Source organism: Dermacentor variabilis, chromosome 1 (assembly GCF_050947875.1).
Source record: "Dermacentor variabilis isolate Ectoservices chromosome 1, ASM5094787v1, whole genome shotgun sequence".
Taxonomy (NCBI): Eukaryota; Metazoa; Arthropoda; class Arachnida; order Ixodida; family Ixodidae; genus Dermacentor; species Dermacentor variabilis.
This window is the reverse complement of record NC_134568.1, coordinates 283,502,806-283,560,858: the sequence shown is the minus strand read 5'-3', so window position 1 is coordinate 283,560,858 and position 58,053 is coordinate 283,502,806. Positions and strand designations below refer to the sequence as shown.

The 58,053-nt window shown below is 44.2% G+C and overlaps 1 protein-coding gene and 1 pseudogene across 2 annotated transcripts; both read right to left on the bottom strand.

The window, feature by feature from the left end:
• Positions 1–3,705: 3,705 nt before the first annotated feature.
• LOC142566207 (ubiquitin-conjugating enzyme E2-24 kDa-like) lies at positions 3,706–32,840 on the bottom strand (annotated as a pseudogene).
• A 5,865-nt stretch (positions 32,841–38,705) lies between these two features.
• Syx17 (syntaxin 17) lies at positions 38,706–57,541 on the bottom strand. Of its 2 annotated transcripts, XM_075677042.1 has the most exons (7): positions 57,134–57,541; positions 53,235–53,430; positions 52,955–53,151; positions 49,393–49,443; positions 43,925–44,141; positions 40,698–40,740; positions 38,706–38,888 (listed from the first exon to the last, which is right to left on the bottom strand). In XM_075677042.1, the coding sequence occupies exons 1-7, from the start codon at positions 57,296–57,298 to the stop codon at positions 38,780–38,782; spliced, it is 978 nt and encodes a 325-aa protein (XP_075533157.1). In that variant the 5' UTR covers positions 57,299–57,541; the 3' UTR covers positions 38,706–38,779. The 2 variants fall into 2 exon arrangements, with proteins under 2 accessions (XP_075533157.1, XP_075533160.1); XM_075677045.1 differs by lacking the exon at positions 40,698–40,740 and having other exon boundaries at positions 57,134–57,538.
• Between the last annotated feature and the right edge of the window lie 512 nt (positions 57,542–58,053).

Below are 58,053 nucleotides of genomic sequence, written 5' to 3'. Positions count from 1 at the left end.
TCTTTCGCGACGCAAATAGAAACGTTCGCAATATACGATCTTTTTCTTCGAAAACCTACCTCCTGCGGCTTATGCAAAAGTTCGGAGGACGCTTAAGCCTTGTCATTAAGAGGAAAAGCTTTAGCTCGGGTGCTCCCATCTAAATACGTGCAAAAGGAGAATGTTTTTCTCAGCAACCACTGCACCAAATTAGACTAGGTTTGTTGCATTGAAAAGAAAAACCTAAAATCTAGTGACTGTTGGTTTCGAATTTTTGAGTTAGGTCGTCAATTTTTTATTAAAAATTGGCAAAAATCAAAATTTTCAAAAAACGAACCTACCAAGTTTGCAACTCTTACTGAACAACGAAAAATGATAATAGGGAGCTTTAGAATAGGGGCCCCAATAGTTTGAGCCCCAAAGAGCTTTGCGGGTGTTAGCGTTGGGGCACGTAGGAGTGAAGAGTTTTAGAATAGGGCTTGACGTTTGCGGATAGCGTCTTGCGCTGACAGCGCCACTACGGCGTCAAAGAAACACTATTAGAAATAAATAAAATATACCATTTTATGATAGGAATAATAATTTTCACTTGCGTGTATTCGCGTTTAAGTACAATTTATAGGTTATTCTCTGTAAACAGCAAACAATTAGTTGCGCTTAGTGTTGAGCAAACAAACTTTACTAGCCTTCACCAGCCAAGCTTAGCCGTGTTAGGCCTACGAGCCATAAAATCCACTATCGAATTCAAAATCAGCGGCGTCTAATAAGTCAATCTTCATAACACCCGCTAGTTGAGAGAAAGCGATAACCGCACTCGTTTCTCCTAGCTTGCGAACTTCACGCGTTACCGCGAATCGAACCCAGTTTTGTGCTAGGTTAGAGCCGTCGCTTCGATGGGTGCCATGTTTGCCGACGCAAACCTTTTGGGGCCGCTATTTGGACTCCCGCTAAATCTGTGAAATAGCGTTCCCAACGCAAAAACCCAAACGGAGTTTGCGTCTTGCGCATTCGCAGTGGCTTCGACGCTATTTCTTTGGGGCCCCTATTCTAAAACTCTCTAATACAATTCTGTGAATTGCATCTAATAGTACATCTAAAGCGGACAAAATTGATGTTACACAAGAAAATTAAAAAAAAAATTGATATGGAAATACAGCTTTTGCAGAACCTTTGTAACCAACGTAACAAACTCACGTAAGATGTAAAACGACATATCGTATTTGTCCGCTTTGAATGATCTAATGGACCCCGTTTACCGAACCGTGATATCTGTTCTTGATGCAAAGCTATGAATTTGTAAACGTCGTGCTTCTATTTTTTTCAAACGGTCGAATATTTGAAAATCTTTTAAAGAAAACTCGGCACATAAATCGAAATTCCGCTTCCAACAGTAACTAGAATTTAACTTTTTCTCAAACGCATCAAATTTCATTAAAATCGGTCCAGGGGTTATCTCACAGAAACGTTCTTGCGTTTTACGTGTTTGAATAGGCCGCATCGGAGTTGGGCCCGAACTAAAGCTTCCTCTTCCTCTTAAGAGGAAGCTTTAGCTCGGGTGCTTCTATCTAAACACATCTAAAAGGAAAATTCGTCTTTCTCTGCAACCACTGCACCTAATTTGGCGAGTATTGTTGCATTAAAAACTGAAAATCTAGCGATTGTGGGATACAAATTTTTTAGGACATTGTTTTTTTATAAAAAATGGCAAAAATCGAAAATTTTCAGAAAACGGAAACTATGACGTTTACAACTTCGTAACTTGGCAACGAAAAATGATATCACAGTCATGTGAATTGCACCTGACAGTACACCTAAAGCGAACAAAATTGATGTTACACATGAACGTTGAATAATTTAGTAATATGGAAATACAGCTTCTGCAGAACCCTTGTACGCGACGTAATTCACGCAAGATATAAAATGACATATCTACTTTGTCCGCTTTCGATGTTCTAACGGATGCCGTTTACAGAACCGCGACATCTGTTTTTGATGGCGAGCTATTTGTAAACTTAGTGCTTCTATTTTTTTTTTCAAACTTTCGAATTTTTGAAAATCTTCCGAGCAAAATTTAGGCCTTTCATCGAAATTCCGCTTCCAACAGTCATTAGAATTTGACTCTCTCAAATGCAGCAAATTTCACTAAAATCAGTCCAGGGGTCATCTCCGAAAAACGTTTTTGTTTTACATGTATTTGAATAGGCCGCATTGGAGTTGGGCCCGAGCTAAAGCTTCCTCTACTTCTTAGACGCAATTCACAATTCTGTGAATTGCGTCTAATAGTACATCTAAAGCGGACAAAATTGATATGTTACACATGAATATAAAAAAAAATCAATAATAGGGAAATACAACTTTTGCGAAACCCTTGTAACCAACGTAGCAAATTCACGTAACATGTAAAATGACATTTAATTTGTCCACTTTGAATGATCTAAAGAATGCCGTTCACGAACCGCGATATCAGTTCTTGATGCAGAGCTATGAATTTGTAAACTTCGTGCTTCTATTTTTTTTTTTCAGACGGTCAAATATTTGAAAATCGTTTCAAGAAAATGCAAGTCCTAAATCGTAATTCTGCTTCCAACAGTCACTAGAATTTAACTTTCTCTTTCAAATGCAACAAATTTTATTAAAATCGGCCTAGGGGTTATCCCATAAAAAGGTTTTTGCGTTTTACAGGTATTTGAATAGGCCGCGTCAGAGTTGGGCCCGAGCTAAAGCTTCTTCTTAAGAGTGTAACGCGATAGCATTCAAAGATTCCCGGCTGCTTCTCACGCTTCCCGGCAACTGCAGCTTATGTAACCATGTTTCCCTGGAAACGCTGGCGCCGAACGTTATGCACGAAGGAGAGCTTTTCGGTTCACTTTTTTTTACCATTTTCAAAGCGGCATCGTCAACATCTGTGCTAAACAAGGTGCAAGCGGGCCTTATATGAGGCTTCTTTTCGACCCAATGACCTTAAATGAGCTCCGTGCCATGCTAGTGAAAGGAATGCAGAACTGCGGGACAAGCGGCAAGACCACACAGCAAAAACTCAAGAACATTCACCAGAGAATGCAACAAGAGCGACAGCAGCAAATGCAATATGGAAGACATCGGCTACTTGTGGCAGTGCACTCTACCGTGGCTTTGCACGCTTTGATGACTTTCAGGGTGATGGCGCACTTCAGGTTTTGGTTTATTAGACTAACGAGGCAGCATGAACGGAACGACTCATTATGCTTGCTTTTGCACAGTATCTGTGCAAGCTTGTTAAAATACAGGCTCGGAGCAGGATGGGGCAGGGGCGTGCTCTTGCGCAATTGGCTATGCTGCTCACCCACAGGGACATCCTCTCAAGTGCCGAAGCTTGGATCAGAAATTGCAACCAAATTGGATGGCTTGACCACAATTCATATATGGTCATGGACTGCAACATATATGTACAATACGCACATCTTCATCACCATGACCCAGATGTATGTTAGCAGTGGCGTAGCTAGGTCGTCTGGCACCCGGGGCCCATAGGCCTTCTGTACCCCCCCCCCCCCCACCGCAGGTGTAGCAGGCGGAAAGAGGGGTGTCTTCAGACGTATATGACACCCCCCCCCCCCCCCGCACTGGCCCCTTGCACGCACCCGGGGCCCCCGGCCCCCCCTGTTGCTACGCCACTGTATGTTAGTACTTGATTGATGGCAAAACATGCCAGTGCTCATGTGCACAATTACGAACAAGCTGCCACTATTGATAAAGGTAAACATTTTGTATTCAAGATGAGAGTCGGGCACAAATTCATTTGTTTTTTTTTTTATTGTTTATGCACTTTGTATAGAAGATTTAAATTACACAACACCACAATCACTATGTAACAAGCAAACAGAACTGACACATCTGTAGCTACACAATTACATGGGGAAAAATTCATGAAAATGGCCTAAAATGTTTTTTTTTTGCTGCCACACAAAGTTCACTTGATGTGTGAACTACAACACAGTGTTCCCTATGTGAAAGCTTGTAAACAGTAAACTCCCCCCACCCCCTCAGACAACAGCCACCGGAAAAGAAAGCTCCACACTGACCACACACACACACACACATCCAAGGAACAGTTGCACTTGGTTTAACCCACCAGAATTGCTTTACTCCTCATGCCACTTCATTCTTCAGTGCCTACAACTGGAATGAAACATCTTTCAGTATGCTATCATCAGTCTTAGCAGTAAAAACATTCTCTCATGCCCATAACACACCACGCGCATGTACACACAGATAGAATTAAAGCGGCACACACAATTCATTCGGTGCAAACAGCATGCACACCGGCCACTTGGAGTTGTAAAAGTCCAACATGCTCTTGATTACGGGCACACAATTCATTAGATGGCCTTAAGAAGTGCTCAGAGATTACACCAACTGGCTGGTTTTCTGCACTTATATTCAGGAGTCACAAATTCTACATGGCTATTACCACTTTGGTAAGCCACTAAAAGGAGAAGCGCCATTACTATGAACAAGCTCTAACGTAAGTAGATAAAAAAAGGGGCGTGGGATGTAGTAGGGGGCAAGGATAGGTCAAGCAAGCTCTCTCCAGCACTATTTCCAATATTTTTGGCAACTGCTTTACAATATCAAAGCAGCCACTATTTCACATTTCCTCACAATATTGCAATTTACAAATCATGATTAAGCCAAAAACAAGGGGCCAACATATGATTAAGTTACAAAATGGGCATAACGTCGAAAAATAAACTCTATATACAGATGCTCAAACGGAGTTGCTTGTGCAAAAGGAATCTCACTTTCTTTTTGCCCTAGAATAGATGCATGATGCACCAGGCATTATGTATACATACATTTATATATATATATATAAAAAAGGTGAACGATAAAGAAATAGCAGAGGCTGACTCATGCACACACCACTGGCATCACAACAAGCCTGATGTGGATCCCTGCAGAGGGATGAGAGGACGAAAAAAACTTTGGTGGTGGAGACGGGAAGGAAGGAGGAGCGTGTACACTGCAATAATTAATGTCGTTGCAACCACTACTTCGCTATCTAAGCTTATGTAGCATAGCGCTTTGTCCACAGTCTGGCAATACGGTCATGCTCCTCCCTCTGCTGCATGAACTGTGTGGCGATGCTGCCCACCAGTGGGTCCGCTGCAATTGAAGAGATTTCACATCAGGCCAACCAAGCTTCAACGCTCTGCAAAGCACATCATGTCCAAAGTATAGCACCACGACTGTTGAGTCCTCCTACTTGACTTGGTATGCGTCTCAAAGAGCCCCACACCAGGCCCCAGTGCAAATTTTAGTTATACACTGGAGGCTGTACGGCACTGTCCAAGAAGCATGTTGCAGAAAGAATTTTCCAAATCGGTTCGTTATTGGGGGAAACAGAAAATTGACTGTCCTGTTATTTTGCTGCCAGGAGGTGAGCATCACACCCAAGGGAGACAGTTTCCCTCTGCCTATAGTAGTGTTCCCAAACGATGTTCCTTTCTAGTGTTCTCGTATAGTGGAGCCCAGGGACGTACCGCGGTGTAAGCCGCGCTTCCAGTCTTGAGGCATTGAGCCTTTCGCATTGGATGTTTAGTTAAGGTGAATGACAAAACATGCACTGCGAAGAGACTAGTGTCCCTGCCGGCTGGGAGTGGGCTGCTTTGAGAGTACGAAGCGTGGCATTTGCTTTGGAATTTCAGCTGTTTTCGCAGTGGCGTAATACCTTACATTGCAGACACAATGGTAAGCTCATCACGTATACGCTACATTTGTTTCTTAAAAATGGTCAAGCCAGGTGAGGGGGCCCCTTTATGGAGGAAGACGGGCCTTAGAGACCGACAAATCACGGAAACATTAAAACACACACACACGCACACATTGGGTTCTAATTTTTTTTTTTTAATATTTGGGGTTTTACGTGCCAAAACCACTTTCTGATTATGAGGCACGCCGTAGTGGAGGGCTCCGGAAATTTTGACCACCTGGGGTTCTTTAACGTGCACCTAAATCTAAGCACACGGGTGTTTTCGCATTTCGCCCCCATCGAAATGCGGCACATTGGGTTCTAGTGTCTGATGCATTATCTTAGAAATTTTCATCCATCTTGGACCAATATTTTGGTCGTAATGGCGTTTTATGTCATGCCGGCAAGCTGCATTTTTACTGATAAACGCGCAAAAAAAGGGCCTTTTTCCATGCCACGCTGTTGCACTTTTAAGTTTCCGATCACAGCCATCTTGGTCTTGTTTGAAAATGCCATTCTTCTCATTTAGCTTTCACGTCACTGCTACTCTGTGCGCTGAATGGCTACGAAGAAAAAGCCTGAAAAAAAAAAAAAAAGTCCCAATGCGAAATTTTATTTGTTGATTCAGACGTGATCGTAAGCATGCCATGCCATTGGCAGATTTTCGCCGTAGTCTGCTCGGGCGTGCGAAACTCGGCACGAAATGATGTCAAATTCAGTTTTCTGCAAGCCATAAATTCAGCGAACAGAAGAAATGAGGATTGTTAAACTTTCGAAAGTGCGCATTAGCTTTGGAAAGTAGCGGCAATAATTTGCTACCTGTGCCCAGCTCCACTGAACTACCTCCTGTGACTGGAACAAACTTAGCAGATGAAAGCGGGTCTGGCAGCGGCCGGTGTTCAGGCGGCGTCCCATCACTGCAGCCAGATGATTTGGAGAAAGTGAAGGCTCAAGAAAAAGTGCAAGACTTTGCTTCAACGCCGACTACCAAACAAAAATCAGATTTTCTCACTCACGCTGATGCAGCCGCGGCTGGCTCGGATGCAATGGAGACCTGCTTCGATTCGAAGCAGGTCTCGTAAGCCTTGATTCTATAAATGTTCTGCCGTCTTGTGTAAAGCACAAGTTGCAGTGCGGCGGTGGGCAAAGGTGAATGTGACTGCAGTCTTGCCATAAGTCATCTCGTGCACCCCCTTTCCTCATGAACCATCTCACTGTGCTAGAAATGCGGAGCACCGGTTTTTGGCAAATGACATTGAATGGCATTTTTTCCGATTAAAGTTATTAATCTCGTGTGCAACCTGCAGTGACACTGGGTCGACAATAGAAGGTATTACCTATGTATATGCAAAAAATTGGATGTTTAATATAAACACACTGCATTAGCATATGCAGTTTTATCATATTTGATCCAGAAATAAAGTTACCTCAATAACCTATGTCCCCCCTAAAACAATGGAAGTGAAAAGTACCTTAGGAACTAATCCACCTGCAGTAAAACTAATTACATATTTGAAATCTGTACAAAAATGTTTAGAAAACTGCAGTTTCATTAATATAGATGAAAAAATGGTGAAAATTATTTCAATAGTAGCAACATGTTTGTTTTGCTGATTTTCTCGAAATACTAATTTTGCATACCCATCAAGACATTTAAGTATAAACTCCATGCAAGCGATCTTGCACACGACAGCGACAAGTGACGTGATGGAGATGGCTGTCGTGTTTGCTCGTCCCCTACAAGTCATACCCCGTGCGAGTGACGATATTTAGCAACGTCTCCCTGGTGTTGCCAGTATGAGGGCAGAAAATTTGTGCCGAAACTAGCATTATGCGTGCTTTATTAATTTAAGTTGATGCGTTTTATTGTAAAAAGCAGCATAAAATATTTCTGAAGGTCTTGCAGTAGGTTTTTATCCTTGCACACATAAAAATTCAATCGCTTGCTCGTTCCATGCGACAATCGGTAGTACTTTAGTGATGTACATCCAGTTCCCGCTTCATGTTATTGGCCTAGTCACTCTTAGCACTTTCGGGCGACAAGTGACACTTCTAGATTTTCAGAACCGAGCGATTGAGCGACAAGACCAAGCAATCTGTTCAAGCGACGGCCCGTTTTGGCGCTTGAAGCAGTCACGCACAACATCGCTCTCATGTGGTCTAGCCTTTACTGTGATATATCAGTAGCTATCAAAGAATTCCTTTTGCAGCATGAAGCTACATGTTTAGAGTATACAACATAGGAAGCAGTTTTTCCTTTTTTTCGTCCTAAATTAAATTTTTTTGTGAGACCAATGCAGGGCAATAATCAAAACAATGACATTCAGTGTACTATTTAGTAAGAAATATTAACCCAACCATAAAAGTGCTTCCATTGTTGCGTCTTGTGCTTTTTTCTGTTGATCCACATGTCATTTGTACATTTCTGTGCGGTCGTTATTTTAAGAACAAAAGACACTGCTTTTTAATTATGTAATGAAATAATGAACTTATAGAAAAAAATAACTGCATTTTTAGAACTGGGAAACGAAACCAAACAAGCATGCCAACTTTTATCAAGCTTGGTTCAAAAATAGGCAAGGTTAGTTCTAATCACCATGTCCCCTCTTAAATGGTCCCTCACCAGGTCTGGCCATTTTGGGCAGACAAGTGCAGTGCATACAATGCGGGCTACAATCGTGTCTGCTGTTGTGCCTGACGATCCCTCAGAACAAAGGATGTTTCACAGACACGCGGCTATCATGGGTGCTGATCACGCCTCATCATTCACTCAAGGCAGCTTGATCAGCGTCAACTGTCTTACGGACAGGCAGTCATGTTCCAGATCTTCGGCTTTTCGAGTGCCCAGAAATGATGGCTCACTTCAAAGAATGTCACTCACTCCTGACCCTCACAAAGAGGCCACTGATAGATGACACGGCCATTATCGAGAACTCCCGGGAAAAGGCGTCGATGGCCGATTCACAGTTCGCCCCGTGGTCACTTCGTATTGTGCAACATTGGGGACAGGAGAGGCACCACAAGGGTGGGACGTCGGGGGTGGTGAATCTTCAGTGTTTGTGATTGGCCAGTGAATTTCCTCTACGAAGGAACAGAGGGAAATAAACGGCATAAAAAGCGGATCTAGATGGCTGTGAGGAGGAGGGAAGCTCGGACATGCAAAGACTATAGTAGAACAACTTAAAAAAAAAAACAGCAGCTGGCAACCAAGGCACACAGACCACGCTGGGTTGTGTTACTCCGCCAGCCAATCACAGAAGCAAACAAAATTGTCATCATGCGACCGTTTAGAAATGGCATCGTACTTTATACCTCCCGAGCGCCTGCTGTTCTTGAAGAGTCTTTTCATCTGCGGAAGCGATGAGGTATGCAGCAGACACGGACAAAGTGAATGGAATCTGAGCATTTCACTCTTCCAAAAGTCTGCGGTACAGTTCATTTCATTGCTAAGCCCATTTTACTCATGTAACTTCACTGCCAAGTGAAGTGAAACTTGACAATAAATAGTTGTAGCAAAGCAAGTGTTTTATTTCAGTTCAATAAAGAATTAGGCTTTTACCATTTCCTTATAATACACGAGTGAAAACATAACATTACGGGCTAATAATTTTATTTTTGTGGTTAATAGCTTATTTAGGCAACAGGGAAAGTTTAAAGCAGAAACTATTTGCAGCCTTGCAGAGGAACATGGCTGACGGTTATGAGGGCATGAGCGGGGCTTCACTGCAGACTTAAGTTGTATCGGACTACAGCATGTAGCATGCTCCAAGAGCTGGAGCTGCGTGTGTAAAACTTCATGTACTTTTGTTTATAAACCCTTTTCTCATTCTTTGAACATTGCTCGGCACCTATCTTTCTACCGGCACCTGGCATGGTACTGTCCATGGGCCCTTTGTGGCTGTGCGGACCCAGTTTTACAACACTGCTAAGTATTACCTCGCTACGCACTATGGAAAGAGCCGAAATTTCAAGCTGAACGCCATTTGCCCCCTCTCCTCGCAAAGTTGAGCTTCAAGCCGGAGGGCAACGTATACGTGCGAGTTCGCCTACATACATGTGTTTGTGCTGCGACATCGCTCACAGTGACATGACTTCGAGAGTTATTCAAGCCAACATCTGTAATTTGTATAATCTGTTGATTCAATAGATGAATTAATGTTCAGAGAAATAATAAAACAGAAACCAAATGTCTGCGTGTTCTTGCTTCACTTCGCACCACAGCAAGAGATGTACAGTGGAATCTCAATACAGTGGAACCCCAATTATACGACTTTCTCGGGACCGCGAAAAAGCGTTGTAAACTCCGAACATAAATTATGCCTATAAAAATACACGAACCAAGAGCTTTCGCTCGAGTTGGGCAACATCCAAAAGAAGGTCCTCTGCAGCGTCGCGTGAACAGATGAAGTTCTATATGCCGTCTATGTGCCGCAGCACCTCGGCGAATGTGGTAGGCACAGGCACAGCATCTGTGGCGTCGTTGTTGTCCTCGTCCAATGTTGCATCAGTGTTGGCACTAGGCAAAGCCTCCTCGATCGCAACGTTGTCGTCGGCCTCCACGTACTCGGCGAAGGTCGTGGTGAGGTTTAAACTCTCGAAATCGTCGGCGGCGAAGCCTGCATTGGCCTCGAGCGGCATCGAGGTTGTTGCATCCCCAGCAGAGGAGGCAGTCTCCCGCTTAAAGCCACAGTGCTTGAACAAGTTAGCGATTGTGCTTCGCGACACTGCATTCCACGAACTGGCAATAAAATACATGGTGTCGAGCACAGTGATATTTTTTTCAGACTCCCTGCTTTCCATAGCCGCCAGCTGACGCTGCACTAACCGCTTCCGGTACCCTTGCTTGACGCACTTAATCACGACAAAGATTAGAGTATCTTAAGGCACCGAGCAATGCTGGCTTTCCTGGCTCTGTGCTGCTTTTCCGCTTCCTCGATAATAATCAGCTTATCGCCAAGTGACAGAACTGTCCACTTTCGGGACGTTGTGCGTTGCGTTGCTCGACAACTCAAAACCTCCGCTGAACGCTGGTCGCTATGATTACGACCAAGAACACGTGCGTTAAACCTAGGCCTCTCCGCGCTACCTTGTCGACCATCTGCTGATGGGAAACTGGAAGGAGAGAAATGCTTCCCTAGCGGGACGAGAGGCAATGCCGCCGAGAAGAGAGGGAGGAAGTGATTGTGGAGAAGAAAAGGCGCTATTTCAGCACAGCGGGCGTTGCGGGCAGCTGCTGGTGGGGGGGGGGGAGACACGCTTCCCCAATGCGACAAGAGGCGACGCCATTGAGAAGAGAGGGAGAAAGTGATTGTGGAGAAGAAAAGGCACTATTTCAGCACAGCGAGCGCCACGGGCGGCTGCTGGTGGGGGAGAAACTCACGCGCTTCGCGAGGGTCATCGTATAATGTGGGTCGGGCGTAAAATTGTGTGGAATAACCGGGGTTTTTAATACATTGCTTCTATGAGGACTTCGCCGGAACTGCGCTGATCCGTCGTAAAACCCGGGTCATCACAAAACCGGGGGACATATAACCGGGGTTCCACTGTAAATGGAAATCGCTCAAACAGAACTGCCTCTTCGATGAAACTCCATCCTCATGGTTGATTGGTTTTGTAGTACTAATGAAATTGTATTTGGCTTTGTCTCTCAGTAAATGTAACTCCTGATAAGCAGCACCAATTTCCCTGGTCCTTTGAGGTTCCATTTAAAGAGAGTCCACTGTACTTCCGTTTTGCCTGCTTGTTCCCATGACGTGCAGTGGTGCGTGCAGACACTGAAACTATGTAATTTTCTACCGTGTTCAAGCAGGTGATCATGCTCTGTGATCCGCTTGTGCCTGCCTCAGTATTCATTTAACACTGACTTATATTGCTAGTCACGTGTCCTCGTGCACAGTGCGCAAAATTGTGTGCTGCACGATACGAGACAATTGCAACAGCTCTCCTGCGATACTGTCAGCGGAGATGCGTCGTGCAGTAAAAAAGCCACGGAGGAACAAAACAAAAATTGAAGTTGGGACCTGTGGAGTATGCGTCACGTGACTTTCGAGCTCCGGTACGGGAGAACGCAGAAGGAACTGGACTTGCGGAGGCTAGACAGGGTAAGTGGAGAGAGTCTCTTGGCAGTGACGCTTGCCTTCTGAAATCATGGGCTCGTGGCACTGAATTATTTAGAACTATTAATGAACAGATTTGAAAAATTTTTGCGGCAGAACACTCTCTAGATGACACGTAACAACTTACAGCATAAAACCGAAATTTGCTATGGGGCCTGGTGAGGGGCCCTTTTAAGGGGCATAATGAGAAACACTGAGCGGAACTTTCGCAACCCTATTTCATTAATTTCACAGTTATACAGTCGAATCTCATCAATTCAAACTTCAGTTTATTCGAACTGGCACTGTTGTCCCGTCAAATTACGTGTAGTTCAATGGACGAAAACAACCGGTAATTCTAACGTGCAAGCATTTGAGATTGTGAATTCGAACATACTGTGCTCTGACAATGCTCTCAGCAGCGCGCCAAATCACGCAGCAGCGCCTCCAACCAGCATTCCTCTGACCCCGCCATAGAGGAAGAGCTTAGGAGAGACTTCTCAATACTATGCACCAATAAGAAAAAGAAAAAAAGCTGTGGTGGAAATTTGTGCACAGGCACGTGCAGGCGCGCATCACCAATTACTTCTGTCTGTGACGGGTTAGTGACTTTCGTTAGTGCCACGGCACTACCATGTACCCCACATAGAGGCAATGTATAAGGACGTCCGAAATTTCAGCCGCAAAAACCTTCACTGTCAAACTTTCCAAACTTTTTGCCATGACCGCAGGTCCGACACGACAATAATCAAAGCCACCACCACAGCCACTTGGTTATCACACCGCCTCGAGCCGGCGCTCTCGCACGTAGATCCATTGGCAGCCGTAGCCTCAATAAGGCAACACTATGCCTAGCTACTTCGACGTTCACTACCAAGGTTCTTGCTGTTCGGTACTGTGTTTTTTATTTAAACAATTCGCTGCTCTTAGCAATAGTGCCGACTCAGCCTTTGTAATCCTCGCCAACGTCTTAGGAGTGCTGAAAGCATGGCGCGTTGCATAATGCCGGTTCCCAAAAGTCAACTACGCCCAACACAGCAGTTTTACAAAACGGTGAAGCCCACCGAAAGTTAGAAGGGGCGATTGTCACTGGACATATGCTTCCTTTTATTACACACACGTCCACCCACTGCCTACTATCACAGTATAAGCACCAATGCGCCTAATAACTGACTGATTAGCATCCTTTAATTTGAATAAGTTTTCAGGCCCCTTCGAGTTCGAATTGTCAAGAGTTGACGGTAATAATTGAGATGTTAAAACAGAAAAAGTACAATTCTGAAATTTCACGCTTAAATCCCAGCACCAGTACATCAGTGTGACATCACAGATTTCAATGTATTCTTTAAAGTACTTTGCCCACAGTCGCTCAGTAAAAATTCCTGAAACTTGCCCTTTGGCTCCTTTAGAATGCAATGTACTGCATATTTACTGATAAATTAAGGGGGGACGCGGGGATCAGATCGCGAAAATTGCAAAAAAGATCGATTTTTGGCAACGATGCATTTCGGTATCTGCAATGCCTAATCTACATTGTATCAAAATGGTTTGAATGAAAACGCACTAAAAGTGCCAGAAAAAAATTAATTTATCAGTGCGTAGGGCAAGAAAACAGCTTTAAATCGCGTAAAATTACCACAGTTCGCGGAGCCCTAACTCGTCTTTCCCGCCACCGAACGCCGCCATCTTGGTATCGTTCGAAAGCTCGAAGTTTCGACATTCCGTTTCTGAATTCTTCGGTCGTCACCATCTTGTAACAAACACAAAAGAAGCGCGGGTCTGCTAGAGGCGGTCACACGGGCCCTGTGATGAAAGCGGGCCTCCGATTGGTTGCCGTACTGAACGGCGTCTCGCCATTGGTTGCTGCTGCAGCAGCGGGCAAGCTGGCAACCACAGCGGACCGCAGGTCAGTGAGCTTTTTCGATTTTCCACTTCTGGCTACCCGCGGGCTGCCAGAGCCAGCCAGAGCGTCTTCGTTTTTCTCGGGTTGCTCTGCCCACCGCGCTACGCACTTCCGCCGGGCGTTCGTTTTGCTCGCGCTGGACGGTTCTGGCTACCCGCAGGCTACCAGAACCTGCCAGGACGATTTTGGTCTGGCTGCTCTCTGGAAGTTCTCTGGCTAGCCGACGACTAAAAGAGGCGATGGGCGCTCGCCGCCATCTTTACGGGGACTTCACGGATTGCAACGCGGGTGCTTGAGGACTTAAATTTACCTCGCTCAGCCAACTGTCTACGGTCATCTTGGGATTTCCTTACTTCTAGCGTTATCTTTTTAGGCACTAACGCACCGTTCCACATCGCGAAGCGGTGCGATACGAGCCGTGGTGAACCGTTTGAAGCTTTTGTGTGCATGTCCCCAGCTGATTGCTTCTTCGCGGCAGTGAACAGCGCGTCGCACTCTCATGCGTGCATGTTATCTGCATCGTGTTCCACGCAAGTTGTAGACGCTCATTCACACATTGCGGTACATTTTGGGTTCGTCTTTCTCTGGTGGCGTTCCTTTTCACGTATCTCGCGTATGTATATCTCCTTTCTCTGCAGTTAGCGAAGGCTTTGCAGCTAGCCCGTGTTCGCTCCGTCTCTCCATCGTATGCTGTGGCAGCTCGAAACCGATATGTGTTCGAACTGTAGGCCGTTGATCTAAGAATACACTGATTGCACTCGGTACGTTTAGACACACGTACATAGGCTTATTGCTCGCATGATTGCGACCAATGTTTTGTTTTTCGTGTGAAACGTTTCGCTCGTCACAGGCGACGTGCATATTCATGCGCCAGCCGCGTCCCCAGCTCCTTAAGGGGGGACGCGGGGATCAACTCTGGAAAAACGACCCAAAAATCACTTTTTAGAAAGTTGCAGATTTCGAATCTTTGATCCCTTTTCTATAAGTTTTCCAAGTATTTCCGCTGAAAACGACTGCTAAGTAGCATAAATAAATATATACATAAAGCAATACAGCGAAAATTTCGTAAAAATCGGTGGAAAAGTCGCGGTTTTCGAGCGTCCCTAGCTCCGGAACGGCAGTACGCGGCGCGGCCATGCTGGTACCGTTGAAAAGCGCGCCTCTTCGCCTTTTGACTCCTCTTTTTCATTTCCTGATAGAGAGAAGAGCAAGCATAAAAAAGCAAAAAGTCTGAAGGTCGCGGAGCTGCTTGTCGCGGCCGCCGATTGGCTTGCTCAGTCACGTGCGTTCTATGAGCCGCCCCATTGGCCGGGTCTGGAAGCGAGCTGCTGCGGCGTCTGCTTCTCCCGTTTCTTCGCGCGCTGGCTGCTGCCCCTTTGTTTACGTGTTGGATATTCGAGGTACGCCGCCGCTTCATCGCTTTATTCGGATTTTAGTTTTCTATTTCATTTTGTGGCTTCGCGCATGACTTGGCGGACGTGGACGACGAAATACGCGACCAAGCACCGCTTCGGCAGCCGCAAGCGCAAGCCGCCGAACATATGAAGGATAAGTAGTCCTAGCAGAGTTGCGTCCGTGCGGAAGCTTGAACTGTCGACGCATTGCCGGGCAATTCGCAGGCTGTTGCAGCCTTGAGTTCCAGTGGTGATGATACCGAACTAATAACCGCCTTTTCCGATGCTTCCGGGCCTGCAACGCCCTGTAAATGCTCCACGACGTACCCCGATTGTGCCACCGCCGTCACCGAGATGAACGACGAAAGTGCGGTCCAAGCGCGAGCGTCTGCGGCCGTGAAGACGAACCGTGCATCAGCAATGGTCGCACCATGCAGTCACATCTTGAGTCACAATTCATCTTGTCGGAGGTGTTGGATATGACCGCCGCCACTGTCCGCGCGTCACTTGGTTCTGTGCCGGCAACCGAACGGAAGATAGGGTTTACGGCTGGAGGAGCATGCTTGGTGGCGACGAACTCAAGCGAGTCGAGCAGCTGAGAAAGATGCCTTGCGCAAGAAGAGGGCACAAAAAGCACATGAAAGCAAGCATAAAAGATCCAAGAAGCCACGAGATCAACCTGACACCTGTACGTACAAGGCCGGTAGTTTCTAGTCGAATAAACATGGCCCAAAACTTCAAACACCTTTTTCTCAAAACTTTTTTCTACCACCAAGGTCAACTTGCAAAGCCAATATCTCAGCCACCGTTATGAATATTTTTACACCGTTTGTTTTGTTACACTCATTGTGCACCACTGCACACAGTGACATAATTTGTTTTCAAAATAGTTGCTTCAATAATTTGTTATCTTTTGTTTTCACAGTCGAGATTTTCATGCAACTGAAGTAGCTGCAGAAGAATGAAAATATAAAAAAATTCTGTTAGGCAAAAAAAATTACAGGAATGTCACTGTGTGGAGGATACATATAGGAGTGCTATCAATGTTTGTTTGAACTCCTAGCACCAATATACAGGTGTGCAGGCATTTTGCAAAAATGAAAGCAGAACAATTTTGTAAACAAAAAAGTACTTCAGATATTGCAGCCATATTTTCACAGTTTTGTTTATGTGATATTATTAAGGGGGGACGCGGCCCTTGAAAACCGAAAAATAGCGAAAAAGTCGATTTTTGAAAAACCATATTTTTGGGTTGTATGTCTCATAAACTACCTGTTCTGTAATTATCAGCACCTAATTCAGCTGTAATGTACCAAAAATAACGCTACTTTTGAGGCCACCGCGGCCCAAAAAACACGCCCAAATGCCGAAATGAAGTCAAACTTCGCGGGCGCGCCATTCCCGGCCCATGTGGCCTGCCCGCGCCATCTTGGTGTCGTTTTGACCGTGGATTCTTTGTCTCTATTTTGCCGCCTTGCAAAATGGCATCGTCGGCGCGGTTGAGGCGCTATGGGCGTTTTCCCGCGATGTGATGCGGAGCGCTGATTGGCCGGAGCAGCGCGTTCAAATATCGCGGGATAAAGCGCGCCTGCCATTGGCTGCTGCGCGGGCGGCGGCTGCTGCTCCCTTTGATGCCGCGCTCGCGTCGTTGTTGCCCCTTGCTCTGTCCGCCTCAACATGAGCTTGCGCGCTGCTCATCGCCTTGCGCTATCTTTTATATTATTTGTTCAGCTTTTCTTTTTTCGCTAGTTCTTCGCTGCACGCGATGCCGGCAAAGCCCAAGACAGTGCAGATGTTCGGTGCACGGGAGCGCGATATGAGTCTTGTACGAGCATCGAACTTCCGATCTCCCGCAGCGAGTGCTGACTGCGTAGACGCTTTTCAGTGGCGGAACTGTGCTTTCGGCCGCCGCCAGTCGAAAATCCGACACACTGAGTGTGCCTGGAGCCGCAAGAGCTGATTAGAAGATCCGCAGGAGCTTTCTAATAAAAAAAAAACACGTGTTCAACTTTAAGGCCTGTTTTCTCGGAATGGATTTTTTCGCTAGTAGTGGTGCTGGGGAAGGCGATATCTCAAGAACCGCTCTTCAGATTTGTATGCCGTTTTTTTTTATTCTGTTCCTGAACGACTTTGCCAGGGGGTAACAGGCTTCTTTTTTTGAAAGCTCGTGCAGTTAATTTATACTAAGCAATTAATTTTTGATGAATGTGGTCATTACTGGCTACATCAAATTCAAAGTTGTCTTAAAAATTTTTGGAGGGGAAATTAAAGAAAAGGGCTCTTTAGCCCCCTGGGATATCTATCAAGGGATCATCACAGTGAATTTCAGCTTCCTACGATGTCCTGGCATTTCTCCAAGCTCTTCCTCAGGCATATACATGAATCACCTAGTTAGACCTCAATAACTCTGGAACTAATAAACATATCTTCATGAAACTATGCAGTTCCTCATAGTTCGGTGGTGTGGACGTACCCTGAAAGTTTCATCTGGATATCTTAAAAAATAAGAAAGTTCGGTCTCCAGGGTAGCCTCCCCCCTTAACATCTGTGCAAAATTTAATCAAAATCGGATGGTAAATAAAAAAGTTAGCTTTGATCCCCATATCCCCCCTTAAATGAGAAGCACCATCAGCCACAAAAAACTTTATGAAATCGAAGCCCAAGCAGGTCGGCGCGAAATTTTATGCGTATGAGCTAGACGTACCCGATAACCTGCTTTTTCATGTCTTGTGATGACAACGCCAACTCATCAATGTCGCCGGTGGTCGACGTGATCGCTGCGACCAGGGATCCTCCAGCTATCACTTTCGAGTATACAATCACAATTTCGCGTCTTGTCATCCGCCGCGTCGGAGGCTATCTGTTGCGCTGCGCAAGCAAGGTTGGCCGAGTACGCGTCCTGCGCCAAGTCGCGCGAAATCGCGCGAAAGTGATCATATCCCTGAATGCAACAATATATTTTCAAGCTGGAAACGCATAAATGGGCCGACTACGTTGAGCGCGCGCCGGCCTCGATGGGCGCTGCCATGCTGGTAGCATGTTTACATTTGGCCAGCTGTACCGGCGTTCGATTTTGCAAACTTCGGGCAGGTTCGGGTTGTCTTGGGATCCTAGCCCATGTGACTTCCTGTCAGAACCGGAACTAGCAGGCTGCCATCTGGCTGCCAGAACTCCGAAAATCGAAGAGGCCCACTGATGGATCGTCGCTCGTTCGAAAAGAACTTTTAAATGAAGCATGCCTTCGGAAAACGGAAGCACAAACCTCCTACGGCGAGAAAAAGACGGCGGCCAGCAGGAGAAGCGGAGAACCAGACTGAACACGCGGATAACGTGCCGCGTTATCTTGCACCGTGCGATTCCAGCAGCGAAGCCGACAATCGCCCTGTGACATCGACACTGATAACAAAGCCACCGGAAGACGTGCCATCGGAGGCTCTCGCACCTATGCGTACGGCCGCGCGAGTCAGTAACCGAGATCGCGTTGTTGGAGGCGACGCGGGTCGAAGGTCTCGCCATCGCCGGCAGAGACGGTGTGCGTTTCCGATGCATCGTGCGATAGGGACACGTAGCCTGCGAGTGAGCCCCAACCGTCGACGAGCTACATACTGTATGGTGACTCAAGGCTCACCAGACAAATCGTCGCACGATTCAGACGCGCCTCAAGCCGCGTTTTGTGTCAGCGGTGACTGCAGAAGTGCACAGGCATGCAGCGTTCGCGACTGAGCGGAAGCAGCAATGCCAAGAACAAATTTCGGCCCCTTGTGACTGAGTTCATTATTATGCCTGTTTCCGCGATGAACTCTTTGATCGCTAAAACTCTGTGCCCAAGATGCCAACTGCGTTCTGTGGGTGTACACTGTGATACCAGGCTCGGTCTGGCAGTGAAAATGGTGGTCATGCACTACTCCAGACGGCGCAAGAAAAGGATAAAGAACGCCTGAAGAAGGCATCCAAAGCCCACCAAACAAAGAGGCAAAGGTGTAAGAAGATGCCTGACAGCAATGATTCAAAATATTACAGCCCTGGTGCTTTTAAAACTTTGCAGCCAATTTTCTCAATTGCATTTTTTTTTGTCAATCACCTCGCTCGTGGAAAGCATAGCACAACAATGGCTGGACCGATTTTGGTCCAGTTTGTTTTGCTGCGATCCACAAGCTGTGCTGTACTTAAAGACAGTCTTGAAATGTTTCTTTATCTTTCAGTTATTTAATGATTTCACAATTACTACATGGCTCCATGCAGTGAAGCACAGTCATGTGCATGTTATGTTGAGCAAAAAATTATTGGCGCACTAAAAAAAAATCTAACACTGTCTTGATGTAGATTAGACATCTGGGCAAACATGCAAAGTATTCCCAGCTCCCTACCATGTTTCGTTACTGTGCCAGGTTTTCCACAAGCAAGGAACTTATAAATTCTTATAAAACAAAAACTAATTAAGATATCCTAATGAAATTTGAGATTTCTCTTTATTGCAATGTGCAGTGTGTGTGCCAAATTTCAGCCCTTTCTGTCAAGAAACAAAAAGTTCATTCTGATCCCCTCCTCCCCCCTTAACTAGGGCCCAGCAGACACTGTCAGAACCCATGATGTTTACAACAACCTGGCGTAGAAACTTCCAAGGCACCATCACCACCCATTTTTCGCTTTTGTGTAGTTTTTTGTCTTACCAATCCACTTCTCACAGCAAGAGCAGCATTTTTGGTATTGAAGGGCAATTTATTATTACAGCTCAAAGTATTCTTCCCAATTAAAGTCCCTTTAGGTGCTTGTGCATCAAAGCAATTTTAAAAAAGCAGACAGAATCCAAAGCAGCAGAAATTAAATGTTCTTTCAAACTATGTGTGGTGCCATTCCACACTTAGACACACACATGAAGAGTTCACTCAATGACTGTGGGCACTTGCAATCAAAAAGCTAGCTTGACAAGCACTGGCAACGAGGATGCATATAAAGTGGCCTTTCTGTGCTGCACTTCCCTTCACCATTTTGAGTGTGCCATATCTCTAATTCCCAGGTCAAGTCAAACACACAGTGTGCGGGCTGGGCAGGTGTCATCAAACCCAAAACAGCACCGACGACGCATACTGCGGGGATTGAGATGCGGGCATTCACCTGTTCTGCCAACCCAATGGCTGTTCCTTTCCACTTGCGACAGTTGGTGGTGGTGGCCTTGGTCATGGACTAGTTTGCACAGGTGGTGCTCGCGTGAAGGAGCTCTCGCCCAGATGACACTGGGCACGCACACATTTTCCTCTTGTCCATCGGCCCCTTTGCTAGGGCATCGGACTTGAGCTCGTCTACAATGCCTTTGCGCCTATGGCGAGCGCATACCTTGTGCCGATCCTGGTGCTCACGAATGTTTGTACTGCGCCGAGCTGCATTTATTGGAGATTGCCTGAGCTTTCGTGAGTGGGCCCATTGGTTATAATGGTGAGAGCAGGCAGCATAGCCGCAGTGATGTTTTTCTAGCGATGCCCTGCAACTCCCGTGTGAGCCTGGGACTAGGCATTTGTGAAGTGTTGGGTGTCGCCGGAGGCAAATGGTTTCCGCTAACTTAGGACAATACTGCATTTTCTTGTATGCATAGCACTTGGTGTCCCCCTCTTGCAGCCTGAGAGCACACACAGGGCCTCCTCAAGCCTGAACATGCAGCGGTCAGTACTTTTGTGAAATACTAGACCCCCACAGTACACACCTAAAGTGTGTATACAGGGTGTCCCAACTAACGTCAGCCAAGCTGTTAGAGAGAAAAAAAAAATATTTAAGAAACACGGCTCCAGAAACGAACTATCTTGCACAGTCTTTCGTTATTATTTTTTTCATTGAGCAGCTTGGCTAAAGTTAGCCGAGACACCCTGTATAATGGTTATCACAATAAAACCAAACAAATAAAAAATGGCAGGACACCTCTATGGCCCACTGAAGATGACAAAACTACACACAGAACAATTACCTTACGATTGGCAATACTTCCGGCAGATATACAAAGGCTGCACCGAAAATGTAGCACTTTCCAGTGTACAACCCACACCCCCAATTATACAACAGCTGGCAAAGAAAACAAAATTCTCATGCATAACCTACGGAAATAACTGCGTACAACAACGCTCCAATCTTTGTCCATTCAAGGATGCCCGTCTTGTACACTATGTATCTCCAACCAGCCGCTCTACTCCCCCCGCCCCTTCGGCAATGCTGATAAAGCTGGATTCAAACGACACACGTGATAATGGAAGAGTCATTCCCGTGACATCTGACATGAATCCTATCACTTCACAGGCGCAACAAGCCCTCACGTGACAGAGGATGACAGTGTGGATGGAGCAGCCCTCGCATGGGCAATGGTGACAAAGCAAATGCAACCAAGCCAAAAATCCAACCAGTGATTTCAATCTCCACCGAATTGCGAAGCGCGTGGACCAAGAGAGCACCATGAGAGCGGGTGATGTAAGAGTTCACCAGCGCCGCGTGCATTATTAACTATACGCAAAATGCCGACCAGTAAGAGGAGGAGAATGGACGACCATGAAGGAGCTTCAACGTGCAGTAGTGGGGAGAGAATTTTGATGGTCGAGGAGCTGGGAAACTCCATCACGGCTCGACGGCTTGACGTCCATGAGTCAACGATTTGTGGATGGTGGCATCAATGGGAGGCCCTTTCTAAATGCGAGGCCAGTCAAAAGGGCCTTGTAGTGGCCTGGTATTGTTTCCGAATGAAATGGCTCTGAATTCATTTAAAAAGTACTTAATCTCAAACGAACTCGTCGGCACGGATGACTTGATTCTCGGGCGACCACTTTCGGAAATAATTTCACTTTCGCAAGGCTTGGCTTGTTTCGGCATCGAACCCCTCGAAGTATACGGCCGACAGCGCTCTAGGCACTGATAACGAGCTTGGAACAGCGCCAGAAACACTTCACGGGAACGCTTTTGGTGTCGAGTCACGTGAAATTTCATGAAAGTGAAACAATTTCCTAAAGTGATCGCCTGAAAACAGCGCCCCAAGGAAAACTCCATCTCCTTCTTGAAGTACAAGAGAACTCGTTTCCGAATTGATTTGTTGAATAACGGTACGATTTCTCTTTCTGTTCATCTCGTGTTGCATTCGTGGCTTTATTTTTCTTTCACTTCAAGGACTGAGAATGCGGACCCTCACGTTACAATCGTGGTTGCATTACATTTGAACAAATACGGTAGGTTGTGTGTATGCAGAAAGCAGACCCAAAATTAATCTTTGTTTTCAGAATGGAAGCACTGCTACGATTGTTAGACCAGTGTACTAGGTGAGGCACACTGCAAATGGCCACTTACCTGGGTTGCAGTCCGTGAGTAGTGAGCATATTGACAGTAGAACTTTGGAAATGGTAAGGGCTGGACTCCAGTTATCCTTGAGGATATCTAGACATATGACTCCTTGGCTGTTGATGTTGCAGTGGTATATGCGTGTGCGAAATGTAACCTGTGGAAAGATGATGGCAGGATACAGGAACTAAAGTCAAAAGCAGCAGAATACCTTCTACACCGTGGCACATCATAGCGACTGCAACAGAAAATACTGTCAGTTGAACTTATACCCTCACAAAGGGCAAATAATGTAAAGCCTTCCACGATTTGATGATGTGGCATGCCATAGTGGGGGACTGCGGATGAATTTTGGATCACCAGGGGATCTTTAACGTGCCCCAACGCACGGGACTATGGGCGTTTAGGCATTTCGCCCCCATCGAAATGCGGCCACCCTGGTTGGGATTTGATCCTACGAACTCGTACCTATCAGCGCAACACCATAGCCACTAAGCCACCATGACGGCTTTTGTTAATAATGTACCCGCTTAAGGACACTATCAGTCAAGACAAAATTGCAACAGATCTTTGACCTGTCTCCCTAGAGCCCGATGTATAGGCGGACTACAATGAGCCATAGTGGCTCATTGTATGTAGTGTAGAGGCTGGTGCAAGGAGGTTTTTAAAAGTTCTGGCACAAGGAGGTTATGTGCTCAGGAGGCGATGCTCTGTGCGCAAATCACACAGAATGATGGGCACCATGCGGCAGTGGGCAGTAAAAAAAGCAGCAACGATTCTCACCCAGCACATCATTGTGTACATACACACACACTGGTGAAATCTCGACGAGTCAATGTATTGGCCAAACTGCCACTGTAACCTCGTACTAAAAGTTCAAAATGGTGCTTATTACAGCTCTTGTCAATCACATGGTCATGCAATTCCAGAATTATTTAAAAAAAAGAAAAGGGAGACTTAGAAAAAAAAAAAACCTCTTAGTCTGTATTTTGGCAACATTTACTATGACGTCACATTTCTTTGTTGGCGGCACAGGAAAAAGGTTGGCGCTCATTTAGTAGCTCATCGGTGATTGGGCCTGAGATTACACTCAGGCAGACTGAGGGCTGTAGAAGTGGCGTTCAGGATCGTGGGTGACCAGCCAAAAAACATAGTGAGCCAAGCCTCTGGATAAGACTAAAGGTATAGCGACATATTTTTATCTTGTGGCCCGAGTCAGTGAGCGAGGGCACCTCCATGTTGGTGGAGTGGAGTCGTGGTTGCATTCGCGCTGTTTCCGCAAGAACAATCATGCGGATGTCCGCACCTTTTCTTTGTTTGTTTTGACTTGCGCTAGCACTATGACAGTGGCCCTTAGCCAGTGCGCTGCACAATGATCATAAACAGGGAAGGTGCGTATGGCGAGGGGACCAAAAATGTCACTACCCTAATTTATTCAGGGGGCTTACGGCGAGCATGCCTACTAAATTAGTAGGTGCACTTAGCTTGCATGTAGGCAAATGGCTACTAAGGGTGTGCAAATACTCGAAACTTTAGAATAAAGAGTCGAATATTGTCTTATTCAATTTGGTCCCCAAACCCAGTAGTCAGTGCAGTGAATACCCAACTACCTAGGGACTGCAAAAACGCCCGAAAAGCCAGACAGTTTGAAAATACATTATGCAGATTCCATGCACTGTGAGAATCGATGCAAGCAAAGCTTTCTGCCTTGTTTTTTGCGCTGATGAATAACAACTGGCAGTGATGCTCACAGCGAATGTTTAAGTTAACCAACATTTAATGCAATACAAAGTAGTGGGTTGATGCTAAATGTTACGTTATGTGGATCACTTGTGTTTGTCTGTGTAGTATACAAAACACACAGTCGGATATGTTTGCTTGAGGCTTTGTTGTGCAACCTCAATTTCGGATCCTATTAGCACAATTTCCACCACTGCCTCGCCCTTGTGTACAAAATAAGTCGCAAATGAACAGAGAACATGCCATGCAATATGCCAGAATTACCTTCGGTGGTTTGAAAGGATACTCAGGGCTGAAGTGAATGTCCAAGAAGAAAACTCCACCTTCATACACCGATCCTGGGGGGCCAAGAATGGTCGACACCCACTCATAGAGGTTATCTCCCTTAGGTCCCGCACTATACATATATACATAAAAAAAAAAGCAATACATTCAGTGGTTTCATAGAGATTGACAACAGTGACGAAAGTTGCTAATTGACCCTTACTGCATGAATTTTTATTGTGAAAAAATTTGAAAAGCCTTCATTTAGGCAAGACAACTGTAAACCAACTTAACTTTTTGAAAAGTATGCTTGGTTGCAAATTTATCAGCCAAAATTGTGCATCGTATATGATACAGCATGTCGTTATGGGGATATTATTTGACCATGGAAAAAGATACTTGAATTGCACGAAACTTGCAAAAAATATCAGAACCATTGAAAAAAACTTCACACTGCTTCAAGAGATGAAGCACATTTCTCCCAGCTCCAGCTAGCACAAGTTTCATTAAGATTTGATGACAGCATCATTGATTGATCTAGGTTGGACCATTTATAGACCTTGATTTTATGTCAGTTCCTGCTCTGCATAGTCTTTGCGAGTTTGGTGCAAGCTGAAAGAAACGTTTCTGTTCTTCCGAGAGAGTTATTTGTTGCTTTTATTATTATCTCCTTGAACATCACAGGCCCTTTGCTTTCTTCATCGTAAACACTGCTGGCACTTTCATTTACTTAATTCATTCTGCACCAACAATGGTTTTAAGAAAAGGTATAGCTCATGCTAAGAAATTTTGTCGTCAAATTTGTTCTTTCACAAGAAAAGTACTTCTACCATCTCCACAAAACATCGCACAACTGCATGCTGTATTATATATGATACAGCAATTAATGCTTACCTCACAGAATAACCCAAATGTGTTTGTCAACAGAGACATCACAGTAGGCTAAGAGTAAGTAAACACCCCAATATTTTTGTGTGCCAATTTCAAGCATATAAATCATGGAAATAACCTGTTTATCTACTAACTTCTTACACACTGGGTGACATGCTGCTGTCATACATTTTCTTAAAGGAAAAATAAACATTATTCCTAGTGCTAAAGTCCCTATGTATTTCATTGCTAGAGAGGGCAGACTAGGGGTTAATGTGGAGAATTCTCTTTCCGATTCTGTTATGCTAAAAGTTCTATGCATATCATATACGATTCACCATGCAGTGAGGTGTTAAACACAATGTGACCCCATATCACACAACACAGCATATAGCACAACATATCCAAGGAACTTGAGGTACATATATAAAGATACAGTTTTCAATGACTGTGCAAAATTCCACTGCATTTCCAATAGTAATGCAACTGTTGTAGACAACACCCTTACATTTCTGGCAATTTACAGTCAGTATCATACTTAATTACATCAGAGTGCAAATACATATGGACTTCCAATTTCATTGGAAGATTTTGGACTATTTTTCAAAGCATCTTCAATTGAATATATCTGAACACAGTTTTAGCATAATAAGCTTTCCATTGCTCCATAAAACAAACTACTATTTAATTTCAACTGTAGGATGTTTTCAAGCTTTGTTTACTGTTCATGCAAATACTATTACTTTCTGCTCCAGCTGCTCATGGCACATTTCTTTAGAGAAGGTCGAGTTTAAACATCAACAGAAAAAAAAAAAAAAAAAAACTTGCACTACTGTGTTCACTTGCCTAGTGATTGCCTTACAGCAGCTTCACACCTGTTCCACTAGCAGCACCAATAGTTTTTTATGTACAGCCAACCTAAATGCACATACTTTAAAAGCAAGAGCAGGTGCCTACGTTGAAGCAGCACGAGGAATGGACAGAAAGGGCCACTGTATTCGTACATGCTCCTTCCTCTCCATGCATATCTGGTGCAGTTTCACAGGTTCTATGTTACCCCCATTAAAGCTCATTCACACCGGCGACTGACAGTGGTCGCGCGACCAAGTTGGTCGCAAAGCGACCAGTCGCAAATGGTCGCTTTTCTCGAAAAACAAACATTTTGGGTCAGTCGCTCTCTGCGCGATTTTTCAGTCACGCACCGTGGTCGCAAACTTGATAAACCAATCAGCGGCACACCGGAAGTGATCTTTCATGTGTCTACATTCAGCCTCCTCCTGCGTCGCGGCAAATTTCGCATAGATTCTGAGAGTTCTCGCTAAAAACTATAATCTACGGGATTGCGAGCTGCGCTCAGCCGGGTTTGCCAGTGTGAACATCAGTCGCCTTGGGTCGCTTTTTGATCGCAAGTCGCAAATGGTCGCACGACCTCCTCAAGTCGCCGGTGTGAATGAGCCATTAGGCCAAATGTCTATCCTAAACTGCTTCATGCTATTATGCATACATACGCTGGCATTTCAGGGACCACTTGGGCATCCCCACGTGGCGGTTAGCTTTCATTTCATTTCACAGGCCGTTTCCGTTCGTTGCAGTCAATCGAGGTCTACCTGCTTTCTAGTCTCTCAACACGTTACCACTGTTGCTCACAGGGGTGCGACTACATCTGTTCACAGGTGGGCGGACGCTGGTATATATAAAGGATGCTACAGTTTACAAATGATGCTGCCATGGCTGCATTTCTTTTCTCGAGACGCACCTCGCAAAAACTGATTGCCCCTCACTGGCAACGAAATGTATTACTTCCAGTTTCCAACTAGTTTGGTTTTTCCAATGGGTGCACAATCAGTTTTCTTGCATGTGCTTCACATACACGGTTCAATTACACTATAGGCGTGCATGCTGGTTTCTCTGCTGCAACTCAAGCAGCCATTCCTCTGACGCAGACTACTATCCAAGCACCAAATCAAAATATACCTATTGCAGTGCATCTATTCTTTATTCCTATTATAAGTATTTATGGAAGCCCACTTGTATAAACAGGGCATGTTTTGCAATGAACATGCAACAATGCAATAAACAATGCATGTTTTTACCTACAGAAAATATTTTTTGTCACTTTGAAAAAATTGAGGTATATGTTTTTCAAAATAGGTCAGTCTGAAGATTTTAAATCTGCAATAAAAAAAATAATTCGACTCGGGGGGGGGGGGGGGGGGGGCGGCGGCTCGCACTTGGCAAAAAAAAAAGGGGGGGGGGGGGAGCCCTCGAGGGGTTAAGAGTTCCCTATATAAATATGCACTTTGGCTACAGTGAAGTGCAAGTGAGAGAAAAGTGTACTTAGATGTAGGTGCACATTAAAGAACCCCAGGTGGTCGAAATTTCCGGAGTCCTTCACTACGGCATGCCTCATAACCAGAAAGTGGTTTTGGCATGTAAAACCCCGTAATTTAATTTTCACTTTTTAGGTGAGAGAATACTAAGGAATAATTTGGAAATCAAGAGTCTTGCTGTTCCTTACCTCGAGCTCCTGTTGTGCCAACTGAACTCATTAGGGTACTGTGTTGGCATCATTCACACAAGCTTATCACTCTCAAGTGTTTTACAGTATTCATTAGCTGTCCTATATGGGATAAGCTGAGAAATTCCAGGGCACCGTCCACTAAAGGCATTTTAATACTGCCACCTTGGGAACAGTTATTTCCTCACAGCATGCAGCTCCAATGCCTACACCACAGACGAATCTCAGAGGAGCAGCCCAGACTGGATAGATCACAGTTATCTGCAATGACAGAGCATGTACAGCACCCCCCCCCCCCCCTATACTCAACTTTAGTTACCTTATTCAACATGGATGCATACAAAGCTCCTTTAAAAGTTATCTGGCCATTTTCTCATGCTAACATTTCACAAGCAGAACTTTGAAATATTTCATTACTACAAAGCAAGATACAAAACCTCAGTAAATAATGGAAAGCAAGTGCTTCTCTCAGCACCATGCTGCTATACAGAACTAAAACCACTTTTTCTACTCCAACTCCTGCCAATGTGTTCACAATGAAAATTAGACTGCTGGCAGCACAGCCGTAGTTATGCCCCATTTCTGCGACAACTATCACAGAAAAAATTTAAACTTTTGCTGATCAAGCTTCATAGCAGTGGCAGATAGCATTTGCATACATAACCACCAATTACCAAAATTTCACCTATAACATTTGTAATTATGGACATCAGGGAGTACGCTGCTGCAGAATTAAAATTAGCCAGTAAATGAGTACCCTTTTTCTATAAATTTTGTGCCTAGCATCAGTTTCGAGAAATACAGATCTAAAATATGCCTCGAAATATGCTGCTATTCCACTACTGCATTTTTTCCCCAGTGTGCAAATATGTACTATTAACTAGAAAAGCAATGCACCTCGCTGCAGATCTTGAGTACTTATGTCTCAAAACTGGAGCATGATGCAGAGTTTATAGCAACAGTTATTTATTGCCAATATTGGCCCATAGGGCAGGCATTACAGAGAGGAATGGGATAGCATGGTATACGTGTGGCACACATTAACTGGTACTGTTGGCAAGGCAGTTCCATTCTGTATTGGTGCATGGGATGAATGATTTGAGGTAAGCACTGTAGCAGCAAGTCAGCCCTCCCACCTTAAACTGATGGTCAACGTGTGATGAAATCTAGCATAGACAAGTACAATCTGTCCCTTAAGGCCCAGTACTTTGCTTTCAATACTGATTGATTTAAATTCTGCAAGTACAACACACCCCTTATACTCATTATTTAAAATGTTTGTTATTGAACATTTGTCATAAACCATATTGCTGATTACCACGCAAGTCTGTAGCTGCTTTGAAGCTTAATCAGTAAAAGTCATTACATTGTCTCAAGCCCTAATTTTTAATAGTATGAGACAGTCATATAAAAAATTCAGAGTACATGCACTGGCAAAATTGTGGGGTTTACCATCCCAAAGCTACACAGCAGGCTATGAGGGATGCCGTAGTGGAGGGCTCTGGATTAATTCTGACAACCTAACGCTCCTTAACGTGTGCCCAAAGCATGGTATAAGTTTTTTTTTTCCATCTTGCCCCCATCGGAATGCAGCTGGCAATCAAACCTTGAGCTCAGCAGCAAAAAGCAAGAGGCACTGAGCCACCCGGCAGATTATAGGCAATAGTATTCTCAGCCCTTTCATCAGAAGGCACATCAGAATGGGGTATATATGGATAATTGTATACCAAAGCATCCAATGGGCATGCTGTGTTAAACCATCCATGTTGCAGTGAACCTACGGTGTACTGCAACATGAATGCTGTGCACTTGTGGCCGTGCATAGGCACTGCAGGTTCTCAAATATTTTCCCAATTCATGCTTCAACACTATCTCTTGCTCAGAATAAAAGCCAGAAAATGTAGCAGGCATGTAGTTCCCTGCATCAGCATATGTGCACACACACACACCTACACGCACACAAAGGTGGTGCTGTATTGCCTAAGTTGCAGCAGCGGCTGCACTTTAGTAAAACAAATGTGCAAATTGGACATCGGTAAAAACAGTGAAGACGTACGATTGCTTCCACTAAAATTTAATTTCATACACAGACTAACATAGCCATGCAAAATGGTGAATAAAGGGTCTAAGCGAAGAGAACAAGAAAATCGCGGTCAGAACCAACAGACCTCACTTACAATGAAGAGAATCGGGCCTGAAATTGAGTTAAAAGATATGTAAGGATTTGTTAAAACATTTCAACACTCATTAGACATTTTTTAATGGTTTGAAGGTGGTTTAATGTCTTGAAATGCTAGTTCTGAATTTTGTCCACCTGGGGTTCTACATAGCGCTCACCTATGCTTAAGTAAATAGGCATTTTGGCACTCAGAGGCCACTGCAATGCAGCTAAGCATAAAAATGTGACCTCATGCTAAACAGTAAGAGTTGATTAAATTGTTTTCTAGCGTGAAGTACATTTACGATAAACCTAGGGCCTGTTTTTTTGACAGTCACGATCGTACAAAGCCAAAGAAAGAATAGGGGAAATTACTTATTTAAAATGAAATGTGGAAATTAGAAGGTATAGGAAGTGAAAGTGGAAAAAAAAAAAGGTGCCGCTGGTGGGAGCCAAACCCACATCTTCGGAAGGCTAAAATACTGCAACTTTAGGAACAATTAAAGGACAAAAGGAGAAAAAAAAAAAAAAAAAGGATTGAAGCATGGAAAAAAAAAATTTCTTTTTGCCCACCTAGGACCCCTCCCATATGTGAAAAGCATCTTTGAAGCGACAAAATTAGGAAAAGGGCTAATGCTATACACTGAAGTTAACCCCTTACTGCATGGTGCCTCATATGTATGCATAGAACCTCTAGCGTAACAGAATAAAAATACTTCATGGGACCTGCCAAGTTCCTGGAGCTTATCATATAACATAGGCAACAAATAACTTGGAAAAAGAGGAAGGAGGTTTCCTTCTGGCTTGCGCCAAACTCAATACTATGCAAAGGAAAAATTAACAATACCAAATCTATAAATGATGGTGCTTGAATAGTGAAGGTATGAATTAGTTAATCAAGAATGTCATCATCACATTTTCATTAAATTTGTACTAGCTGGAGCTGTAAGAAATATGCTCTATCTCTTAAAGCAATGCGTCGTCTTTTTTCAATGGTTCCGATATTTTTTACATGTTTCCTAAAATTCAAATGTCTCTCTGCATGGTCAAAAAAAGATATCCTAAATTCATGGTGCATTATATATGATTCACGACAATGTTTGCTCATAAATTTGCAACCAAGTGTTTCTTTAGGAAAGTGACGGTTTTGGAATATCTGGCCTGAACAATTTTTTCACAAGAACATAAAAATTAATGCAGTAAGGGGTTAATCTTACATTGCACTGCCAACTGCTTACAAATGCATGGACCAGAATAACCACAAACATGCAAGGAGACTATGAAGGACTCATACCAAATTTAACTTTAAAGCAATCTCCACCCAGTGAAGATGTGGGTGAGGGTGCAAGGGCTTTAAAGTTTTATGTTCAAATGCCTAAGGATTAGCTAACTTCTGCAGTGAGCTTTATGCCTAATTTTTTTTTTTTGTCAGCATCTGTCAGAATTCTAGCTACCCATTTGGTCACCAAAGCAACTAAAGTAGTCAGAATATAGTCCAACTACCTATAATTCAGGCTCTCCGGAGACACATCTTGATTCATTATAACAGGTCAGTGATAAAATGAAAAAGGTTGATCCTTCCAAGCATGAAAAACATGTTACCTTGAAAAATTACTTGGGCATATGAAGGCAACAAAGTGTGAAAAGGCTGGAAAAAATAACAGTTGTGTGTGTTTCCAAGTGTTTGAACATGTCAAGCAGTTACTGCAGAGTGAATGTGAAATGTTACGAATCCATATACTTGAACAAACTACCCATGCATAAACAATTTAAGTGATGTCATGGTACTGACACTGCATGTTAGCTTTCAACCACTGAAAAAAAAAAAAAGTCTTTACGAATTCTGATGACACAGTAGAATCTCAATGGCACAAGTCTCATGAGAAGCAGAACATGTCAGCTTCACTATGTTTCGATGCCCCAGAAAGATGGCTAGTACAGTCAGCCTGGACTTAAACAGATTCTCAATAACAGGACGTGCAAGAGCCATTAGATAAACACACGCACAATCACAAAGCTGTGCTAACGTTCTCTTAGCACATGCTCTGGTAACAGTGAGCCAGGACGTTTTAGACAACCTTACATGAAGGTTGTCCTTGTTTTATCAGAGCTCAAGAATTTGTCATGTTGCAGGTGCACTGTAAACACAGCTCAATAAACACTTCACCTTAAACTGATGTCCCTGTCCCACGGGCAATCTCGATCCTCGGTGAAGTTTATCTCTGTTGAACTTTTCAGGAGCAGTCAAACGTGCTTTGAAGTGACGTGTAGCAGCTCTCAATCTGCATCGAGTCCACCATGCTCGAATGCGTGTGTGTGACAAGGATATAAGTCATGTCGTTTTACAGTGAATTTACTGGTGGTGCGTAGCTGCCACACGCAAAATGCGCGAGGAGCGACTCTTCGTTAAATGACGATTACCAAAATCATGTTTCATAATAATTCGAATATTGATAAGAAGACGAGAAATAACCTGCAATTAGGCGGCGGGTCCAATGTTATTTCCGCAAGTTCCTTCTGGATCCTGGGAAAAGAAACAGCGAAACAAACATTTAGCACAGACAGCCTATTATAGCTCCTGAAAGATCGCAAAGTAAAATTTGCAAAGCAACCGCAACGCAAAGTGCAAAAAAGCTCAGCAAAAGCAGCGCCTTATGAAACCCAAGTTCGTCACGACGTGGGTGCCGCCTTAGTCCTAAGGACATTTGGCCCACTCACCTCTTGGCACTTGTGCTTAAAGCCTTCGACATCTTTAGGTTTGATTTTGGTGCCTTTGAATCCTCTAGACACTCGTTTGTCGCCGACGAGTTTCTGCTAGTAGTGGAAGACTGGTCTTGATGGCCCGGCCTGTGTTCGAACACCGGACATATCACACTCAGTGGCATAACCAAGGAAGATGCACTCCAAAACATGCGCCTCGGAGAGGCCACGCGATTCGGCAACGCTTTGACATAGATGCTACTGAGACGAGCAGGCTCTATATCATTTACAGAGAATAAGTCCACAGACTATACAGAAACATGAATTAGACCCGAGAGAAATACCTCAGTCCTAACAAAGACCTGAATGGAGCATAAACTTCTCCAGTCAACTCATACCCATCGTAAAAAGCCACGACAACGCTAAGTACACCCTTCACAAAGCGTTCATAGTTATGAGAACGCAGCTGTAAGTTATTTCCATTAATGCTCTACACGCATAAAATTAAAAAAGAAAAAGGAAATCGGGACTTACAGAATGACGGACTTCCACAGACGAACAGCAGAACAGCGAACGCTGCGCCCCTGTTGTCGCGGTTGTCTGGTAGTGCATGCTCTTCCACACAACGGCAGCACTCCCTCGAACTCCCTCGCAGCTGCATTTATGAAATTCACTTCTGTTTTCACTGACCTGCGAATATGCGAATTTAATATTGAAAAGGACGAATATTCGTGAATGCACGACCATGGTACGACTGCAGAAAGCACAAGGAGCATGGCGCGAAACTCAAGTGCGAGTGATCACGGTACTCATGTCAGCTGTAGCAGATGCGTAACAGGATGCGTAGTAGTCATCCACCTCAGCTTCGTGGGAAGTGGCGTAAATATTTTGCGCACATTTGTAATTTGAAAGACCTCTAGTACTGTAGCTATATAGTCATCATTGTACAGCAGGAACTTAACCTCATCGACCTGAGGCGCTAGGACGGCGAAGCTTTGGTTCACCAGGTTTGGCCACCCCTCAATTAACAAGCCCACATAAAAAAAAAAAAAAAAAAAACAATTTGGGACTAAAACGTAGTTTCATACTTGGAAAAGTTGTGCGCGTTAGTACGTAACGCGCACACTAAATTTCTTCGTAATTAACATACATAAACTGAAATTGACAAGTGCACTGAAGTTTGTACTGCAATCCTCAATTTAGGTTATATTCACAAACAGAAGAGAAAATCAGCTTTATCGCGCAGTCCCTGGTCGCTTTTGCTCATGGGTGTACATGCAAATTGAACACAACATTGCAGAGACGAAAGAGCTGCCCTCAGGACCTACCCTGTGCCTTTCTTCATCCGTCTTATTTTCTGCTCGTCTTCTTTTCCTTCAAACTTGCTAGAAAAGAAACGTCGCTGATGCTTTTCTGTGGTCACCGCGCAGTCACAGAACAACTACACTCTAAAAAAGTTTGCACCATTTGGGGCGCACATCTGCCACACAACGATAATCTGCCTTGCTTGCGTTTCCTTTCCTGAAAACGCCGCGCACGCTACTTTCCTGTCAGCACTGCTACACTCTTAAGAAAAGTTTACACCCTTTGAGTCGTATCTTGCCACACAACAATAAACGTCATCTGTTTTGTCCGCATTTCCTTTCTTTAACGCTGCGAGCTCGGTACTTCCCAGTAACGAATGGCATGCGCGTTATCAGCATGACATCGCATTGCCGATAGGAAAGTAGCGGCCGCGGCGTTTTCAAGAAAGGAAACGCAAGCAAGGCAGATGACAATTATTGTTGTGTGGCAGATATACACTCCAAAGGGGTGATGGGGTGCACTCCAACGCAGCTACATACTCTGGAATGCCTCAACAACGAGGCAAGGAGAGTAACGACAGGATTGCCAAAGTACACGCCACTCCTTGCACTCAAGAGCTGCAGCGCTTTGGGTGACATCATTGATCTTATTTCAACGCACGAGCATACTCACGTGACACACCTCAAGTCCACAAATGCAGGAAGGGCCACATTGGTTGAAATTGGGCATGACATCTCTAACCTTTCGGCGCTTCCACGGATATCTCCCCCTTAGAAGCACATACCAATTGCGGATCCCAAGCCACTGCCGAAGAACATGGGACAAGATCGATTGGCGAGAAGACAGGCCCATGCCAAACGCCATAAGAAATATACGCACCAATTACGTGAGGGAAACGACCACCCTGGTAGGTGCCATATAATCTATGTGGATGCTTCTATCGGAGGATCAGAGGAGGAGCCAATGTCCACTATGGCATGGACAAATATGGAAGCAACCGAACAGGTCAGTAAACTCCACCTCACAAGACATGTCGTTCACAGCTCTACGGCAGAACCGTATGCCATCCTAGCTTTTGCCAAGCATGCTCTGAACACACCGCCAACAAATTTCCGAGAGATGCTGAGCACCACTACAAAGTGTTCACGGACTCTCAAAATGCCTTTAGAGCTTGTAAAGACGCTCGTACAACCACTGCTATGGTCCAACAACTTTGACTCCACGTGTGTCGTCTGCGTGACCAAGGTCATGATTTTCAGTTACACTGGATCCTGGGGCACACAGGTATACCAGGAAATGAACGGGCCCATCGACTAGCGCGCGCCACGCTACTATTCGTGCAGTCGAAACCGTCTGAACAATTACTGAACAACGCACCTGAAGACACGGAGATACACAGTCAGTGGTACGATTCTATGGAAGCGTCAATGCCACCGGCGCAGCTATCTCTTCACTACTTGCAATTCCATGGACATGCATTCCTCCCCTTCCCACCCAGGCTGCTACTCGTCGGCAGCAGGTTCTGCTCCGGCAGGTACAGACTGGCACCCTCCTTACTCCCTTCCTCACGCAGCGTTTTTGCAGGAAGGAAGACCCTCGGGGCCTGGAATGTTCACGTGCGGGTATCTGCAGCCCCTGCAATACCAGGGCGGACCTCGAACACTTAATCTGGGACTGCCCGCTGTATTCTGGCCCCAGGCAAAGTGCCCTTGCTTTGCTCCCAATGAAATGGTGACTGACTTCCCTACAGACCTGGGCGCTACAGAGACACTGCAGTGCTGCGACCGCCAACGAGCTCTGGTGGTCACTGTATGAATTCCTGGATGATCCTAAGGATCCAGCCACTGGGACCAGGCTTCTTCATCTCAAGTGTACCAGCAAAAGCATCAGACCCCATGATGTAGATAATGAAGCCCCCCTTATCGCTGTTTCCCTTACCTTCTCACTCCCACCACTTCCCAAGCCAATTCACTGCAGCACGAACAGTATGTGAACGCAACACGTACTGCGAATATGGTACTTCCAAGTCACGAACTGCTTGCGCATTATCAGCCTGACACAGCATTCTTGACAGGAAAGTGGCGAGTGCAGCGTTCTCAAGAAAGGAAACGCAAGCAAGACAGATGACAATTATTGTTGTGTGGCAAGATACGACCCAATGGGTGTAAACTTTTTTAAGAATGTAGAGTGCACAACACAAAAGTTTGCAACCTTTGGGGCTCATCTTTAGGAGTGTGCAAATATTCAAAACTTTCAAATAATGAATCGAATAGTGTCCTATTTGATTCAGTCTTTGAATCGAATAGCCACTATTCGTAAATGAGAATATTATTCGAATACCTTTAGAATATTTCAAAACATCAACTGCACCCAATTAAACATCAAATGGGAGCAAAAGTACAGTAAAGTTTTTCCCCCACGTGCATAGTATAGACGTAAAACACGAGAACTTGCATAGTGGAGCAGGCTAGGTTGCTTTGGTAGTTATACTGTACAGGCTATATATACAGCGATCATTCACATTCTCTGAAGAGTTGTGTGTGTGCAAACAAACTACTTATTTGCTACCAATGCTCCATTTGTGCTTTTTAATAAACAACACTTCATAACATACTATCTAATGACAGAAACTCGTTAACCTTAAGCATAATAGGATGTGAACATCCTTTTATAGCAATTGTGATAATGATTGCTCATTATTCGAAAACTATTCCATTTGATTCATATTTAATTTGGTATCAAAAATCACTATTCGTACACCCCTACTTATCTTGTACCCAAACAATAACCGCCATCCGTTTTACATGCCTTTCCTTTAATGCTGTGCTCCCGGTGCTTCTAGCGCTTATGTATGGAGTGCGCATTATTAGCGTGACATGGCAGTCTTGACAGGCAAGTGGCGAATACAGTTTTTAAAAAAGGAAACACAAGCAAACCAGATGACGATTATTGTTTGGGGGACAAGATATGTCCCAAAGGGTGTAAACATTATTTAGAGAGTGCATAAAGCTGTTCATCCACGCACTAAAAAAGTATACACCCCTTTGAGCGTATCTTTTCCCCAACCAATAATCATGTCTTGCTTCACAGAAAGAACAGCGCTTCAAGACAGGACACAAAAGAGTAACCCCACACACACACTGCAATGACTAACACCTGCATGTTTATCTTGCTGAGCCTTTTATGAAGAGCAAAAAAGGAATACATTTTTCTAATAATAATAACAATACATTTTATGTAGAGCAATAAATTTTTCTGCGCTGCGCAGGTTAATTGGCCTAGCTAAGGTCAACTTCAACATGCGCACTCAACAAGCGTGTATGACCAAGCACAAAAACCGTTTTGTTGACTGTGTGCAAGAGTAAGTGTATTGATTCGGCACTGTTAAAATGTGGCAAACGAAATATCGGCCAGTCAGGCCGTTGTATCAACGATGGGCTTAGTGAGCATAACAACAATGTAAAAAATCTTGCAATCAGTGGAAACCTTGCATTATCGGCAGTGTGGATGTAAGCCACTGTTGTCGCAGAGTGAAGCATTGCATAGACACCCTGATAAATACACCAGGGAAACCTTAGAGGCTTTTGAGATTAACCACTTAAATGTTGATTGTGTAAGCATCCTGTTTCTTCAGCAGTCCAAGAAAGAAATCGATTTTCTGAAAACTGCATTGCAACAAGAATGCGCTGGGCACGAGGTCTTTTCTCTCTTTCCCTTTTGACCAAGGTGTGCTTTCTTTTCATGGTCTTGTTCATATTGCCTTTATTGCTTTGTATAAAAGCCTTAGCAAGATAATAAACACGCAGTTATTAGCCAGCGCAGTGTGCATGTGGTTCCTCCTTTGTGTCCCGTCTTGAAGCGTGTTCTTCCCGTGATAATGAGCCAACTATCCCATCAGTTAATCGTTGCACGTCTTGATTGCATTTACGTTCTTGAAAACTCTGCTCTCCGCTCGCTACTTTCCTGTCAAGAATGCTATATCATGCTAATAATGCGCAATATGTTCATGACCTGAATGTACCGGCGCGCAGCGTTAAAGAAAGAAAAGGCATGCAAGATAGACGACGATTATTGTTTTGGGGCAAGATAAGCCCCAAAGGGCGGAATATTTTTTTTAAAGAGTGCAACGGCAGCTGCTGATTACACTGTCTAGTTGATTGGCCCACATTTTATCGCGCCATCTCTAGGATCAGCCTTTTACTACTACACTGTCTCCAGGAGGGATGCCCTATGATGCTTGCAGTCTACAAGTAACTGTGATTAACACCTCCAGCACTGGCCAACTTTACTCAGCAGGAAGCCGACTGAGCAAATGTGCCAAGCCCCAGGAAAGAAGGCATAGAAAGTGTTGGTTTATAAAGGAATCGTGTTTGAAGGTGTACATTTGTTGCACTGAGGATATTTAGGTATACTTTGCTGTTTCAGCGTACAGTTCTGTAGAGAACAGAGCTGGCAACGGGCACATCTGTGGTAGTAGTATAGATGGGGCTACATATAAGGTGATTCGTTATACGAATGCTGCCCCATGTGCGAGCTATTCCTCTCGCACACGATTGTCAACTCTGGGTAAGTTCATCCAGAAAGGTTCGCTTCGAAAATGCAATGCGCCCAGTAGAAAACAACCATACTTCAAGTACGAATGGAATGTTCTCCATTCTGATGGCCTTTTGCATGCAGAGTGCACGCAGCTGTGGCTGTGCTCGTCCTGAATGGACACATTTGAGGCGACATTATTGCACTACATAATGGCGAAACAATTTTATTTGTAGGTTCCCCGTTACAAAATAACAGGCTTGGCAAATGAGGTCAAGGTGGCTTCAGTGTCTCGTGAATGCCGTTTGGATATTTCTTGCAGCTCCATGTCTTTCACTATTGGCATGTTCTCTTGACGTGCCCTGCGCTGAAGAGCTTTGCCGCCAGTGTAACCTGCAAAAGCAACAAAATGCTTGAAATGCTGAAAGCTGATACTTCCATTAGGAGAACATTATTAATGTCAATAAAATTTACATCTTGCAGTCACATGTCTTCAAGCAGAGTATGACATGCACATTGCAATTGGGACAATGCTTTCAAAGAGAAATGCAGGTTAAATACAGTTAAACCTCGATCTAACGTAGTGGTAAAATTGGCAATTTGATTCGTTACATTGACATTTCGTTGTATGGAAATTCGACCTTTAACGCGAATAAGTACAGTCGCCGGTCGATTTTTCTTCCACGGAAAAGGGCCGCAGAATGTTCCGAATTATCGGGAAATTGAAAAAAGCAAGTTTGAATGGGAAAAATATTCATTTTGATAAATTTGGGAGTCGGCGACGCGATACCATTTCATGACACGTACGTCGACGATATATTCACAGCGGCGGTACGAATTGAGCGAAGCCAGCCACGCTTTCGCGTGCACTCCGCCTCTGCGGCTGATAGCGTCGCTCGCACTGGGACGACGCTATCAGGAAGACCGCCGGCAGCGGGCAGGGAATGCTTCGTCTGCCTCTCGCTCCAACGGGTAACGGGAACTCAAGATTACACGAGCTAAACGCGCGGCAAGACAGCTTACATGGAGCCACGCTGTCCCGGCACGCCCACTCTTTGCGCACGCGGCAGATTACCTCTAAAGCAGGTTGCACGGCTGCGTATGCGCTCAGCCACACTTACAGCCATGCGCAGCCACGGCCGAGACGCGCGCCAACTTAACCCTCACCACGCCCCTCGCGCGCGCTTGATCGCGTTACCGCGTGCTCCCCCCCCCCCTCTTTTCCTTTGCTTGCACTGGAAGGCGTCACTCGTGAAGCCACCATTGTCTTGTCTCGCCTACGGACACTTTCACTCGCACCTAAAGCATACAGTGCGCGGTGCGCGAGAGGATCTTATCGCACTTCAACTTTACACGGAACATGAACTTCGGCGGTCGCTCTTGTCGCGCGGCGCGCGATTTGGGAGGTGCCGTTTGCAAGCGGCCGCTTATAATTCAATCATTTGACCATCTGCGTCCGCGGAAGTTTCCATTCATTGTCTCGGCATTCCTCTGCGGCGGCAGTGAAATTTTGTTATATTGAAATCGCATACAAACACACCTCGTTATATTGAGGTTCTAAATACATGGTGTTCTACGGGCAAGAGGTTATGAGAAGTTAAGTACTTCGTTATATCAAGAATGTCGTTATATTTAAGTTCGTTATATTGAGGTTTAACTGTGCTACAGACTACAGGGTCACATTACAGGGCTGCTGATAACAATCTTGGTTGCACCACTGTGCAGCAATGACCATGCAATGAACATTACTCCAGATGCTTCCAAGGTTTTCCAGCTTGACCAACAAAGAGCAAACTTGCTCACGCTAGTAAAGGTGGAGGTACATGGCAAGAACAGATAGGGGCAGAGACTAGGTAATGCAGCTGCTATAGATAATTACAGGGCTGCTGATAACAATCTTGGTTGCACCACTGTGCAGCAATGACCATGCAGTGAACTATACTCCAGATGCTTCCAAGGATTTCCAGCTTGACCAACAAAGAGCAAACTGGCTCACGCTAGTAAAAGTGAAGGTACATGGCAAGAACAGATAGGGGCAGAGACTATGTTATGCCATTGCTATAGATAATGTGAAGAATAAGCCGAAGATGCCGAAGGCATAGTGTGGTGGTAGCATCCTTACAGCTGAAAAGTGACACCACAGGCCTAAAAAGCAATGAACCATGCAATCATGTGCTGCCTATCAATGGTTTTATACACTACCTTTTTCCATGCTTGCTTCTGTGAGTCGGTAACTGCATGCTCTCTGTGTCATAAAGAGATGGTGATAGTGGCTTGATAAAGACACTTGCCCCACAGTGAGCCGGAAACAAATGGCATGACAGCTGCATTTAGCATAGGGTGTCTCAATACGCTACCTTTGGAGAGTGCATCCAGGCACTCTAGTCTGGCATTTCAGCTTGTTTTCTGGGCGAAAGTGGCTAGAATTCACTACTACGCAGAAATGAGCAGCATCAGCTTTTTGCCAGTCTGCAAGCAGTTATGAACTCTTTGGATGATAGGCTGCAATCATTTCTCTGAGTACTGGGTTAGAAAGTTACAGTATAGTCTAATTACTACTCTGAGCCATTTTAAAATGTATGCCACTGTGGTAATTGTGAATGCATGAGAACACCATGCATTTCTTTTTTAAAGCTTGTCTTGAACAAATGCCTTTTGCGGAATACGTATGTACTTTATTAACAATGGTTTACCTTCAGATGCACCACAAGAACACCAGCAAACTTGGAACAGCAAAGACTGACAAGCAACACATTGTTTTTAGATCACCATGACTTTTTAAGATACCTTGCTGTTGTGGAATTAACTGCTTCAGGAACATGTCTAAATAAACTGTGTAAGACACACAGTGCACTAGATGATAAAGCTTATGTTTGAGACTGCAGCTATCCCTGGTGTGTGGATCTGTTGCCACATGGTACTTTTCAAACTTCGTGAATTTTTTTTTTAGATGGATTGCCAATGTGGCTTTATATGCTGTTATCGGCCATCTCTCGACATGCTCCACAAGTTTTGCATTGACGCCTTATCGATTTGGTCACTCAGATAAAATTTAGTCAAATAAAATTAAATAGTTATGGCGAAATAATGTATAATCAATTAAACTTAACTGAATAATTATTTGTGCAAGATGAAGAAAATGTTCATGACTAGCATGAACAATGTCCATCAGCATACAGTGATCACTGCTTGTGTAAAGCTGTTATTTAATTGGTGGCAACATTGAGTTAGGAGAGCTAGCTTAAGTCCACTGCAGGGCGAATGCATCACACATAGATATCCAGCTTACTAGACATGCCAAATGCATATCATGGCATGTGTGGCTTTGACTACCTATCAGCTGTTATCACTGATACACAACTACGCCATTTAGTGCTAATCTAGTAGCAGTAAGCTTAAACTCAAATTGCCACAAATCTTCTGGGTTCCGTGCCTGAAAAGTCGGTATAATGGGCAAAGCAAGTAACACTTTTGTTGCCTCAGCTGTGCTATAGATGGCAATATCCTGTGGTGCTAAAGGGAAAGCTACAATGGCAGAACTTCTGCGCCAGTATCAGGTAATCAGCCCATGAAGTGCTCACAATGAACAGCAGTAGGCTTGTGACATAACAGGCAAAGATAAGTCGAGAGAACATATCTCCTTTGTGTCCACATAAGCAATATGGACAGGTTCACAGGAGGAACACTTTCTTCGGCACGATCGCCAGAGAGAGTCGCCACACCGCAACTAAACTCTGCTCCAGCCCCTGTACAGCAGCTACTAAGACCAGGAAAGTCAATGCCCTCACTGCTCATCACAGTTCTTTAAAGGGCCCCTGAAACGGTTCGGACAAATTTTGTAGACGCGTAGGGTTCAGCTTAAGTAGAACATTCGCACCACAATTTAAATGAAGCGTTACGTATTAAAGGAGCTACAAGCGATTAGAAGTTACCCTCCTCCCTAGCCATGCTTTTCCTCCTCAACTCGTTCGCCGAGTGAGTGGGGATAAGCTCCGCCTTCACTGGTTCAGCGTCACGATGCGACGTCACATCGTCCACTTCCGGTTGTTTTAGAGCCCGCCCCCGCCCGCGCGAGACCTCTCCGCTAGCCGCTTGGCCGTAGACCCCAAGCGAGAGCTATCGAAGCAGCGTGCGTTGCGGGCATTCTGTCGTAGCGCCGAACATGTCTGGTATTCCGTTAACTACACACGCGGTAACCACAGGCAAGCTGGTCATTTCGGCAAATGACTGGAGGCATAAACTCAAGCTGATGAAGATACTTTAGCGTAGACGTACGTGAGCGGCCTGATCGGTCTGCACGGTCCATACACTTGTTGGCGCAGCGCTTAACCAGCCAAACACAGCGCTAATGTTGCTCTAACCAAGTGTAAAACATTTTAAACATTTATAAAAACAACGTGTTGATGATTACACTCCTGCGAAAAATACACACCAGCAACAAAGAAGAATACACTTCGTTGCTACTACTGTGTATGGTTGAGCTCTCTGCCACCAGGTGGCTGCACCGTGCAGACCATTCACATTTGCCCTGCTCATCTCATGGGTCATCCCGTTACGGCACAGTCAAGCGGCCAAACTCTGTCCCCTTGCGCTTGCGTTGGCCCTAATACCGGACTCGCGAAACGCTATTGCGTTAGTAATCTTCCGGTGTAAAGTGACGGCCACAAACGCGCAAATCCTGGCGCCGATCGGATGGCGGCAGTCCGATGCCCAGCAGCCAGTTCGCTCGTACGCTGCCTTGCAGAGGGACACGATGTCGCAGCTTGACACATTGCCACTCGCTGCGTTTGCAGTCCACAAGGCAACAAAGTCGAATCATAGTGCTCGCGAAAAGACTGAAACCGATTCTGACCGCGGAGCTCTCGTCAAAATGGAGTACGTTGTAACACAAGCAGACGACACTTGCTGTGTGCCGGAAGTGCTCAAGTGTACTAAAAAATTATTCTTGTGCATTCTCTTTATGTTACTTTCCTTTCATAAAAACAAATTAGCTAACATTCCAACTATTATGAAGATCATTTGTTTACCATAAAGTTGGAAAAATTATCGATCACGCGCCCTTGTCAGCCAATCGGATAGCTCGCCCCACTGACGTCGTATGGGTGATTTCGGTCATATGGGTAGGGGCGGCTTAAAATTCCGCCGAGCACTGTGCTGCGATCGGCAGCGATGTGCTTCTTTAAAACCTTATAATAAATTACACGCTTTACGCGGGGAACTTAGACGTGTCAATTAATGATCAGAAGGACCTACTCTAACGACTCAGTACGTTTGTAGAAAATTGTCAAAAGCGTTTCAGGGTCCCTTTAATGCAGAGCTTTAGCACACCAACAAAGCAGTCGAAACGGGCCACACTGGATAAACTTGCAGCTTTTTCTCTGTAATAAAGCAGGCCAATTACATGGTGAAAGCGACAGTAAGATGGTTACCTAGAAATCCAGCACCAAGTGCACATCCCAGGGCCATTTTGGTGCCTAACACCAGGCCTACGGGACCCCCCAAGGTCAGGCCCACTAAGGCTCCTGTTACTGGCAGCAGAGCCCTGCGCAGCTTAGCTGCATGTGACAGATGCGTTACGCCACGTGCCACTTGCTCATCAGCATGCGTCACATTGTCCTCTATGGTCTCGACTTTCTCTCGCTGGGCCTGCACAATACAAACACAATTCACTGATGAATAGATTGCTGCTCACGTGGCCCCAAACCAAGAAAGGCATGGCAGCTGAAGCAATGATCACACTTATCTTTTTACATATTTTAAAGGAAACACATAAGCCAAGAGGGACAGGGCCAAACTGCATAACGAAGTGAAAGTTTTTAGAATGGAAAGTGTCCACTTCAAATATTAAGCTGTTGTTTTCTCCATGAGATCCACCACAACAGGTGCCAAACTGGTAATAGGAAGTCGGAAGGCATGCTGTCTCAATGGGCATACCTCTTCCAAAAAATTGAAAATGTAGTGTGCTTATCAGTTTAGGTGCCATAATATGGTGCCACCAATGAAATGAAAAAATTGGCTCCTAAAATTTGCACTAAACATACTGTAGATGTCTTAAAGGCAAAAAAAATTCGAGGATCAGAATGGGATAAAAAATTATGACTGTTATAGGATTCTACAATATAGCAACAGTTGTCCAGATTACAATGATAGCCAATAAGAATACACAGTGAAGGCAAAATTCAAAGAAAAGGCAGGAGGACCCGAAACAAAGCACCTCACTATATATCGAAAATAAAAAAAAGAGAGAACGGAGAGAGCTGTGGTAGATTTGTTCCAACTTTGCACAACCACAATCCAAATTCCGGCAAAGCAGAGTTTCATGCAAAGAGGTTGTGACATCCACCGTGATAACTTCTTGACAGAGGTGTTTCCAGTTTCAGTGTAATCTTCTTGCAGCCCTTGTGAACACTCCTGACCACCTTCACACACAGGCCAAACCAGGGCTGTTGCGTCAGCATGAGAGGTGTTGAACGTACGAAAACTTACTATCAACGCTCTCAAATAACAGCCCTCAACTTATAACGGCACTTTCAATGGTTGATTCAAAACATAGAAGGCCTCCTGCATATGTGTGCAAAGCTCCAAGCAGAAATGTTGAGCTGTTTGCTTGCATCAACAACTATAAAATTGAATTTACTACCTCAGAAAGCGTTCTCAAGGGAGACTGACAAAAAAATTTTGTCTCGATTTTTTTTCTTATTCAGACAGTTGCAGACCTTGTGATGACGGTATGGCACCTTGATTGCTCTAATACATTTCAAATAATTATGTCTTTTAATGTGACCAGTTCAATATGTGCACTAAGCGCAGCATCACTTTGTGGTGTAGGGCACATACTATACATTACTGAAATCGGGAATGGTGATCATGTCGTATCACAAACTGCTAACGTGTGCATCAGGCAGCCTGATGCAGTGGTCACAAGGCACACAATGACTGTATTGCCAAAACCTAGGTGCATGCCACATCAGCCATTCTTTCCTTTTTCACTGAGTGCTTCTCCTATTTCGATGCAGGATTAGCCTGGACCTTTGCTGTTGCTTCTCTTGGAATGCAGAACGCCTTTCTCATCTTTTTCAACCTAATGTGCTCAGTTTTCGGCGAGACAACCGCTGCACCAGACTGACTAACTACACACATCCGTGGAATCATGTGACAACCACTTTTGATTTTCTCGATGAATGGAGGAATCCTGCTCAACATGCCCAAAGTCACGCTACATTTTCTATTCATTTAAACCGGACTCATAATAAAATATTGCACAATTAATAATTTGCTGCACATTAGAGAAAGTAAGGCATCACATTATGATTAAGAAAAACAGAAAAGTGCGACAAAAACTTTGTGCTAGAACTCCATTAAAAACTCTGATAGAAATTTGAAAATTTGCCATGATGCCTCCACCACGCTTACGAGGTTGAAAGTTCCGCAGCATGTTGCTGCCAACACACACTTAATTCTTATGAAGTTTAATTTTGATACACTCAGTACTTAGCAAATGTTCTAGTCCTCTGGCAAGCACAAAGAACCGCACTGGCACAAATATGACATTTTCCAATGGCGCCCCAACATGCCTACAACTACAAATCCTCCATGCCACAAGTCGCAAATTGTTTCTGGTAAGTTTCATCTTGGTATGCCTGACAATTCTGAAATGACACACTGTTGAATACCCCATAGTGTTCCAAAGTGCTATTAATAAATATTTGGTAATTTATAACAACGAACCTAATTACCCTATACATTTAGAAGAGCTATGAATTCGGATAGTTGGTGCGTATTAATTTTTCTTGTGCGCACTACTCTCTGTCACCTCGTGTCTGCTTCATATCCAGTGTTTGTTTTGTCCCCGTTGCATCTTACAGTACTTAGCGTAAGAAAAATGAATGCGTGTCCTATACATACAAGCCCACACAAGACCCTTGATATGTCCAATGTCCTCTCTAAACTTCATTGTGCTAGCTTGTGGGGTTTCTGGCTCTGGCGGTGGTTGTGTGGGGCCATTGTGTTGTGTTGCCGGGGGCTCCGTGTCCCTCTCCTCCTTGCCTGGACGGGGTGGCAGCGGGTCATAAAACACTGTCGCTCTGCTGTCATCCCGCCCACGAGAAGGTCAACAAGCTTTCGCCATTGGCCGACATTTTGGCGGGATTCGGGCCCTGCTTGCGTGCACTCTGGGTTTGTGCGCGCAAGACGGGGCCCGGGGAGACCACATCAGGACGTCTGAAGGTGCGTACGTGTTCCTCTCTGCCGGCAGCGGCCCCCTTTGTCCGCCGCCAACCGATGATTACTTTGGCTCGCCGAGGTCCTGGCCACGGCGGGCGCGCACACTCTTCCGTCGTCTCGACGTCCTGAGGCAGCGTCTTCCGATCGTGCCCCCGTCTGTTCGTCTGTCGTTTTTTTTCTATTTCCATTTTCTCTGCTGTGGGGCACGCAATGGCAGGCGCTGACCGAAGGATAGGCAGCCTCTTACTGCTGGGTTCTTTGTTCTCTCTGTCGCGGTGAGCCGTTAGTGGCCACCAGCGAGCATTTGGCCATGTTTTGTGTCTTAATTAGCTTCAGATTCGGACGTGATGTTAAGACGTGTGTTTGTATTGAGTCCCAGCGTAATAAATGTTCTTTGTGGCTTCTAGAGGGCTTTGCCTAGGGTCTCCCTTGCTGTGCGCGCGGTCTCGCCTTCTCCTAATCTAGGGCTGGCGGGGTGCGTACGCGCGCAGAGGCGTGTCGGCTGACGGAGCCGGCCGGAGCAGGCGCGGACACGGCGCCCTGTGTATGCATAGCGGCTCGGAGTGCTTTAACCCGCGGTGGTCGTCCGGCGCGCGCGATATCAGAGCGTGCGCGCCGTGAGCGTAGCCAGGAGACCACCAAGCTCCAATCATTCTTTCAATTAACTTTCAACAAATTTTGGAGCAGTAGTTCGAACATATGTTTTGTGTCAGATATTATGTAGTGGATATTAGAGAGTTATAGCTCAGCTGGTTTACAGGCCAGCGGGTGAACACAGATGCTGCTGCGCACGTGCGGCACGCTGGGGTGGCCAACGTTTTTATAGACCGGGCCGCTCACTTACTGGTATTCTCTCCCCAGCGGAGCGCACGCAGCGGACCAGAGTTTCTGTGAAACAAACATGGCGACCACCCACACGAACAGTGGCATGTCATTGGTGTCATCTTCAAATGCGGTGCTGGATCGCCTGCATACGAAAAAGCCTCGGGGGTGCTTCACCACTGAAGGGGACCTTTGTATCCTGTGAGAGGTTTCAGAAACGAGGACATTTGGCGATGATTTTAAGTGGACGACCGTGATCGAGAACCTGAAGTGTGCGTACTGATCTTTTCACAGTAAATCCAACCTTGTTCAACAGGTGGCAAAGCACTCTGCTTGACCGAGCTAAAGCTGTTCCTTTCGTGCGGTGCTTCGCTGCCATTTCTGCTCGCCTGCTTGGTCCACTGGCCCGTAAACCCGCTCAGCTAAAACTCTCTAGTATCCACTACATAATATCAGACACAAAACATATGTTACAAGCTTCCGCTCCGAAATTTATTGAAAGTTAATTAATTGAGAGAATGATTGAAGCTAAGCACAATGAAGTTTAGAGAGGACATTGGACACATCAAGGGTCTTGTGCGGGCTTGTATGTATAGGATAATTGGTTTCACTGTTGGAAATTACTAAATATTACTTATAATTATTACCATAGCTTCACTGTAAATAGTATAAATAATAAGAAGAGCATGCAGGTACCACACACTGTGAAAACAGATATTATGCAAAGCATTTTGCAGGTAGCTGGTTATCCTGCATCATTAGAGGTTGTACGCAAAGCATTACGTAACGGACCAACAAGTTCATGCAAGGTGAGCAGTTGCATGTGTGTGATGACAGCGGCAAGACAATCATGATAGTATGATGTTAATGGTGATGACATGCCCGCTGATTTATTGTACTCGGGCTAAGAAATGTTACAACTTGTTCCATTATGACTTGGGCTGTTCCCAAAGGCAGTACAATATGGCAAAAACGGGCACACTCTCACTCTTATAATCAACTTTTTGCTATGGGATATGATGCACGTGAAGAACAGTGATCGAAAAATACCTGCCTACCACAAATTTTTTGGTACGAGGCAAAATAATGCTTCATATTAAACTGCACTTGCAGTTAGGAAAAGGGCGACATAGGTAAGTTGCAGTTTGTGGTCGGCATAAAATGTACACGATGCAGCCCTGAGAGGCCTGCGTCATGAACAAATTGATTTTGGAAGCGATTGCAAACACAATTGCAAACACAGTTGCACTGGCACAACTATTTGTGGAAAACGTGAGTAGCCAGTGTCCTTGTAGTTCTTGATGAATTGAACTGAAGTTTGAAGTTTATTCCTTCTTGAAAGAAATGCTGCAATATGTGAGAATCTTTGCAAGAGAAGTGGCCTGTCTAGTGTAAATTCCCACCGGGTCGGGAATGCATGCTCATGCCACCAGTGGTAATGTTGTGGAAGCAGCGGAGTGATAGGCCATGAAAACAACAGATAGTGCAGTACTTTGAAGCTAAAGAAGTGCTGCAGCCAAATAAGGAGAAAAACAAGGCAGCAGAAGAGCAAGCAAGGCATACATAGAAAGAAGGTTTAGTGCATGTGAATGCATGAATGATATGCATGTGCAAAAGGAGAAGGTATACTGAGTGTAGAGGGCGATTCAGTTAATTCATTCTTATGCCTGATTCTGAGCACAGGACAGCTGGACTTTTTATACAGTGCCATATTTTTATGCATCTGTTAGTGGCAGTGGTTCCTGAGGATGCAACAAAGGATATGCGGCACTGCTCCTCTCCTCGTTAAAATTGCACTGAAGCAATGGGCCATGTAATTCAGTATTTCAGAGCAAAAATAATGTATACTTACATAAACGAGGTTGCTGAAGCTGCTCACCAAGTCATGAAGATCATGTAGGTCCTGCAATGACAACCACAAAAATATGGTGGTATAGTTACCACCATCTTTAGGTGAGGCTTATACAGTGCTGACTAATGCTCATGTCCTCTGCTACAGAGGTCTCCCAGATAAGAAGCAATACGGGGTACGATTCCTAATCCATAAGGACACAGCAGGCAACATTGACGAATTCTACAGCATTAATGAGAGGGTAGCAGTATTCGTAATCAAACCTAATAAGAGGTATAGATTAAAGATAGTACAAGCTTATGCTCCAACATCCAGTCATGATGATGATGAAGTAGATCAGTTTTATGAAGATGTTGAATTAGCGATGATAGAAATGCAAACTTAGTATATTGTAGTAATGGGCGACTTCAATGCAAAAGTGGGGAAAAAGCAGGCTGGTGAACAAGCAATTGGCAACTATGGCATCGATTCTAGGAACGCTAGAGGAGAGATGCTGGTTCAATTCATAGAAAGGAATAAGCTGTGAATAATGAACACCTTCTTCAGGAAGCGTAGCAACAGGAAGTGGAACTGGAAAAGCCCTAATAGTGAAACAAATGAAACTGATTTCATACTTTCTGCCGATGCCAGCATAGTGCAGGATGTAGAAGTGTTAGGTAGGGTAAAGTGCAGTGATCACAGGTTAGTGAAGGCTAGGATTCACCTCAATTTGAAGAAAGAAAAAGTAAAATTGGTCAAGAAGAAGCAGGCCAACCTAGATGCAGTAAGGGTAAAAGCAGACAAATTCAGGCAGGTACTTGCAAGCAAATATGAAACCTTAGAACAGAGAGATAAAGATGACATAGAGGTAATGAATGAAACCGTAACTAGGCTGGCTTCAGAGGCAGCAAATGAAATGGGAGGTAGGGTACCAAGGCAACCAGTAGGCAAGCTCTCTCAAGTAACAAAGGACGTAATAAAGAAATGACACGGAATGAAAGTGTCCATCTCAAGAGAATCTCAAGACAGAATTTGCAGAACTGTCAAAACTGATCAACAAGGCTAAAATTAGTGATACTCGAAATTATAATGCCAGAAAGACTGAGGAAGCTATAAAAAATGGACGCAGCATGCAATCAGTAAGAAGGAAACTTGGCATAGGACAAACCAAGATGTTTGCACTGAAAGAGAAGCAGGGTAAAATCACCAGCAATCTCGAAGGTATAATAAAATCAGCGGAAGAATTCTATACTGACCTGTACAGTACCAAGAGGAGCCATGATACCTCCACTAGATGTAGTAATGAACAGGTTGCAGAGACTCCTCCTATAACTAGCGATGAGGTCAGACGGGCCTTGCAAGACATGAAACGGGGAAAAACGGCAGGAGAAGATGGAATAACAGTTGATTCAACCAAAGATGGAGGAGACATAGTGCTTGAAAAACTGGTGGCTTTCTACAAGTGTCTATCGACTTCAGGGGTCCCATAAAACTGGAAGAATGCAAACATCGTACTAATCCAGAACAAGGAAGACGTTAAAGAACTGAAAAATTATAGGCCCATTAGCTTACTCCCAGTATTATATAAAATATTTACCAAAATAATCTCCAATAGAATAAGGCCAATACTGGACTTTAGTCAACCAAGGGAACAGGCTGGCTACAGGAAGGGATACTCTACAATGGATCACATCCATGTCATTAATCAGGTAATCGAGAAATCCGCAGAGTACAATCAGCCTCCGTATATGGCTTTCATAGATTACGAAAAGGCATTTGACTCAGCAGAGATACCAGCAGCCATAGAGGCATTACGTAATCAAGGAGTGCAGGCCGCTTACGTAAATATCCTCGAAAATATCTGCAGAGATTCCACAGCTACCTTAATCCTACACAATAAAAGTAGGAAGATACCTATAAAGCATGGGGTCAGACAAAGAGATACAATCTCTCCAATGCTATTCTGTGCGTGCTTGGAAGAAGTATTCAAGCTATTAAACTGGGAAGGCTTAGAAGTAAGGATCGATGGCGAATATCTCAGCAACCTGCGGTTTGCAGATGACATTGTCCTGTTCAGCAACACTGCAGACGAGTTACAACAAATGATTGAGGACCTTAACAGGGAGAGTGTAATAAGAGTGGTGTTGAAGATTAATATGCACAACACAAAGATAATCATGAACAGCCGGGCAAGGGAACAAGAATTCAGGATCGCCAGTCAGCCTCTAGTGTCTGTGAAGGAGTATGTTTACCTAAGTCAATCACAGGGAACCCTGATCATGAGAAGGAAATTCACAGAAGAATAAAAATGGGTTGCAACACATATGGCAGACATTGTCAAACCTAACTGGAAGCTTACCATTATCATTGAAAAGGAAGGTGTATACAATCAGTGCATTTTACCGGTGGTGACATATGGGCAGAAACTTGGAGACTGACAAAGAAGGTTGAGAACAAGTGAAGGACCGCGCAAAGAGAGATGGAATGAAGAATGCTAGGCATAACATTAAGAGACAGAAAAAGAGCAGTGCGGATCAGAGAGCAAACGGGTATAGCCAATATTATAATTGACATTAAAAGAAAAAAATCAAGCTGGGTAGGTCATGCAATGTGCATGTTAGATAACCGGTGGACCATTAGGGTTACAGAATGGGTGCCATGAGAAGGGAAGCGAAGTCGAGGACGGCAGAGGACTAGGTGGGGCTATGAGATTAGGAAATTTGCGGGCACTAGTTGGAATCGGTTGGCGCAGGACAGGGGTAATCAGAGATTGCAGGGAGAGGCCTTCGTGCTGCAGCGGACATAGAATAATTTTATGATGATGGTGAATTACTCCCCCCCCCCCCAAAAATGAACTTCATCAAATGTGACCATTAGGTAGTAGAGAATTAAAAAACACATCCTGGTAAGACCATAGCTCCACATCTCTTATGCTCATTTTACCAGCTGCTTTCTTACTACTTTCTAAAATTTTTATTTCAAACAATTTCTACAACTTGCCTGTCATAGTGTAGTTCTGCTTTGTCAGCTGGATTGCTTCTAGTTGACATTACTTTCATGACAAACCACAGTGTGGGATTGCAAAAGTTGCACATTTCCTTACTGTAATCATAATGTTGCTGCACTTAAGAACATTAACAAAATTGCTTGGCATGTGCAAATAATGTTGCGCGTGCCTCATAAATGTACTGCATAACCCCAATGTCTTTGTATAGTTCAACAATATAGGAAGCTCACAAAGAATGCAAACAAGGGCCACATCCTGTCCCCTAGGTAGAAGTACCTCAGAAATTGCTGAAAGATTGATAAATTTGTTGTAGCTAAAGAAAAAAAAAGCAGGAAGACTTGAAAGCTGTCTTAGGATACACACTGAAAAAGAAATGCCTAGACTTCAAAAGTTAAAAATTGAAAATGCTGGTCTTTACCTAAAAAGAATAATGCTGGCTTGCTTTCCCACACATTTTCACTATGCCTTGAAGCTTTCAAAACTCAAGAGCTCTATGGTGAACCTTTTTTTTTAACACTGCCATGTTAAAATCTCCCACTCAACCAAATTATTTTTTTAAGTATGGTGTGACATTACCCTCTTTAGCGAATTCCATGACTTAGAAGCAGCTGTGTTGTCAGGAATATGGTCAATGTAAATTTTCTGCTGTCCGATTGAAACATTGTCTGGTGAGGGCCCGTCAACTTCGGGTATAGTGGCAGGTATGACTTCAAGCGAGGACGTTTCAGGCCTTGCAAAGAAGTCAACCACCGGCCCAGCAGGCAGGCATACTTCTGGAATGATAGAAAGTAAAGCAAGTGAAAAGCATTTTAAAGAATACGTCACAATAAAAACCACCCTACAACCATGAATTTACCTGTAAATGAGCGCACCTGCTCAAGTGTTGCCTCTGAAGCTGGTCGCACCAAGCGTTCAAACTGCAGCAGGTCATTTGGGTCTACCTGGTTACTTAGTGTTTCCAGCTCATACAGCACAGCCTTAAGCTGCTGAACAGTAAGACATGCTTTGACTTGTTCATCATGTAGTTTCTCCCACTGTTTCAGTTTCTGGCACTGAAAGAGAAATAAATATAAACATTTACTAAGTTAGTCTACAGCGGTCCAAATATGTTTTCAGAACACACAACATACGAAAATCTCAATTTCCCTGCAGCTTGAGCTTAGCACCCAGAATTTGGCAGGCAACGCACAGCTGGCACAGTTATTTATATAATGCACATCTCTATTTATGGTTGCTTGCTTAGGCTGCAAAGAAATTAAGCGTTTTGGCGACTTGTGCAATTCAAAAGCTTTTGTGGGAAAGGATATCAATGTACAAAATTATTGCGTCGGTGAGTGAGTGAAACAACTTTATTTGGTCCACTATAGACATAACCGAACTCCACGTCACCTGGCTAGGCCCACTCGGATACCATCAGGTGAAACCTGACGGCCCTCTCGCGAGCCCTCTGGACTGCCAGGATTTGAGAGGTCTGATCCTGGGCCCTAATTAGCTTCATCATTTCCTCTTGAGTGAAAGGGGGACCGGCAGAGGCGCAGCCCCACAGGACATGTTCGAAGTCCGCATAATCACCACACAAAGGGCAGTCCGGGCTTGGGAACCGTTCGGGGTACACTGTGTGCAGTGCCGTGGGGCTCGGGTAAGTGTTTGTTTGCAGAAGTCTGAGAGTGACTGCCTGGGCCCTGCACAGCAAGGAGTGCGGCAAAGGTAGGAGTCTTCTTGACAGATAATTATATTTGCAGATTTCGTTGTACGAGCAGAGAGGCTCGGGTCGCCCAGGAGAGGACGCGTTGCCCAGCGCACGGTCAGTCAAACCTCGTGCAGCCGAGTGCGCCTCCTCGTTGGGGTTGATCGAGGCACCCTCAATGGTTCCAAGGTGCGCAGGGAACCAGGCCAAAGTGTGATGTTTCATGTCTTTGGCACTTTGGATGATACGTAGGGCCTGGTACAAAAATTTGTGCTGTGCTGTCCTTTGAGTGCTGGGTGTTTCGGTCATTTCTGCCCACTGTGTGCCGGAGGTTTTTCCGAAATGCATCATATTCAATTTCTAAGGAACACATTAGCAGGCTTTAGATCCAAATGGTATTTATTGTTCAGTATCTTGCTGAACATATTACAATATTTCTTGATCTGAGTAATTAAACAAAAATTAAGAATTGTGCTAACTAATGATTTCACCACTCTGTCACTAACAATGTCACATGAACACACCTTGTGTCAATATCTGAGTCCACCAAACCAGACTCCATGAGACGCTGTTGGGTATTTCTACATCATTCAAAAACCACATGGGCTTTTTACACTGGTATACCATGTCAGAACCCATGCAATTTTAGTTTAACCAACTTGTGTAAAAGGTACGACAAATACAAAGTAGTTTCATATTGGGAAATAATCTTGGGAAAGGCAGAGAATGAGCAGAGATTGTGACACAGGTTTACTCAAGCACAGCTAAGGATGTGCACAGGCGTTCAGAGGAGTTGACTCAGGCATGGCACCTAAAGGGTTAAAATATTAATTTTTTTAGACTACTAGTGGTAGTGTCCACTGCAATGAGGAGGGAGGGGGGGGGTCCTCTGATACACTGAGGAATGGTTGAGCGATGGACAATCAATGCTGCACTGTATTGTGAGTAATTCAGCAAACAGAGGAAGCCACTGAACAGAAGCGCCCAAACTGGCACGGTGGTCTCATTCTTCAACATGATGCACATATTCGCAGTGCAAAAATGAGCATATTAGCCATAGAGGTGTTGAACTGAGAGTTATTTTCGCCCCATCCAGCCTATTAAACAAATGTTTAAGGAACAGCCTTCAAGAATGGAGGAGCTTCAGAATTACATTGACAACTTTTTTAGCAAATTCTGACATTTTTTTTTTAGAGACGGTATTGAAGGCTTCACCAAACATTGGGAATACATCATGAACAGGGGTGATAGGTAAACGAATGATTCTAAAGTTATATTTCCCAAGAATAAAATTTTTCTGTCATAGAGAAAAATGAACATATGCATTATCCCAATGCAGAAATGAAATCCAACATCCCAAACAACTATTTTGCCTAATCTGGTACAGTATTTTCAAGATGTGCTTTGTAACACGTAAGAGGGGGCACTAATTATGGACAGAGTTCTTTATTGCGCATGAAGCTTTTGTACACGGGAGTTTTCCAATTGTGCCAATATGGCTGAAATGGCAAAGAATTGAACCCACAAACATTTTTTTATTTAGTACAGTTATTGCTATAAAGCTTGAGGCTAAAATGGAGCTTTGTTTACTCTAAAACTGCCATCCACTGCATGCAGGTTACTATACTTATAATTCAAAGCAAGCAGCAAGGTATTGGCTTTTCTTGTTACATTTTATTCATTAGCGAATATCCTGAAATAATTTCTCTAACTGCTTGTACCACAGTGCACGAGTTAATGGGCTAGTTCGTTGGACATTAAGGCAGCAGCGCAGGCAAGACGACGACACAAGAATGTGAAAAACAGACGCCACAAGTGCTGAACTAACAACCGAGTTTTATTGATGAACCGACATTTATAGGTACAAATAATCAGTTTCCTTAGCAAAGGAAAAGAACATCCTCAGAAAAAAAAAAAAAAAGAAATAAGTGATGGCATCTCCGGCCAATCATCGTTTATCAAAGTGTGTGGTCAGATTTGCTTTGTAGAACTGCACATTCTGTATCCAATAGCGCAAGTGAAGGGCTGCTGACACCAGGTGGCACTTAGACAATAATTAATGGAGTGTGAAGGTAAGTAGATACAATGTGTTCATTTGTTACAGCACATTTTTTCCATATACTAATCTTTGGCAACAACTTTTGTGGAAAAGTTTATTTTACTTCTAAATTACAGCAAGATGCAGGTAACTAGCCATAATCTGAGCTTTTAAATAGGTTATATACCCCGAGTATTAGAATTACTCTTCCTGCAAGAAATTTGTGTTCAGTTTTATAACAACAACAACTACAATAATAATAATAATTGTTTAGTCAGGACACTGCAAATACACTTATCTTGCGCAAATTACAGAGTCTGCTCAAAACATGCAAAGCAGCTTGGTTGTGGTTTAATGTCCCAAAGTAAGCTACGAGATGCACCGTAATGGAGGGTTCCGGATTTTTTATTTGAAATTGTGTTACAAAACTGAAGTACGCGAATTTTTCCACATCTGGCTGGGTACGCCTACGTTTGGAGGGTGGAAAGAAATTGCGCAATTTTTTTATGCTAAATTACTCGATTGCTGTGCTACTTATCACTCTTCCAGTTCACAGCTCGGTTGAGACGTAAATAAGTAGCCACATGTAACAGCAGAATGACCGTATATTGCCAGTGGAAACTGTGATAAGTTTTCGCGAACGTATTAATTCTCGACCGGAATGCTCCCTTTAAAAAAAAAGAAAAAGAGATGAAAATGTGCAAGTCATGACAGCCACATTGCAAATGCGCAATTTGTAACCATGTCATACTAACTAGAAATCCAAAATATTACACTATGCATACTTTACTGCACTTATAAGGTTACAAGATGGTTTAGTCGCAAGCTGCTTCCTACATATTGGAAGTACTAAAAACAGTACTTTTACTGCACTTAAAACAAACGTGAAAGAAGGACACCAATAACATCATTACTCAACCTTGCGTGTTTCTGCAATCATTTCATAGCTCTCATAATTTACGTTAACCTGCAAACTGGTTCAATCACAGCTCAAAATAAGAGCATTATATTTTAGTGCACATTAACTAACCTTTTCGATGACACTTCGCTGCTTCGAAAGAATGTCGAGGTGGTACGGAATCGCTACTTTAGTGATTCGGTGAACTGCAAGCTTTACTCTCCGTAGTGGGAACTTGACGCAAGGTCCCGTCGTACTTCCGTCACATGAGCCATCCCGTGAATTTGAATCTAGCATTGCAATGCCCGAGTAAAGTATGTTGCTGTCTAGAACAGCGAGTCTGACAGTAGTCACACTGTGAATACAAATTCAACGAATGTCCAGGGTAGTTATTTCCCTATCTGCAGAAGCATGAGAAAATTGCGTCGAATCATGTTGACCGGGCCAAAGAAGGTGCGAACGCGATTACTCGAAATTACACAGCGCAAGGACAGGAAAGCCCGTGACGGCAGGGACAGGAAAGCAGCCGGACGTGCTTATTGGAGAACATTCCGCCGCACTTCCTATAAGCTTCGTGAGATGGCGCCACCATGCTACTAATAATAAAATCCTCAATTTAAGAGGAAGCTTTAGCTCGGGCCCAACTCCGACGCGGCCTATTCAAATACATGTAAAACGCAAAAACTTTTTTCTGAGATAACCCCTGGACCGATTTTAATGAAATTTGTTGCATTTGAGAGAGAAAAGTAAATTCTAGGGACTGTTGAAGCGGAATTTCGGTTTAGGGCCTGAATTTTGTGAAAAGAAGTTTCAAAAACTCGGAACATCGAAAAAAATAGAAGCACGAAGTTTACAAACGAATAGCTCTGCATCAAGAAGAGATATCGCGATTCTGTAAACGGCATCCATTAGATCATTGAAAGCGGACAAATTAAATATGCCATTTTATATCCTACGTGAATTGGTTACGTTGTGTACAACGAATCTGCAAAAGCTGTATTTGCATATTAAAAATTTCTTTGAGATTCATTTGTAACATATAAATTTTGTAC

Coding starts and splice junctions, on each gene's coding strand:
- Syx17 (XM_075677042.1), bottom strand. CDS start 57,298: ATGCTAGATTCAAATTCACGGGATGGCTCATGTGACGGAAGTACGACG. Junction 53,431..57,133: donor AGCGAAGTGTCATCGAAAAG/GTTAGTTAATGT, acceptor TTTCTCTTTCAG/TGCCAGAAACTGAAACAGTG. Junction 53,152..53,234: donor GCAGGTGCGCTCATTTACAG/GTAAATTCATGG, acceptor CTATCATTCCAG/AAGTATGCCTGCCTGCTGGG.